General features: G+C 38.6%; 2 protein-coding genes across 6 annotated transcripts; both read left to right on the plus strand.

The window, feature by feature from the left end:
- The first annotated feature begins 2,388 nt into the window (after nucleotides 1-2,388).
- LOC135741013 (uncharacterized) lies at nucleotides 2,389-20,085 on the plus strand. Of its 4 annotated transcripts, none has more exons than XM_065259624.1 (8): nucleotides 2,389-2,541; nucleotides 9,519-10,126; nucleotides 10,178-10,919; nucleotides 12,042-12,140; nucleotides 15,580-15,675; nucleotides 15,759-15,872; nucleotides 15,947-16,180; nucleotides 16,956-20,085. In XM_065259624.1, exons 1-8 carry the CDS (start codon nucleotides 2,484-2,486, stop codon nucleotides 17,756-17,758), a joined length of 2,754 nt encoding a protein of 917 aa, XP_065115696.1. In that variant the 5' UTR covers nucleotides 2,389-2,483; the 3' UTR covers nucleotides 17,759-20,085. The 4 variants fall into 4 exon arrangements, with proteins under 4 accessions (XP_065115696.1, XP_065115697.1, XP_065115698.1 ...); XM_065259625.1 differs by having other exon boundaries at nucleotides 9,519-9,967; nucleotides 10,067-10,919; XM_065259626.1 differs by having other exon boundaries at nucleotides 9,519-9,967; nucleotides 10,157-10,919.
- Nucleotides 20,086-22,458: 2,373 nt separating this feature from the next.
- On the plus strand, nucleotides 22,459-60,660 carry adcy9 (adenylate cyclase 9). 2 transcript variants are annotated; one of them, XM_065259627.2, is made up of 10 exons: nucleotides 22,459-25,956; nucleotides 49,682-49,845; nucleotides 50,003-50,110; nucleotides 50,525-50,757; nucleotides 52,325-52,427; nucleotides 52,841-53,049; nucleotides 53,142-53,301; nucleotides 53,550-53,698; nucleotides 55,102-55,128; nucleotides 56,760-60,660. In XM_065259627.2, exons 1-10 carry the CDS (start codon nucleotides 24,213-24,215, stop codon nucleotides 58,003-58,005), a joined length of 4,143 nt encoding a protein of 1,380 aa, XP_065115699.1. In that variant the 5' UTR covers nucleotides 22,459-24,212; the 3' UTR covers nucleotides 58,006-60,660. The 2 variants fall into 2 exon arrangements, with proteins under 2 accessions (XP_065115699.1, XP_065115701.1); XM_065259629.2 differs by lacking the exon at nucleotides 55,102-55,128.
- Nucleotides 60,661-60,948: the final 288 nt, after the last annotated feature.

The raw sequence follows: 60,948 nt of genomic DNA on the forward strand, positions 1-60,948 counted from the left end.
CTTAAAATGGAGAGCAAAACCAGAGAGACGTGGAAGAAAACGGAAGACAACCATCAAAATGTATAGAAGAATAACCAGAATGGCAAAGGCTCAGCCAATGATCACCTCCAGGATGATCAAAGACAGTCTGGAGTTACCTGTAAGTACTGTGACAGTTAGAAGACGTCTGTGTGAAGCTAATCTATTTTCAAGAATCCTCCGCAAAGTCCCTCTGTTAAAAAATAGGCATGTGCAGAAGAGGTTACAATTTGCCAAAGAACACATCAACTGGCCTAAAGAGAAATGGAGGAACATTTTGTGGACTGATGAGAGTAAAATTGTTCTTTTTGGGTCCAAGGGCCACAGGCAGTTTGTGAGACGACCCCCAAACTCTGAATTCAAGCCACAGTACACAGTGAAGCATGGAGCATGATATGGGCATGTTTCTCCTACTATGGTGTTGGGCCTATTTACCTATTTACCTATACCAGGGATCATGGATCAGTTTGCATATGTTAAAATACTTGAAGAGGTCATGTTGCCCTATGCTGAAGAGGACATGCCCTTGAAATGGTTGTTTCAACAAGACAATGACCCAAAACACACTAGTAAACGGGCAAAGTCTTGGTTCCAAACCAACAAAATTAATGTTATGGAGTGCCCAGCCCAATCTCCAGACCTTAATCCAATTGAGAACTTGTGGAGTGATATCAAAAATGCTGTTTCTGAAGCAAAACCAAGAAATGTGAATGAATTGTTAAAGAATCATGGAGTGGAATAACAGCTGAGAGGTGCCACAAGTTGGTTGACTCCATGCCACACAGATGTCAAGCAGTTTTAAAAAACTGTGGTCATACAACTAAATATTAGTTTAGTGATTCACAGGATTGCTAAATCCCAGAAAAAAAATGTTTGTACAAAATAGTTTTGAGTTTGTACAGTCAAAGGTAGACACTGCTATTTTTTTTTAACACACCCCTTTCAACTAATTGCCCAATTGCACAGCCTTAAGAGGGTGCATATCATGAATGCTGGGTCTCGTTTATTTTCTGAGAATCTACTGAACCTACTGGTAACTTGTTTGCCACGTAGCAATAAAAAATATACTAAAAACCTTGATTATTCTGGTTAGTCACATTGTACTGCTATTATTTTGAACAATACTGTATATCATTGATACAGTACATGCATAATAATTATATCAATAACATCAGAAGTAACTGTAATTAAAATTAATTGTTTACTTTTTACATTAACTAATTACTTACACCCAACACTGTTCACAAGTAAGACAAAACTCACATACATTACTTTTAATCATTTATTAAAATTATATGATTGACTCAAAGTTAACATTTCATGCGCACAAACCCAAACTTGTGGATTGCTTTTTATATTGGAATATTGTTGCAGTTATGATAAATTTTTTGTAAATATATAGCCTATTCCAGGTATAAACAAACTGTTGCTAAATTGTTGTAGATGTGCTATAATTTTTATACTGGTGCTGTATATTGTTGCAGTTATGAACAAAGAATATAGATAAATTGCAGTTTCGACCAAGCTATATTGGTATATTCTTGCAGACAGGTAAATAAGTGATTAAGATACTGTTTTGCCCTTGTGATAATTTTTTTTAAATTTATTTCCTTGAACATACTGTACTGAACACAAAAAGTTTCAAGAAAATACTGAAAATCTATAAAATTACAGGAAAAATTTTATTTTTCAATTACAGAAAATGTACTTTTTGATTCTTTTTTTGTGATATTGTCACAAATTTCCACGTTTTTCCATGATCGTATCACAAATTTCTGTTTACACTGTCACGTATTGGTTACTCAACTGTTTTGTCCTATTTTCTTACCATTATCGCTTCGGTTTAGAGTTAGATTTACATAAAATGACATCCTTACCCAAACCCAAACCTAACGCCAGGTGACAATGGTTTAAAAATCAGAAAATATAAAAAAATAAATCAGAAAAAAATTGTATAAACCAATACTTAAAGTGACCTCCAAACGCAAACACCAAATTTAGAAATTCGTGATAGGACCCCCAAAAAAACTCAGATATTCGTGACAATATCACAAAAAAAGAATCAAAAAGTTACGTGACTATCACGAAATTTTGTGAGAGTGGGTAGGTATTTTACAGTATTTATTTTGCCTTACATTTTTTTACAAAACGTTAATTTTTTTTACAGTGCGCACAGTCCCTTATAGTTCATATTCATTCAACTTTTCCAACTTTTGCATGTATCTTTTTCCAAAAAAATTGAAAAAATGTAACTTTTTAAAAGGTCTTTCTCTCTCACTCCTGCCTAGGTTTCAGGTCTTCTGATTGGAGAAGGCAGCTGCTCTCACTCCCCATTGCTGACACTTGTGCCCATGCCGTAATGTCCGAGAGCACCGCCCCACCCCCAGACCATCCATATGCCCTTTTGCCTTTCTGCTGGGGTATATATAGCATGAGAAGGGAAGCAACCAGCCCTGGCAGTCAAAATGAGGCTTTTTCTCCCCGTCTGCTGCCTGCTGGCTCTGCTGGCACTCACCACTGCAGGTAAGAGACAAGATTATCCGTCACTAGTCACATATGGACCACACATAATGTGACAAACATGTAATTAACTGGTGTGTGTACATTGGAATTAATGGATCAGACGTATTGAACAGTGATTGGATGTTTTGTGTTGGGAATTAAGTTTACAGGAATTGTATAATTGTGATGTAGAATTCCTCTGTTATTTATGGCATAATGAGGTATTAAAGGAATGGAGGTGTATAAATTATTTTATATCTGCTATGTCACTGTAGCATTTATTTATTTTTAGTTATACTTTTCATTAATGCATGGTTTGTAAGGAACCATTTTGAAATTTGGAATCTGAGGGTGCAAAAAATCGAAATATTGAAAGAAAAGTTGTCCAAATGAAGTCCTTAGCAACACATATGACTAATGATAAATACATTTTTTAAATATTTTCAGTAGGAAATATATTCTGCATTTAATATCCTATTGATTTTTGGCATTAAAAAACAATTCTGTAATTTTGGCCCATACAATGTATTGTTGGCTATTGCTACAAATATACCCATGCTACTTTTGTGACTGGTTTTGTGATCAGGGGGTCACATATTTTCTGCAACCCTTTGGTCTTTGGATGGCATGTACGATATGTGTAATGCAAGCAAAAATGTGTCCGGAAGATACTGTTAAACCTGGTCTTAAAAATTGTAATTGACGTCCGTTCGGTTCGGCTCTTGAATTATGTAACTCAGAGTTCCTGATGGACATGAATAAGTAGTTAACACACGTGCACACTCTTATTCACAAGGCGAGATGTCATCTACTGTGAGGCATGACGCCAGCTGATGCAAAGTGTGAAGAACACACACACACACCCAACAACTTTATACCCCTTAATAATGAAGATGCCATTTTGATGTCCCACACATATAGGAAAAACACTTGTTGCATCTGTGCAGATATTGTTCCTAAAATTACTTTTGTAGTTTATTTATTTATTTATGCATTTCAATGCATTTTTATGTATTCAAAGCTTAGCATGTGTTCCCCAGGTTCGAATTCATGTCCTTTTGCATTTCTTTACCACTGAGCTATAAAGGAGCAGTTTAATTTATGATAGCTAGTCGTGATCTATTGCAATTAAAGTCATAATCAGATATCAATGCTTTTCTTGTCTCTAAAAGGAACACTCCACTTAAAAAAAGCTCATATTCCAGCTCCCCTAGAGTTAAACATTTCATTTTAATCGTTTTGGAATCCATTCAGCTGATCTTCGGGTCTGGCGCTAGCACTTTTAGCATAGCTTAGCACAATCCATTGAATCTGATTAGACCATTAGCATCGCCTTCAAAAATAACCAAAGAGTTTCGATATTTTTCCGCAATTATATTATGCAGTGGCCGAAAATAGTACCCAGCTATTGAGCTATTGGGCGCTGTGTAATATCATTGCGCCTACTGCAGCCATAGTACGGAAGCAGTCCTTGATTATTACTCCAGAATGAGAGTATAGTTCCTAGACAAATCTGCCTAGAAAATCACAACTTTTAATTATCTGTCGGTCTTAGTACACGATGTAACTACAGAAGAGTCAAGTTTTAAATGGGAAAAATATTGAAACTCTTTAGGGTTTTTTTTGTGCGATGCTAATGGTCTAATCAGATTCAATGGATTATGCTAAGCTATGCTAAAAGTGATACCGCCAGACCCGGAAATCAGAGGAATGGATTTCAAAACGGTAAGAATCGAATGTTTCACTCTAGGGGAGCTGGAAAATGAACCTATTTAAAAAAACGGTGTGTCCCTTTAAAGCCAATTTTTTTATTCTAAATGCATAAATGTTAGAAATTTGTTGCTAAAACATGCCACAAATACTGTTAACTAGGCTATGTAGTACTGAATCACAGAGTTAAATCATTAAACAGTTTTTCACCATTTCTGAGTTCAGGATTTTCGAGGCGGGCCTAAAATGGTGGCTTGATTACACACTTGAGCCACTGTGCATGGCTCTGCCTTTAAAAAGGGTCGCACACCGGACGAGAAGTGCCGTGTCGCATCGCGCCATGCATCTAAAAATAAATCACATTATTTTCTATGAATGTACACACACACCGGCAGTGCCTGGCGGCTCTGGACACTGCCCAAATCCCTGTTGCACCACAGAGCGCAACTTACATAGTTTAACATTACATAACATCATATTTGTCCCAAATCGTTAGCGATTAACATTGGCTGCTAAAGCTAGCATTTTGAAGTAGACGCTATCTGACTAAGCTCGCGCAATTTAATGTGCACTTCCAGTTGTCCTATACATGACGCAGTGGTGCTCTTCTTGTCCGGTGTGCAACCCCCTTCGCACAATCCCGAGCATCATTCAGGTTGTAGCTGTTCCCGCGAGTGGGCGTGGTTTATGCCAGGGGCAAACAACCTCTCTACTGGAAGGTAACGGCAAAGCCGCGCGTATTACAAGCTCATGTGAGAGTTCGAGTCATGCGCATTACAAGTCCAGATGCATGCGAGAAGGAATCTGCGCACGTTACAAGCTCTCCATCACAAAGTGAAGCCTACAAACCATCTCATTCTAGGAAAAGCACGCATTGGGCATGTAAATGTGAAACTATGATGATAATAATCGCCATGAAAGCCTAGCATATGTTGGATACACAATAGTATCGTCTATCAGCACAACCCTACTAGCAATGTCAGTACATGGCTGCAGCTTGATGACGCAAGTTTACCGTGGTTCAGAACTGGGGTAGCGGTACATTCACACGGGGCATTAGCGTTAACGCTTCCCATTCACTTTTAATGGGTGACGTCATGCGTTTCCAAACTGAATTGTGGATCCATCAACGTCGCGTCACGTTGGTTTAGACCAACCTAGTATAAAAGCACCCTCCTAATAATCGGAGACTGTCGTGTCTGCATGCACTACTGTAAAGGTTCTCCTTGTCTGTCCTTGTACTGATCTTCTTCTGGTACTCTCCATGCACAGTCAGGTGGTAAAGGTCTAGAGTACGGCCTGAAATCAGACACTCTTCACAGTTCAATTACGTGGCCATGTTGCAAATACTCAAACATAGCCTCTTCACAGCTCCGCTTACACGCCCCCTTGTACTCCTTGTCCACGTAAACAGACGCAGTCGGCAGCTGCTGTCGCATCCGCGGTGTCTCAATCAGCATTTATTTCTGTCCTGCAGGCCATGTAAGGGCAACCATTATGTTAACAGTAGGACTTTGCAACGCTACTGTATCGAGTCTATTTTAGCAACAGGGGCTTTCCCTGTTACAGTTCTCTCACACCAGCCAATCATTGTACAAAAACAATGCACTAGCTAACAAAAAAACTTATACATTTCCAACTAGTCTACTGTGGACCTTTAAGACTGTTATCACACTCGCAGCTTACACTTATGACTATGTCTTTGGATTATATCCAGCTCTACTGTGTGTGCAGGCATGGGAAATGTGCAAAACATCTCACACTGACTGGCCGCTGGAGTCGATTTAAATCAATTAGACACATCCAAGGAACAGATAAGCCGGTTTTATGTAATATACAAGTGGTCTGGAGCACAGGGAATGCCAAATTTATCGGCACTAACTATAGCCGCTCTGGTGCCCTCTGCTGTGAGCATTGTTTTGACATGAAGTCTACTTCTTACGTGTCTTTGTCTCGATTTCACATTGATTTCAGTCTAACTCAGTCAAGATGTCACGATTATGATCTTTCACAGAATGATCTTTAATGTTGTTGATTTCAGTGAAAGCGTGTGACATTAAAGGGGACATATCATGAAAATCTGACTTTTTATGTTTAAGTGCTATAATTAGGTCCTAAGTGCTTTTATCAGCCTAAAAAATTTGAAAAAGATCAACCCAGTAGGCTAACTTAGTTTTGGTAAACCATTCTCTGTACACTGCAAAAAATGACTTTCTTACTTAGTACTTTTGTCTTGTTTTCAGATAAAATATCTAAAAATTCTTAAATTAAGATGTATTTTCTTGGTGAGCAAAATTACCTAAGAAATAAGTTTAGTTTTTAGACCAAAAATATATAAAATATAAGCAAATTTGTGCTTACAACAGGCAAAAAAAAACTGTCAATGGAACAAGAAAAAACTTATTTCAAGAAAACATTTCTTATTCCATTGGCAGATTATTATTATTATTTTTTGCTTGTTTTAAGCACTGCTTTACTTAGTTTATTTTTTTTGTCTAAAAACTAAACTTATTTTCTTAGGTAATTTTGCTCATCAAAAAATACATCTTGATTTAAGAATTTTTTTGTATTTTTACTGCAAACAGTACACTGCAAAAATGATTTTCAAGAAAAAAAATCTTAGTATTTTTGTCTTGTTTTCAGTAAAAAAATATCTAAAAATTCTTAAATTAAGTTGCTTTTTCTTGATGAGCAAAAAACCCAAGAAAATAAGTCTAGTTTTTAGATTTCTCTTTAATTTGTCTTGAATTTAGTGTTTAAGAAAAATTTTCAAGATTTTTTTGCTTGTTTTATGCACAAAATCACTTAAATTTGATAATTTTGGTCAAAAATTGACTTATTTTTTCGTTTTGCTCATCAATTTTTAGATATTTTTACTGGAAACAAGACAAAAATACTTTTTTTCTTAACTCATTTTTTTTGCAGTGTAGGAAAATAAGTCTAGTTTTAGACAAAAAAATATATATAAAATTTAAGCGAATTTGTGCTTAAACAAGTAAACTTATTTCAAGAAAAAAAAATGTATTCCCTTGGTAGATTTTTTTGCATGTTTTAAGCACTGCTTTACTTAAAGTTTATATTTTTTGTCTAAAAACTAGACTTATTTTCCTAGGTCATTTCGCTCATTAAGAAAATACAGCTTAATGTAATAATTTTTAATAATTTTACTGAAAACAAGACAAAAATACTAAGTAAGAAAGTCCTTTTTTGCAGTGTGCAAGCATGTGAAAGTCATAGATCTTTGAAATTTGTCTCCCCTTGCGATGTCAGAAGGGGATAATACCACCCCTTAATCTGCACAATCCAACTATGAGGCTGTTTACACTTGGCATTAACATGCGTTTTCGTCGATCGGATCACAACGTTTTGCGCTCATCCACTTTCGACCACTTTCAACCACATCCAGAGGTAGTCGGAACCACTTTCGATTGGATCGCTTTGGAGTCGCGGGACGCATATGTGGTTGAATGTGTTCGAACAGCCACACGCGACCGCCTTCTCTCCGCCCATTTATCTAATCTGAGGTATTAAACACAAATTTTACGTCTTTTTTTGACTTCTGGCGTGAACATACGGTGAACAGCGCTATTTTTAGCCTTTCATTGATAAAACTAATGCGGGTGTTCTCCGTAGTTTTGTTTTGAAAGCGTGTGAAAGTTGCGCGATCCTATTTCATCAATTGCGCCGAAAATTCAGAGAAAGCTCTTACATACACACGTACAAAACACTGTGCAGCATGTATACTTGCTAAACAAGCAGTGGACTCCGACATAATATTAGTTTGCGTCCATATAAACTCATAATTACTCCCGCTCGGATTTGAATGACAGCAGAGAGATTCGCCCACCGTCTCACGAACCGTCCTCTCACAGTATTCAGGACAGAAGCGGTCGAAATGGACAAAAGAGACGGATTTAAATTCCAGGTGTAAACGTAATGTGTCTCTCTCGTCCACTTGTGATCCGATCGATGAAAACACATCTTAATACCAAGTGTAAACAGCCCCTATGTCACTGTCATTTGGTGCAGATTTCAACTCATTTGCATTTTAAAGGACACACCCAAAAACAGCACAGTTTTGCTCACACACTTCCAAAAATGATTTTCAAGAAAAGAATTCTCAGTATATTTGTCTTGTTTTCAGTAAAAATATCTAAAAATTCTTAAATGAAGATGCTTTTCTTGATGAGCAAAACGACCCAAGAAAATAAGTCTTGTTTTTAGACCAAAAATATAAAATTGAAGTGATTTTGTGCATAAAACAAGCAAAAAAATCTGCCAATGGGGTAAGCAAAAAAAATCTTAAACATTTCTCTTAAACACTAAATTCAAGAAAAAAATCAAATTCAAAATTTGATATTTTTGGTCTAAAAATAGACATATTTTCTTGGGTCATTTTTCCCATCAAGAAAATGCATCTTAATTTAAGATTTTTTTTATATTTTTACTGAAAACAAGACAAAAATAGTAAGAAATTATTTTCTTGAAAGTGGCAATTTTAACATGTTATAATAAATTATCTTTAGGGTATTGTGAGTTAAAACTTCACATACGTACTCTGGTGACACCAAATATTTATTTGACATCTTTAAAAAGTCTTGTGAAATGTCCCCTTTAAACCTAGAGGTGAAGAGTCAGTACAAAGCCGCCATGCTGCTAAGACCTTTAGCAGAGCAGTATGAAAAATAAACCTTCCTCTGATGATCCACGTGAACAGAAAGGACTTGGCGTTTTCCTCTCCTGCCAACACTACTGCCTATTTCAGGATGTGATTCAAGCGTTAAGCATTTCACTCTCATCGAAAGCATCCATCATCGCATGAATCACAGAGATTGGTCATTGCCACATATTTGACATCAAAGCAGCCCTGCCACTAAGTCAAGGGTTGTTCAAATTCATATGCGTGATTATTATTGGAAAGGCAATTGAAAAGTCATTATGTTGTGTTGTCTATAATTCACATAGGGATTTAGTGAAGCAAGACATTATAAGGTCATTCATATCACATAGGTTTAATAAACTTCAAAGATTTGGCTCTTCCCAGATATTTTCTTTTAGCAAAGATAAAGCTGGACCTGATTTTAAGCGAGTCTCCATGAGTCATTTAAAGGCAGGGTGCATGATCTCTAAAAGCCAATGTTGATATTTGAAAACACCTAAAAAACACACCCCTACCCCAATAGAATCTGAACTTTCTTTTGATAGACCCGCCGCGCACATACGCAACCCAGGCAATGATGTCAGAGAAAAAAATACTGTGTGTTAATGTGGAGTTTTTACCTTCGCAGATGCAGTAAAGTCTGAGAGTGATCCGCTTGTGCCTCTACAGCTGAAGCCCGAAGGTGAGCTTTTCACCAGCTGTGATGGCACAGAAGATATCAGCCGAAGCTCCTCCAATGACACACCTGCCCCAAAGAGACCTGTCTGCCAACCCTGCAGCCCTGGTGGACATATTCACACCAACGCAGAAGAGGTCAGCTCGAATGAGGAAGAGGAGGTCGTTTCAGAAGAGAAGGATGAAGAGTTAAGTGAGGAGGAGAGCTCTGAGGAGATATTTGAAGGGGAGGCACAGGAAGAGCAGGAAGATATGAAAGATGAAGCTCTTGAGGTTGTGGATGAGGAGGCAGAGGGGGAGGAACACAGTGATGTAGAGGCACCTATGGTTGTTGAGGAATCTTTGAAAGAGGAGGAAGAGGAGGTTCATGAGACTGAAGATGAGGTAGTGGAGGAAGAAGAGGTTCATGAGACTGAAGAAGAGGTAGTGAAGGAAGAAGAGCTGGTAGTGGAGGAAGAGGGGGTTCATGAGACTGAAGAGGAGGTCGTGGAGGAAGAAGAGGTGGTAGTGGAGGAAGAAGAGGTTCATGAGACGGAAGAGGAGGTAGTGGAGGAAGAGGAGGTTCATGAGACTGAAGAGGAGGAAGAAGAGGTGGTAGTGGAGGAAGAGGAGGTTCATGAGACTGAAGAGGAGGTAGTGGAAGAAGAAGAGGTGGTAGTGGAGGAAGAGGAGGTTCATGAGACTAAAGAGGAGGTAGTGGAGGAAGATGAGGTTGCTGAGACTGTTGAGGAGGTAGTGGAGGATGAGGAGGTTTCTGAGACTGTTGAGGAGGTAGTCAAGGAAGAGGAGGTTTATCAGACTGAAGAGGAGATAGTGAAAGAAGATGAGATTGACCAGACCGATGAGGTTGCAGATGAGGAAGAGAATGTGTCTCATACTGAAGTGGAGGTAGAGGAGAAAGAGGAGGTTCCTCAACCTGATGAGGTGACACAGGAGCTTTCTAATTCAGAAGAGACAGAAACATTATCTCACCATGGAGATCCATTGGAGCAGGTGGAGGGGAGACCAGAAGAAGCTATAATACTGACCGAGGAGGAAGCTGTAACAGAGAAAGAAGCTCCAGAAGAACTGTCTGTCATTGTAGAAGAAAGTGAAAGTACCTCAGAAGAGCAGTCAGCATCTGTGGAAGAACCTGAAGAGGCTGAAACGGAGGAAACTGATGATACTGTTGTAGCGGCTGCTGAGGAACATGGACCAGAGGTTGTTCAGGAGGTTGTGGGTGAAGCCAAAGATGTATTAGAGGAGGTGGCAGAACCTACTCCAAAACCAAATGACGTTTATGAAGATGTTCCTGCAAATGCTGAAGAAGTAACAGTTTCACCTGATAAACCAGCACCCAAGGAATCTGTGAAAGGTACAGTAAATTTTAAGGGAACTTTGTAACCAAACCTATCAGAAGCCCAATTGACATCCATAGTTGGAAAAATAATACTATGGTTGTCAATGGGGCTCATGATCGGTTTGGTTACAAACATTTCTCAAAATATCTTTCTTTGTGTTCATCCAAACAAAGAAATGTATACAGCTTTGTAACAAAATGAGGATGAGTAAATAATAAGAAAAGTTTCATTTTTGGGTGAACTATCCCTTTAACCCTTAACTGTCACCCCCCACCACCCTTCAAATTAAGTTTACTCTGCCATTCTTTGGTCTAGAAGCAAAATCTTGATCTCTTTTTTAAAGAAGACACTTTCAAGTTTTTCAATAAATTTTTTTTTAAACCCATAACAACAAAAATGTTTTACTCCCAAAATGCTATCAAAATAAGGCCATTTCAATTTAAAATCACAAACAATAAGGTTTTTGTCACACTTTTAGTGGTTTTACCAACTAAGGCCACTAGGTGTCAACGGTTTGCTGCATACTCTTGTCACAAATTAATAAATTACTGTCATGACATCATTATTAATGAAAAAAGGTTTTGAAACATGAAAACTACATTCTTAGAGATTTCCAAAGCGAGCGACATTTAACAGAATGACTGTTGTGTCACTACTAAATTTCTATCATCAAATGACATTAAAATATAAAAAATAATTAACAAAAATGTCTAACACAGTTTTTTTTTACTTTAACATTTAGAATAATCACAACATCTCTCTTAAAATTTTATTGTGGTGGAAATGTCAGATGAGATAGAGCTATATTTTTCAATCATTGGGAGGCAGTGTAGGATTCTAATGTAAAAGTCCCTCATTTTCCCCACCTGATACTTTGGCCAAAGGTAGCACATGACCTGAATAAACCCACGACCAAAATAACCGAGCAGTAATAACGCTTGGCAAAAGTCCATGGTTATTCATAACAATATGTTCTCTGCTGTGTGTTGAGGAGAGTTTTGTCATATTTTGGATGTTTTTAATAATACACTGCATCTATAGGGGACAACTTACACCGCTTAACCCTAAAAATTGATGATAAAAGATTTATAAATTGATTGTTTTAATCTCATTTTTACTATTGCTTTTTCTAACAGGGAAGAAAACAACGCCATCAGCTTCAGGCACAAGAGATCGGTCTCACATTGAAGATGCACTTCATCTTGCCTCAGCTGAACCATCAAAGGCATTTGTTGGTAAGACAAAAGTATTCAACCTTGTTTATAATGAAATAACTAAAAAAACAAGAACCTTTCCCTAGATGTAATGTCATCTACACATTGAAAAAAATCTCCACACTGTAAAAAAATAGCTGTAATTATGCAGCTGGTTGCCAGTAACTTACTGTAGATAATAAAGACTGAAAATGTTTCATGTTCATTTTAACTTTGAACAAACTGTTGGTAGTAAATAACATAAAAGTAAAATCTACAGTAAGTTACTGGCAGCTAGTTGCCAGTAAAACCCAGTAATACTGTAATTTCTACAGACATTTTTTACAGTGCAGTTTTTAATTATGTACACCAATTCAACATGATTGAATCAAGTTTTCTTAAAATGAAATTAATTAAAAAAAAAACTAATTTAATTTATGTGCAACCGATGTCCAGAAGGTTTTTTTTCAGTACATATACAATTTAATCTAAATATTTTGTGAGTGCTCATTGCATTAGTTACACCAGTCTTCTGTTGTTTCATGAACCTTTTGAACTTATTGTCATAAAAGAAACCACAAATATGATTTCTTTATTTAACATTAATTTGCATGCAAAATGTTGTGCAATTAAATAAAGTATTTAAATAAAATAGCGTGAATCTGTATTCAGAATCTGTATTCAATGAGTTAAAGGGATAAATCGACCAAAAATAAAAATTACCCCATGATTTCCTTAACCTGAAGCCATCTGAGATACATTTGTCCATCATTTCTCAGATTAACACATTTTCAGTTATTTTATACATTTTCCTAGCTCTTCCAAGCTTTATAATGGTTAAAAATGGGGTCCACTTTCTTAAAGCCCAAAGAATGTGCATCCATCCTTGTTAACAATAATCCCAATGGCTCCAGTGGGATAAATACATGCCGTCAGATGGTAATCGTTGCAATTTTGTAAGAAAAATATCCATATTTAAAACTTTATAAATGAAAATAACTAGCTTCCGGTAACAACGCCCTCTTGGACTCCTCTGCGTTTACTAGGGAGCGTAGTGAGCACATGTTGCAATAGGTACACTACAATGGCAGTCACAAGTTAAAATGAGGATTTCAAAGAAAATTGAGAAGGATTTCGAAATAGATGGTTTTAGCATAACAACATAAACAAACAGCTTTCGTGGAACAAGCAGAACTTCCGGTAAACTTTCACACAACATAGTCCTTTAAGAGTATTTTATTTCTGATAACAAGCAAAATAAACAACATGTAGATTACATTAGTTCAAACCATAGCTAAAGCATATCAAAAAAACACTAAGCTAACCTTACTTTGTAAAATATTTACTATATAATGTATACAATCTTAACTACAGATCAGCTGCCAAATCTCCCTTCTCATAGCAGTGATCCATGATCGCCATCTCCCCTCGTCTTTAGGAAATCAAAACTTTATTTTTGACGAGGTATTTGTTTCAGAGTTCAGTTTTGTCCCTAGCCAAACCATTAAACAGAGACCAGGGGCCCTATTTTAATGATCTAAACACATTGTCTAAAGCGCACAGCGCAACATCTAAATGGGCGTGTCCGAATCCACTTTTGCTAATTCAATGACGGGAAAAATGGTTTGTGCGCCGAGCGCATGGTCGAAAAGGGTTGGTCCTATTTTTTTAATGATTAATGGGAGTATTTTGGGGCGTAACGTGCAATAAACCAATGAGAGTCTCAGCTCTCATCCCCTTTAAAAGCCAGTTGCGTTGGCGCTATGTTTAATCCCTATTTAGATGACGGACTTTGTAAACTGAAAAACTAAGCGGAGGAAGAAGACCCCCAGTTTAAGATTTATGTTAAATAATTGTGTTGTTTTTCACTTGTATTGAAATTGTTATTTTTTATTAAAACCTTTAAAACCCATTTTCTTTTAGTCATGGAAGTAGACAGCAGGCTTGTAATTGCTTTAAATGTATGGCTATCCAATATCATCAAAAAATAATTTACAAGTATGTAAGAAAAGGTTTGTACTTTAAAAACACTTTATTTGTAACAAACAGGAGATAAAGAATTTACAAACGGCTCTCCGCACGTTTCAGCACTTGGACAGCGTCATTTTCTTTTAAGCATTACTTAAAAATGTTTCTCATCTCACCATATCCACAGGTACAGAGTCATCATATACAATAAATCCGTGAGGTAGCATTTAAAAAACATTTAAAAACAGATGCATTTGTTTAAAGCAAATCATTTATTTACTTACCAGGCTACAGGTGAAGCAGCTCTTTGCGCCATCTAATATCTCATAATCTGTCCTCATTTATGTCCAAGAGACCCAATAATAATCTTTTACATTCAATCCTTAAATCTTTCATTTTTAAAAGCGTTTTTGTGCTGCTGCGCATTCATGTATGTGATGAGCAAACCCGCGTTGTCCTCCCGTTTATAGGCGCATATTACTAACGCGCTCTTTAAATAACAAAAAAACATATTGCGCCATTGACTTTAGACTTTAGAGCAGGTTTTTGTTGGTCAATGGCGTAGTCTATTTTAGTTGCCAACAATGCGCCTGAACACACCTCGATTTCAGACCAGAACGCCCATGGGCGCAAAAGGGGGCGCAAATGCATTTGCTATTTAAACAACTTAGCGCTAAACGTGAAAATGATAATTGCGCAGGGTGGAAACTAGCAAAATACACTTGCGTCGTGCATTGCGCCGGGTGTAAGATAGAGGCCCATATTTCTACATTTACTCTCACTATCAAGTCCCATGCAAAGCATGCTGGGAACCTGAAGTTATCAAGGTAAAGGCATTGAGTTACTACAACTTAAATAATGTTTTAAACAAATTAACACAGATAATTAATTTGAAGTTACACACAATATTAACTTGATATAACTATCAACATTATCATGTCTGGACAACTCAATAAAAAACGTTTGCAACTTTAAATCTTTCAATAAATCAATTATTTAGAATTTTTAACTTGCACTAATGCGTTAAATTAAATAGTGGCAACAGATCCCCAGAATTATTTTTTAGAGTAAAAGTCCTTCACAGAAATCCAATTATCTCAGCTTTTTGCTCAAAATGTTTTGCTCACATTTGAGAGGTGATTAAGAGAGAACAAATGAAGATAGGATGAAACCTATTTTGTGTGTGTGTGTGTGTGTTTTCTTTCATTTGAAATATTGTATGTTTATATATTTAAAGAAGAACATTTTCTGGAAGCCATTAAACTTTTGTGAAAATCATAAAAAATGCTTTTGCTGGCTGGCAACTTTTTTTAAAAAACACTGGTGGGGAAAGAGTTAATGGACCCCATTTGTAACTGTTATAAAGCTTGGAAGTGCTAGGACATTTTCTAAAATAACTGAAAATGTGTTAGTCTGAAAAACGATGTACAACTTTTGTGTGTGTTACATTTATACCTACCTGCTACATTTCTATTCTTTCTATGTTCCTTTATGTTCTTTCTTTTCCCCATAGATGCTCTGAAAAAGCTGCAGCATATCTACAGCACAGCAATTAAACCCCTAGAGAATGCCTACAAATACAATGAACTCAGACAGCACGAGGTGTCAGGTAAACGTCATTTGACAATCATGATGATAACATGTAAAGCCACAGATATTAGATTTACAAAATCTGTTCTTTATACCGTTTAGATGCAGAGATCAACTCAAAGCCCATGGTCTTGTTTCTGGGTCCCTGGAGTGTTGGCAAGTCTTCCATGATCAATTATCTTCTGGATCTCCAAGACAAGTCACAACTTTACACAGGTAACACTTGAATCAAACAAGTTGTTAGATAGGAGCATTCAAAATATTCAACACATTTTCATTTCTTTTTTCAGGGGCTGAGCCCACAACCTCAGAATACACTGTATTAATGCACGGCGAAAAGCTACGTACCATCGAGGGCATTGTCATGGCAGCCGACAGTTCGCGCTCCTTCTCACCGCTGGAGAAGTTTGGACAGGGTTTCCTAGAGAAGCTGGTCGGAATTGAGATGCCGCACAAACTCCTTGAGCGGGTTACTTTTGTGGACACACCTGGAATTATCGAAAACCGAAAGCAGCAAGAAAGAGGTGAAAATACAGCACAAAAACTAATTATCGTACAAACACTCGATTGTACATGACTCTTAGCAATATGCAAATTTTCCAGCTCCCCTAGAGTTAAATATTTTATTTTTACCGTTTTGGAATCCATTCAGCTGATCTCCAGGTCTGGTGGTACCACTTTTAGCATAGCTTAGCACAATCCATTGAATCTGATTAGACCGTTAGCATCGCGCTAAAAATTAACCAAAGAGTTTCGATATTTTTTCGATTTAAAACTTGACTCTTCTGTAGTTACATCGTGTACTAAGACCGACGGAAAATTAAAAGTTGTGATTTTCTAGGCAGATATGGCTAGGAACTACACTCTCAAACTGGCGTAATAATCAAGGACTTTGCTGCTGTAACATGGCTGCAGGAGGCGTAGTGATATTACGCACTGCACGAAAATAGTTACTAAGGGGACTATTTTCGGCTGCTGCCTAATATCATTACAGAACTACAGAAGAGTCAAGTTTTAAATAGGAAAACTATTGACAATCTTTGGTTATTTTTTAGCGCAATGCTAATGGTCTAATCAGATTTAATGGATTGTGCTAAGCTATGCTAAAAGTGTTAGCGCCAGACCCGGAGATCAGCTGATGCCTGGGTTAATGTATGTGTTTGGGGGGCGGGTCTATCAAAAGAAGATCCAGATTCTATTGGTGTAGGGGGTGTGTTTGTTTAGGTGATTTCAAATATCAACATTGTCTTTCAGAGATCATGCACCCCGCCTTTAACAACCTTTTTTGTTTTCCTGTAGGCTACCCCTATAGCGAAGTGTGCCAGTGGTTTATAGACCGTGCTGACCTCATCTTCCTCGTCTTTGACCCAACCAAACTGGATGTAGGATCAGAACTCGAAATGCTATTTAGACAAATGAAAGGGCGCGAGTCACAGATCCGTATAATCCTCAACAAAGCTGATAGTCTGTCAACCCAGGACCTAATGCGTGTGTACGGCGCCCTCTTCTGGAGCATGGCACCCTTGATAAACGTGACCGAGCCCCCGCGAGTCTACGCCAGCTCCTTCTGGCCACAGGACTACGCTGCCGACACCAACAGAGGCCTCTTCATGCGCGAGGAGATTTCTCTGCTGGAGGACCTGAATCAGGTAATCGAGAACCGCTTGGAAAACAAAATCGCCTTTATACGCCAGCATGGCATCCGCGTACGGATCCACGCCCTCTTGGTCGACCGCTATCTGCAGACGTACCACGAGAAGCTGGGCTGGTTCAGCGACCCAGACGAGGTGTTTCGCGATATCGTCAGCGACCCAGACAAGTTTTACATCTTTAAGTCCATTCTGGCCAAGACCAACGTTAGCAAGTTTGATCTGCCGGAACCGGAGGCGTACCAGGACTTCTTTGGAGTGAATCCTCCCGCTGGATTTAAGCTCCTCTCCTCGCACTGCAGCTGGTCAGGTGGCTGCCTTCTGGAGAAGATCGAGAAGGCCATCACGGAGGATCTGCCTGCTTTGCTTAGTAGCTTGGCAGAGAAGCAACCCAAAGCAGAACCGGCCGCAGAGACCAAGGAGAAACCCAAAAATCCTTGGAGGAGACAGTGATGAAGCGATGGGATTTAGGGAAAATTGTAAAGGTTCAACTCCTACCGGAGATGCAATCATTCATATTAGACCGAGGGCACCAAAGCAATGAATTATCACTTGAATGCATGGATGAATGGACTGTAAAATGAAGAAATGAGAATAACATGTTATAAATACCTAATAGATGTACAATTTTAAAGATTCACAGCGATGGGAAGTCAAATGAGGCATGTATTGAGAGTTTATACGTGGTCTGTATGAAATAGTCCTGAGTGAGGAAATCAGTCTCCAATTTTTATTTCCTTTATTTTTTCTGTTATTTACGGAGCCCCTAACGGGACATGGAGCAAAAATTAAGTTAAATTCCTTTCGCGTGCGGACGTAAAACTATCGAGTTTAGTTTTGCGTGCTCACATGAAACTTTCGCATGCTCGTGTGAAACTATCGAGTTTAGTTTTGCGTGCTCACGTGAAACTTTAGCATGCTCGTGTGAAACTATCGAGTTTAGTTTTGCGTGCTCACGTGAAACTTTCGCATGCTCGTGTGAAACTATCGAGTTTAGTTTTGCGTGCTCACGTGAAACTTTCGCATGCTCGTGTGAAACTATCGAGTTTAGTTTTGCGTGCTCACGTGAAACTTTCGCATGCTCGTGTGAAACTATCGAGTTTAGTTTTGCGTGCTCACGTGAAACTTTCGCATGCTCGTGTGAAACTATCGAGTTTAGTTTTGCGTGCTCACGTGAAACTTTCGCATGCTCGTGTGAAACTATCGAGTTTAGTTTTGCGTGCTCACGTGAAACTTTCACATGCTCGTGTGAAACTATCGAGTTTAGTTTTGCGTGCTCACGTGAAACTTTCGCATGCTCGTGTGAAACTATCGAGTTTAGTTTTGCGTGCTCACGTGAAACTTTCACATGCTCGTGTGAAACTATCGAGTTTAGTTTTGCGTGCTCACGTGAAACTTTCGCATGCTCATGTGAAACTATCGAGTTTAGTTTTGCGTGCTCAGATGAAACTTTTGCGTGCTCACGTGAAACTTTCATGTGCGCATGCGAAAGTTTCACATGCGTGCAAAACTTAACTTTGCAAAAAAATTTTGCACATTAAGGTTTCGCATGAGCACATGAAACTAAACTTTAGATTTTTTAATACAATGTCACCTTAGGGGCTCGGTAGTTATTCTTTTGGGTGCAAAACTTATTTGACTTATTTATATTACATGTATGTTCAGAACAAATACAGTGTCCAGTAATCGTATTCAGTGGCGGCGCGTGATTGCTCATCCGAGGGGTGCAAATTCAAAATATGTGTTGCTCCTGTTTTCAAAATATGTGTTTGTTATGTCATGTGCATCATGTGTTTTGTCAAAATAAGTGCCTGCTGCACACGCGTCAAAACCATTTATGATAAAAGAGACGCTCACGTTCACGAAATACACACAAGACACTCCCTTAACAGTAAACTCTGACTACGCAAGAGATTATGCGAGTATCTGGCAAACGCCCATTAAGTCCACTTATTTTGACAAAACACTGCACAGAAGGATTGCTCGACGCGCAGAACACATATTTTGAAATTACGAACCACACACATGACGGGCTACATACATGTTGTGACGAACTTCGCATCGTGCGCCCTCGAAAAACAAAGTCAATGGCCGCCACTAATCGTATTTATTTTTCTTTTGGATGTCGTTTTAAGCTTGAAAACTACTTAATATTACTTCACGATTACTCTGAAGTGACTATTTTTCTTTGTACAGTGATATTGCAGTTGCTAGTATTACGGTTGAGTTTGCTTACATTACTGCATGGTAAAGTTTTGGTAACACTGCATTGTGTTTGTTTTTCGTAGATTTGGGCTTTTTTATTCATAAAGTATAGAAATGTAACATTAAACTTCAATAAAATTAAATTACATTTAAATGTATGACTAAATAAATGAATGTATTGTATAACAGATACATAAAATAAAGGGTTTTGCATTAAGTTTGAAGAGCTCCAACTTCAACAAAAACTCAAAGTATCCACTAGATGGCGTATCTTATCATTGTACTGAATGCAATATATATTTATCATCACACTTGTAAATGAACCTTTGGCATCATAAAAATACTGTTTATGTTATCATTTTGTCTTATCAGTTTTCAGTGTGTAAATAAAATATATACTGTTGCAGTTTATACTGTATATCTGTCTATCTAAGCAGAGAAATTTGCATGCCCTATATGGTCAAAATATGATGATGATAATGATACATAATATGATGTTTAACTATTTATAATTCCATAGATTTGTGATTTTTAAAACATACACAATAAAGCTTGCAAAGTGAGATTTGTACTAACTCCTGTACCCTAATCATACTGATTGACAAAGTGTCCACCAAGGATCAAAGCTGTGCGTGATGACTACACACGTTGGCGTTGGTCAAATTCCTCATCAGACTGTGTCATGAACTTTCCCTCCTGATACAACACAGCATGTCTCAGAAACTGGAAACTGATGCATGACTGACACAGGATGCAAAGGGTGATTATCACTTTGATGAGACTTATCTGCTAGAGCAAAGGTCAAGACGCACCTAGAATCTCAAATATGCTCTTGTGTTAGATAGGACACCCGCACGAGCTTACCTAGCAATCTAAATGTGGACATACCATAGGCTTACTAGTCTGTGGCCAGTAATGGAATACAATTATAACTGTAACCTAAAACCTTATCCGTAAAGGAAAACTTTGCATTAAAAAACTTTTTTTTATCTCCTTTAAAGTATAGAATTTTTCTTGAATTTACTGTTTAAGAAAAATGTTCAAGATTTTTTGCTTACCCCATTGGCAGATTTTTTTTGCTTGTTTTATTCACAAAATCACTTAAATCTGATATTTTTGAGACTTATTTTCTCGGGTCGTTTTGCTCATCAAGAAAAAGCATCTTAATTTAAGAATTTTTTAATATTTTTACTGAAAACAAGACAAAAATACTAAGATTTTTTTTCTTGAAAATCATTTTTTGCAGTGCAATATCCTGCTTCCTAACCTACCCAATTCGTATACTATCCGTCCTAAATAGTATTTAAAATGACAATTTATCCCAAATCGTAGTTTATCACAATGAAACGACAGTAGCGATTGTCTTATTTTTCCAGTCGTGAGTCGACATATATCTGTGAATACATATTTACATCTGTGAAACGGCTTGTGAAATGAAAATAAAAGGTAGGGCTGGACTTTAATTCGTCCATTGAGAATTGATTGGATCGTTGGAAGTAGGGTTACGTTCAGTGGCGGTTCGTGACTGCTCTTCCGAAGGGTGCAAATTCAAAATATGTGTTCGAGTGTCATGTGTTTTGCTCGTGTTTTCAAAATATGTGTTTGTTGCGTCATGTGAACCATGTGCATCATGTATTTTGTCAAAATAAGTGCCTGCTGCAGACGCGTCAAAACCCTTTATGATAAAAGAGACACTCACGTTCGCAAAATACACGCAAGACACTCACTTAACACTAAACTTTGATTACGCATGAGATTATGTGAGTATCTGGCAAACACGAGTGTCTTTTTTATCATAAACCCTTTAGACGCGTCTGCAGCAGGCACTTATTTTCAGGATCTCTCGACGCGCCTAACACATATTTTGAAATTACGAACCACACACACACACATTCAGGCTACATACATGTTGTGACGAACTTCGCATCGAGCACCCTCGAAAAAAGAAGTCACCGGTCATGTTGCTATTTGATAACCACTGCAGTCTTTTCCCAGGCCCGTGACAGGAAGTAAAGAGAGATCGTTTCGAGAAGGGGTGGAGATTAGCGTTTTTGATTAAAGATTATGAGGTCACGTGAATTTCTAAAAATGAATGAAGCTCACAGATAAGTCAATATTTCATACATTATGACTTTAATGAGTATCCTTAAAGAGGACATATCATGTTTAAGTGCTAGAATTGCTTCTATCAAACTAGAAAATGTAAAAAGAAAGATCAACCCAGTAACTTAGTTTTGGTAAACCATTCTCTGCAAGCATATGAAAAAAATGAAATGTGGCTCCCCATGTGATGTCAGAAGGGGATAATACCGCCCCTTAATCTGCACTATCCAATCACAGCACTGACATTTAATGCAGAGATCAGCTCATTTGCATTAAAGGACATCCAAAATTGGCACATTTTTGCTCACACCTACAAAGTGACAATTTTAACATGTTATAATAAATTATCTATGGGGTATTTTGAGCAATCTCTGACACCAAAGATTTATTTTACATCCTAAAAAGTTTTCCACAACTCATTGCGAAAGGGAGGGGTTTGTTAATTAATATTAAAATAATTAAAATGTAGTTATTCAAGTGATGATTTAAAACATTACATAAGTAAAAACTATTAAAGAAACCAAATAGGCTGTAATTTATTGTTTACTTTACGTGTACTACAGTATTATGTTCCATACTAGCATACTCAAATGTCTATACTTTCCAGTCCATACTTTTATGGAACAGTACGTAGGCGACGCAAATAGGACGGACGGAGTAACGTTAGGCAAACACTTATTTGTTTTTATAGATCAAGGAACAGGTCAATGGAAAAGAAATAGTTTCATAATTAAAGTTAACGAACCTGTTCCTTTAATATGTGAAATGTGGGCTCAGTGCCCAGAGAACATCAATCCAAGTTGACTTTCCCATGCGTGCGCGTAACCGTTTCGAAAGCGTGCGCGCTCCCCGCCAGCTCACCCCCTCCCCTGAATTTCAACACTGTAGTCAACTTGTCCACCGCGAAGCACGCCCACAACCATCTTTTCCGAGTGTGGTGTGCTCGGAACATGGTGAACGCTGCGCCCGGGTAACCGAGGGTTCAACTCCAATCCGACGCCGTCAGGTTCTTCACGACACAGCCGTTCCCTTCAACAGGCTCGTGCAGACGGTGGGAGAAAGACCGAGAGCTAACGGAAGAGGACGCGAGGGAGCTGCGGTGCGTTCGCCTGGCATGAGCTCACCCGCGGAGAAAAGCGGACTTGTACGGAGTTTTGGAGGAATCCTGTACAGGCAAGGCGTTTCTTCGTGGCGAACCGGTGGAATAAAGTGGAGCGTAATGTCGGAGGATCCGCATTGTATTTTAAGTAAGGGAGTGCGCGAGGAGGGCGCATACTCGTTCTTGTTCTGAACTCCGCGAGTGTTGAACTGCCAGCCCGATCAAGGGACTCGAGGCCTGGGGAAAAAGTTTCGTCTTCATTTTGAACTGTTTGCATTGAAATCGCTTAGGAATTGAAGGACGACGGACGAATATATACACATACGCAAGGATATACTTTGTCTTCAGCAGACTTTGATTTGTCAGAGTGGCTTGATGTCACAAGTGTTTTCTTTTAAAAAAAAAATGTAAATCTCAAGTGTTATTTATCTACTGGAGCTGGCAGACATGCACAGCAGCCTTGCACCGACACGCGAGGGTCTGATGTCATGTAAAGTTGCCGCGACGTCACACTAAACTTCAACGCAACTTGTACTTTGAGGCATTTAAATGCTTTTTAATACTTGGAATACACACTGTTGATATCCGGAGTGGGTGTTCAGGAAAGGACGGGGATCCTCCATGGGAATAGGCCATATTTTTACCCTCGACGGGGGCAGAAGTGGGGCAGTAACGGGAGGAAAAACGAGCAAACGAGTCTTACCGACTGGCGTTTACTTTCTCCTCAGTATACGGGTTATAATATGAACACAATTGTTGCTTCAATTTGATGTCACAACCGTAGGGAATTTGTTGTTGGAGATTTGGGAATTAATCTGATTTTTGTAGCTCTAAAAGGGAAATATGTACTTTAAAAAAAAAACGTTTCTCTCAGAAATTGACGCCATTTAACAGACGAGCCGTTGAGTCTGACTGAAAACACACTACAAACGAAGACATGCGTAAAATCTGGCATTTGGAAATATGAAATATAACATTAAATTACCTTCGTATATAACTTCTAAAGGGAAAGTAAATTCAAACATTGTGGAGCATTGGAGAGGGTGCCTGAGGGACGGTGTGGACTGGATAAAAATATAATTTATTGACGTCTTCAATGGACACCGATTTCACATTTCAGTTTCATTGAAAGTATACTTACTTTTGTGTCGTATTTTATGTGAATGTGCACGAGAAGTAAGGACATGACAGTGCGTCAATCTCGGCCGCAGTGGCCGAGCAACAGTTCACGCATGCGCATTCAAGCGCCACTGAGCCATAGAATATAATGGAATCCGAGTGCTGACGTAATCGGAGCACGGATACTAACTGCTCAAGAGTCCGAAACGGTTTATGTCCGTCGTAAATGCACTAAATACGAGGAAACTAGTTTACTTTTCAAACACAAGCTGCCTTTTTGCTTTCATACGAGTCTTTGTTTTTATTAAATGCCACTTTATACTGACAGCAGTGACGTTAGCTGATATGTGATAATAAAAATCAAATTGTTGTCTTATCGCCATGGCATTGCCACAGCAAGAGACGGAGGTTAGATGTGATAGCGAAGGAGGAGCTGTTACTGTGCGGATAAGCGACTCCCGTAATCAACAGGTGGGCCGAGACCGGGATGTGCCCAGCGGCAAGCCCTGTAAATACAGTATATCATCGAGCTGCAGCTCTGGGGAGTTGGGTGTACCCAAGGCTATCATGACCCATCTGAGCAGTCAAAGAAAAGTGCCACCATTGTTCGAAAGGTCTGCCGCACAGTGTTGGGACCCCAAGTTCGACTCCCCCGTCCTGGAGGAGGCGTGCAGGGAGCGGTGTTTTCCGCAGTTGCAGAGACGATTTCGATATGTGTTGTTTTACCTAGCCATTGCTGCACTCCTGTGGGGCGTGTACTTTGGGATCAATAGCACCAGGTGCGACCCCACAAACTTCCTTGTACCCACTGCCGGGTTTCTTGTAGTGTGCCTCCTCTTCCTCTGGTTTACTTTCACAAGACTCTATGTACGTTTCTATAACCATACCTCCTTCCTGCTTACCGTAATCATGTTTGGCATCACATTGGCACCTCAAACGCAAACTGCTCGCTTTGCTCATTTCGGTGTGCAGAGAGAAAGCAATCAATCACTACTAGGTGAGCAGTATGCACCTTGTATGTCACCTGTTGGGACGTTCTCCCTGTGTATGGAGGTGCTGCTTTTGCTGTACAGCGTGCTACATCTGCGCCTGTATGCATCTGTGCTCCTTGGACTTCTGTATTCAGTCCTCTATGAGGCTTTAGGCTGGTTGCAGCTTGCTCAGGGGGGCAATAGCGACGTGGTGACATTGGCCACAGGTCAAAGTTCAGACTGGGACACTCTGAGGTGGCTCGGCCCAGGTAAAGCCCTGCTGCATCTGTGCGCACACGTCATTGGCATCCACATATTCATTATGTCCGAAGTGCGTTCTAGAAGTACGTTTCTGAAAGTCGGGCAGGCCATCATGCATGGGAAAGACTTGGAGGTTGAAAAAGCGCTGAAGGAGCGGATGATCCACTCGGTGATGCCAAGGCTGGTGGCGGATGAGCTGATGAAGCAGGGGGATGAGGAGAGCGAAAGCTCGGGGAAAAGATACAGCGCGGGTGCATGCTCCGTCGCTACTGCATCTGCCGTAACCTCATCCAGCCCTAAGAACAACAAACGTAAGAAAAACTCCATTCCCCGTGGACAGATCATTTTCAGACCTTTCAACATGAAGCGTATGGACCCGGTGAGCATCCTCTTTGCTGACATTGTGGGTTTCACCAAAATGAGTGCCAACAAATCTGCTCATGCCCTAGTCGGACTACTGAATGACCTCTTTGGTCGTTTTGACCGTCTGTGCGAGTTGACCCGCTGTGAGAAGATCAGCACTTTGGGAGACTGTTATTATTGTGTGGCGGGATGCCCTGAACCGCTGCCCGATCACGCTTACTGTTGTGTGGAAATGGGACTCGGGATGATCCAGGCAATTGAGCAGTTCTGCCAGGAGACGTCCGAGACCGTGGACATGCGCGTTGGCGTGCACACCGGCACGGTGCTGTGTGGCATTCTGGGAATGAAGCGCTTTAAGTTTGATGTGTGGTCCAATGATGTCAACTTGGCCAATCTAATGGAACAGCTGGGCGTGGCAGGAAAAGTCCACTTGTCAGAGGTCACCTCAAGGTTTTTGGATGACCGCTATGAGAGAGAAGACGGGAGAGTGGCTGAACGTGTCGGGCATAGTGTTACTGAGCAGCTAAAAGGTAAGACATTTACGAAGCAAATATGTTAATATGAACATTTGTTGCAATTGTCTTCTTTTTAAAGGGTACCTTGAAATTTAGGCCTAGTTAAAAGAATATCGTCAGGGGAGCCATGACTATTGTGGATGTCAGGATTGGACCTTCAGTGCTTTAAAATGCTACCTCTATAGGTGGTTTACTTGGTTTTGAAACAGCATCTGTATCGCAATACATATATCGGTATATATTGCTTAGCTGTGTATGTGTTGGTAACGACAGTCATTAAGAGCACTAAACAACCTTGATGATGATAAAGATAAGCTTTCATTGTGTAACCCTGTATAAAGGTGTTTGCAACCCTTTTGCAGTTTTACTGCATCCTGGTATCATCTGGATATACTTCCTTGGAAATTCTCAAAATACTTATTGGATATGTCCTACATTTATAACTTTATTTTATTTCTGGATTCTGTTCTTTGACACAGTCATCACAGATTTACAACTGCTTAATCAATAATATCTTTGACTATATGAGCATCAAAATCAACTGAGCCATTGATTGACATAAAATTACATACATTTTACATATATTATTCTTATAATTTAATCACTCTCATGAAACCCAAGATGTATATGACTTTTATATTACATTTTATATTAAATGAATATTCAATTTTCTTAAAAGAAAAATCCAGATAATTTACTCACCACAATGTCATCCAAAATGTTGATGTCTTTCTTTGTTCAGTCCAGTAGAAATTATGTTTTTTTTGAGGAAAACATTGCAGGATTTTTCTCATTTTAATAGACTTTAATAGAGCCCAACATTTAATACTTAACTCAACACTTAACAGTTTTTTTTCAACGGAGTTTCAAAGGTCTATAAACAATCCCAAATGAGGCATAAGGGTCTTATCTAGCAAAACGATTGTCATTTTTGACAAGAAAAATAAAAAATATGTACTTTTAAACCACAATTTTTCGTGTAGGTCCGGTCCAGGCGCGACCTAACGTAAATGCGTAGTGACGTAGGGAGGTCACGTGTTACATATATAAAACGCACATTTGCGGACCATTGTAAACCATAAACTGACACAAAGACATTAATTAGTATCAGTTGACATACAACAACGTAGGAACGGTCCTCTTTCAAGACGCTTGTAAACACTGGGGCGGAGTTTCGCGTTCCTCCTCTGTGACCTCTTGACGTCATGACGTATTGCGTGGGGTCAGCTGGCGCATAACGACCGGATTTACATGACGAGAAGTTGTGGTTTAAAAGTGTATATTTGTTATTTTTATTGTCAAAAATGACAATCGTTTTTCTAGATAAGATAAGATGCCTCGTTTGGGATTGTTTATAGACCTTTGAAACTCCGTTGAAAAAAAACGTTAAATGTTGGGCTCTATTAAAGTCCATTAAAATTAGAAAAATTAATCAAAAAACATAATTTCTTCTCGACTGAACAAAGAAAGACATCAACATTTTGGATGACATGGTGGTGAGTAAATTATCTGGATTTTTTCTTTTAAGAAAATTGACTAATCCTTTAAAATGCCATCATGTTATCTTCTAAATGGGAGTCAACATGGTAAAGCTCCAAAAAGCATATCCATCCATTATTAAAGTAATACAATGCCTCCAATGGTATAATATATGTATTCTGGACTGAAATATGTTTGCTATTATTTTATTACGTTATATTAAATATAACACATTTAGTGATCGATGCGTTGTATTGTAAATATCAGCTCTGTAAGTTCAAATGGCGGCACTTCATTAACGTCACATTTTATTGGTTCTTGCACATATATTTTTTCGCAAGACACACAAGAGGTAATAAGGATTTAAATGGTCGCCATATTTGAACTTCCCATGCGAAATTAAAGTTTTTTTTTCCTCTGTCTTTTCTGCCTTGCTCCTTATTTTTGTCCCGAGTTTGAACCATGATTTTTTTCCAAAACGGCCTTCATCTCTTCCCTATCATTTAACTATATTTCGTCAGAAATCCTTTTGTTGTTCAGAATACAGTGGAAACTAAAGTGTTACTCATGCCAATGTGGTGATTCATCTTCTGGTGTATCGTATGTACCGTGTACAAACTTTCCATGTCTTGTATTTCGATGGTAGCGGTGGGATTTTTTATTTTATGAGGGCAGTTTTGCGTGTTGGGTTTTGCATCTCCATTATGTTTTTTATCATTGTAGTTGATTATTTTTCTTCTGAGAGATATTCGATAGCTCTCACGCCATCATAATGTCGATACAGCTCCTGTTGAGACAACCCTGTGCCGAATCATCTGTAGGATCCCACAAATAGTGGATAAGTCTTTACGGTCTGTTTTGCATATTATTTTAGTAAGTTAAAATGAGTGTTTTATTCAGAAAGAAATGTAGTTCGATGAATGTAATGCTGAATGCTGGAGGATGAGATCAGACATTTGTGTCGAGTGTGATGGACTGGATGGCCCTTTGCCCTATTGTGGCCACCGCGTAACCCCATGTTACTGTCTGATTTCAATGGGTGGGTGTGTGTGAACAGTGACACACAGATGCACATGCTACTAGCCCAGATGCATGAGGGTTGCGTCACTGTCCGTCTCGCCATGAGGATTTCTATTTCTGGCATTTTCCTTGGACGGTACCTGCCTGACCCCGCTCCACAGCTCTGGACTGTGTGTTTTCTGTCTAGAGACAAGCTATTAAACTCTATATTTGTAAAGGTGTGTTTACATTGACAGGCTATTAAATTACTAGTGGTAACCATGTCGAGAGTTTGTTTTGTTCTTATGGCAGCTGTTTGTTGTTGTCAAACGTATCAGGAGGTAAATGTTTTTCAGGTACACTACTGTCAGTCTTATTGGTAGTTGCCGGTGCCACATCTCCTCACTTTACATTTGCTTAAAACTAAGCTCTGATCTGCACCATTATAATCATTTAGCCAATTTGAGATAATCACCATTACTTGATAACAATGACCTGCCTCGTATATCTTAAAAAGTGAAGCTGCTGACTCTTTGATCGCCCCCTGGTGGCTGGATGCAGTACAAGTCGTAAACCCCACCCTCTCCATGCAAACGAACGTGACTCGGTTCAAAATAAAAAATAAATTACGCTTCCAATAAAAATGTCTGAAAGATGTTTTTGGTCCTTTAAGGTAGTTGTTATCACGCTGAGATATGTTCAATTGTTCATTTTTGTTCTAAGTTTCATTTTAGCTTGTAATATGATGCTATTGAAACGGGGTGTGTCGTTATGATTGACATTTGTGATTGACAGCTTCTCTGAGCAGACTGTCTGAGCTTTCAGGGAAGATTGAAGATATAACTAAATATTAATTTTCGATTTCTGTTATTTCACACCAACAAATGAGTTGCATTTAACTTACCTTATTTTAGCAAGCTAGTCAAATAAGATGTTTAAGGGACGTGGTTAAATTGGGCGTGCGAGTGTTTGGGCGGAGGTTTGATGGTGTTGGACAACACTGTCAACAGATAATAAACATTATGTTTAGTGAAACAAGTAAATATTATGAATATTGCTTTATTTAGTTTAAGCCTTATGCCGCCGTTTTTTCGCTCCATTGGCTTCCATTCATATATGTATGTGAATGCTGTAGATTAGGGGTGTAATTAACATAACTTGTAAGCTCTCGTGGGCCAGCTAAAATGAGGGGGTGGGCCAGATTTGGCCCGCAGGCTTTGAGTTTGCCTTAAATCTAAAACGCAAGCTGTTGCAAAAAGTTCCTTCCCATGTTAAATTTTAAACTTTGACCTTTTGAATTTGTATCACGAATATAACAAAAAGCAAATATAATGGTTGAACGGCTAGTAGTGTCACCATGCCATTATAGCTTTAAATAGTTAACTTTATTCAATTTCAACAATTTATTTGATTTGGCATCATTGAATATCATGTATTATTCGGCTTTTATATTGTTATTTCTGATCTATTCCACCACTGTTTTCACATGCAAACAAACAGTGTGGATAAATGATCACTGCGGCACATACAACAGAGTTCCGTTAGGAAGTAAATACATCATCATTTGTTTCTCTCCTGCCTGTTTCACTCTTTACTGAGAACCTGCAGTCATTAATTTTATGCTGCTTCATACTAGAGACAACCAAAGAAGCATTTCAAGGATTTGGGGATACATGAAATCTATTTTGTGGGTGTGGAAAGAGCCACCTTAGTTTGAAAGCAAACTGGGAATACAGAGAGAAATGGATTTATGAAAGCACTGTACATCCACCTGTTTGTAAACAATTTGTTGAGTTAACAAATGCCTATGTATCCTTTTCTCTCTAGTAATTGGCTTTATGCCCAGCTGCACTACTTCCTGAACTTCAGCCAGCTCCTTGTTTCCTGTCTGCCATTATTGGACAAACGGATTAATCCAGGTGTTCCTGACCTCAGTAGTCACAAACAAACTGAATAATCCAGGTGTGCCTGACCTTAGTAGTCACAACAACAATAATCAGACACACCTGGATTAATCAGTTTGTCCAATAATGGCAGACAGGAAACAAGGAGCTGGCTGAAGTTCAGGAAGTAGTGCAGCTGGGCATAAAGCCTTTTGGATATAGGAGGGAAATAGGAAGTGAAAAAAGACAGAATAGACTACAAACATAATTTTTCGATAGTTCTGTATTCGTAAAGCATATGCCTTAAAGAAAAACAGAACTGCATTTCTGTCAGTCAGGACTGTGCAATATATTATAAGGCTGCACAATTAATCAAAAAACCTATCAGGATTACAATTACGTCTGAAATCGCCAAAGCCTAAATAGCTACTTTTACACGGACACCTTTTGCCTCCATCGGAATGAAATCATTGGCTAATGATTAATCGCGATTAATCTATAGCAGAATAAAAGTTTTTGTTTACATCATATATGTGTGAAAACGGTGTATAATAATTGTGTATATATAAATATGTATAATGTATAATTTTAAGAAAAAAAGTATTTATATAAATTATACATACAAATGTATATACACCTGTAAACATTAAATTTATACATGCAGGAGTGTGCATTTGTCTATACAAAGTTATTATAGACGGTTTCAGCAGTAACAACATAAACACGCGGCTTTCGTGGTCATCACGTAACTTCCGGTAAACTCCGCGAAGAATAAATAACAACAAAGTCCTTTTAAATTAGTTTATTTATATAACAGGCAAAATAAACAACACTTAGATTACATAAGAACCCAAAACTTTTTTTATTTTTGACGAGGTATTTGTTTAAGAGTTCAGTTTCATCAACTAGTCAGACTAAACAAACAGAAACCGGAAGTAAAGTTCGAACCAGACGGTTATGGCGTCACCGAACGTGCGCTCGATGAAAGGTCTATACAGTTCACACACATTATATTATATATTATTTTTTTAAAGGCAAAGTAAATTGCTATTTGCAGAAGAAATATTTGTTGTGCTTATTTATTTGATTCTCTATTAAAACAATAATATACCTAAGTACTGCAAGTAATATAACAAAGGCAACATCTGTGGTATTACTTTATCTAGAAAAAATATTAACAGTTAGGGGGTGTACACACCAAAGCTTTTACGCCCGCGGCCGGCGCATGTTTTCAATTGTTTCCAATGGAAGCTTGGCGATTTTCAAATAAGCCAGCAGCTAGGGGTTTACTTAAAAGTTTTGGTGTGCACAACCCCTTATAATCATCAAATTGCGAACATATCAGCTTGAAGAATCAGTATCGGCCATTGGTATCGGCCGTTCATGAAGACAACAAATCGGTACTCGGTATTGACTGCAAAAATCCTGACCGGAGCATCCCTAGATTGAACCTTTAAACGTATTATAGTTGTCCATGTAAACGCAGCTATTTTCAGCTGTCCAGTTGTGATCATTTCTGTGCGTTATGTTTGGACAACAAATACAGTTAAATTTGTGTTGAAATTTATAAGTTCCGTCTTTCCTAGAATCTCTACGAACTGTCCGATTCTGCTTATAATTAAAGAAAGTAGTTAATTAAAGGTACAAGCATGAACCCTATTGTATTGGTTACACGTATATCTATAGCTACTGTAAATGCCCAACCTTGCTCTCAGCACAAGTTGTTAGTTGGAACTGATCTGCTCAGATCGGAGTGTGTTGTTGTAGATAAGAAGCCCAACCCTGCTCACACACAAACACACACACACACACGCGCACACTGTTGCTGTCCGACATAAACTAGCTCTTTATTTGCGAAAAAAATACCTTCCTCATATTAGAGAAATAGACATTTATAAAGAATCATATTTTTGCATTGTTTTTAGTGAATGTATACATAACAGGGCTGGTGCTGGAGATTGTGTGTGTTGAACACACATAAAGTGGAGAGTCTATACATTATCTGACCTCATTCCAACCTTTCATCCGAGCGCTTAGATCGCACTGTGCCTCCGAGCCCTTGAGACGGCCGAGACGGACAGGTTTGTCCAGTCTGTTGGGAAAGTATAGCCACAATACAAGTATATGTGGGTGTAAATACACACAGCTGGATGGCTATTTCTGTCTTTAGTCATCCAACTATGTCTTGGTTTTGATTGACAAAGTGGCCAAGTCTTTGAAGTGTTGTTTATACTGTCCACAAGCGGTTTAAAAATAGTATGTGAAATGGATGTAAATACTGCCTAATTGCAGAGCAATTGTGTAAAAATCTATTCTGATCATATAATGTTTCATGATGAAGATATCAAAAACTCTTTGTTCTGAGACAATTTCAGTGGCAGCAACATAAACGAATGGCTTTTGTGGCCTAAACGTTTGGTGGACTTTCGCGAAGAATAAATAACAACAGTTAATTATTTCTGATAAAAAGCCAAAAAATAGCAAGTAAATGATCTTGCTAAAGCGTATCGACCACTACACGGAGTTAACGTTACTGTTCATGTTTTGTATACAATGTTAGCTACAGATCCTTGAATTCTTGCCTGACTGCCAAACCTCTCTTCACACAGTGATCCATGCTCGCCGCCACCCCTCGTCTTTATAAAACCAAAACATTTCTATTTTCAACAAGCTCATTTTCCAGAGGTCAGTTTAGGCACTAGCCAGACTGATAAAAATACATAGACCCAACGTTAACTTTGGGCAGGCTAAGCGCGTAACGTCCGATAAAACACTCTATTTGAAATTAATTAAAATACTCCGCAAATCATATAAAAATATTAGCAATTTTAGTTCTGATCAAGCAAATGTTTAAGGATATAGATATCAAAAGTTGTTACTCTTGTTTGTAGATATTTTATTATGTTTGTTTTGTACACTGCAAAAAATTATTTTCAAGAAAAAAAATTCTTAGTATTTTTGTCTTGTTTTTTTTTCGTAAAAAATCTAACAATTCTTAAAGTAAGATGTTTTTTCTTGATGACCCAAAACGACCCAAAAATAAGTCTTTTTTAGACAAAAATATCAAATTTAAGTGATTTTGTGCATAAAACAAGCAAAAAAATCTGCCAATGGGGTAAGCAAAAAAATCTTGAACGTTTTTCTTAAACACTAAATTCAAGAAAAATTTGCATTTTTTGCAGTGTAGCGAACAAATATTTAGTTTGGTACTATGGTTTATCACTAGAGGGCAAAAGTCCTTGATCTTGCGGCATGTTTTCTAAAAAAATATTTATTAAATTTTATGCAATGAAATTGCAGGAACTTGCAAAAACTGTGTTAAAAGTTTGCAGCTTTTGCAGCTTTTTATTAATGTTCACATCACGTAATTACATCACTTCCTAAGATTCCCATGACAACAGGGGGCTGCGCATGTGTGAAGTAAATGCAACATTTTTCAACTTTCTGTTAAAATATATATGACTCATTGCTACGAAAATGTGGGGATTATAAAATCATGCAACCCCCGCATATTTTGCGAGTAAAAATCTGCAATGCGGCGAAAATGCAGCGTATTTAAAAAATGCAGCCCCTGCATAAATATGCAGACTTTGTAGGGCCCTATAAAATCCGTTTTATTTTTTCCCAAATTCCGTTTTATCAGTTTTAATTTTTGGCAATTATTTTTTTTTACCCTTTACTGTTATTTTAGTCATAAAAAGAGTGTGCCTTTAATGTTAATGATTAAAATGTAAATGATTTGGGGAAAAACGGGATAACACGATTACTTAATGACTGTAAAACATGCATTTACACACATACACGCGTGCGCACACTAGGGCTGCACGATGTGAGGAAAAGTTGCGATGTGCGATGACATTGTTTAATGTTGCGATGACGATGTGGGTTGCGATAAATATTTTATATTTTTTCATGTTTTAGGGGCCATTCACATGTCGCGCCTAAAAACGCGTGGAAAACGCTAGACACGTAGGTTATTGTCACATGACCTACACGCTGCACTTGTGTCATTCTGAAAAGTTAAAATGTTTTTGAAATACCTGGAAATAATGAGCGCGTCGCACCGCGTGCGAGTCGCGACCACTGCGCTTTCAGAGCGCACATACATTTGAAATAATGAACTTGAGCGCGCAATAGACGCAATATGTGAATCACCGCTTCCACAGTACCTGTGTTTGCGGTGTCATTTCTCCTAAATCCAAAATAATTCCAGCTGAAGTGCTGTTCCTTTTTACCACAAGGTCTTCGTCTGACAACACATTTTCCTCACTCCTCTCTCCTTCCTCACCATCATTTTTGCTAATGGGCACAGCGTCGCAACTGACACCACCTCACAAATCAATCTGAGCGTAGCTGACTTGGGGCTTCCCCTGATTGGCCTAATAGCATGAACACGCAAACCATCCGTGCGTCCCAAACTGCCTACTTCCATACTATATAGTATGCAAAGAGTACGAGAAGTAGTGCTTTTTGCCTGCTATATAGTATGGAAGTATGTGGTTTGGGACGCAGGGCATGTCTTCAGGACTAAACCTGATGGGTCAAACGTTCATTACATGCGCTTACCGTTTTCCCTTCATTCATCGCGTCAAGGCTGTCTGTTGCGATGTGTTCATCGTGTGAGTTCATATCGCGATAACGATGAAAATTCGATGTATCGTTCAGCCAACTCAATTCAATGCAATGCAATGTTTAGTGTTGTTGCAGAAGGCTACAACAAGGTGTCAAAGCAGTGGTGCCTTCAGAAGTGCCTTAAACACATCGGTCCAGCGGAACGCGATCCATATTTTATACACAATCGCTTGAAATGCATATAACTTTACAAACATACACAGGATAGGGATCTGACTTAGGACAGCATGAGCGCGCAGCTCTTTGCACCTGCGAGCGAAAGAGAGACCGAGAGCGGCGCCATGATGCAGATGATTATATTTTAAATGCGAGGGATAGTTAGTTTGCCTCAGCTCGCTTGAAATGCATAAAACTGAGCAAATACATAAAGATTTGTGTTCGGACTTCAGACAGATGCGAGAGCATCTCCGGTCACATAAAAGTCATGTGGGAACTGCTCGGAACTAACTGCTTAGCGTCGAATTTCTTAATTTTTTCGCTGACGAAAGCAGAGTCGTGGAGAGCCGCTTTGCCATAGTTTCAGTGTTTTGGAGGGGGTCTGAAACAACGGGAGGGGGTGTGTCGCCCAGATTTACTTTCCCCGGTCTGCATTTCCCCCAGACATACGTTCGTCTCCCATACAAAAACAGAATTTTATTGAAAATATGTAAAATTTCACGAAATTCCACGTTAACACTAGATTCACGTTTTTCTGGAGGGACTGACTATTATAATAACTTTAATTTGTTTAAGTTACTTTGGATTAAATTGATTTGATCTGTGTAAAAACTTGTTAAATTCACCAATAATACTAATATATAATCTTGCTCTAGTTTAGTTTATTATACTAAATTTAGTTATTATACTACAGCAACAGCACACATTAGCAAGCTAATTTTCTAGGTTGATAGAAGCACTGGAGACCCAATAATAGTACTTAAACATGGAAAAAGTGAAGTCAGATTTTCATGATATGTCCCCTTTAATTAAAAATGCACAAAATAACGCTTTATTTTTATATTTACCCTCATTATTCAGTCTCATGCATGCTGGGAACTGGAAATCCCCACCCAGTTTTAGCAATATTGCTTCAATAAAACACAAATTATTTATGTTGTTTCAACTTAAATGAATACATTTTAAAACGCATGGGATACGCCTAGAAACCACTTCATGTTTTTCATTAAAACCAAATACGATATTGTAATGATTAAATGCATCAAATTTAATTGTTCAATTTAATTAGGGTCAGAATCATTCTTTTCATTGTGCTAAATAAATAAATGTAAATTAAATGTATTATCAATTAAGTTCTAAAAATGGCCAAATGTTGATGATTTGCTCACAGCTTGTTCATTGAACACGCTGTAACTATACAAATCACAATATAAATAGGAAAATGTTAAGTGTTATTTTGTCACTTATTGGGAGTAGTTTGCTACCTGGAGCCATTTACTTCCAGTCATTGTGCTAAGCTAGGCTAGCAGTGGGTGCGTCAGACGGAGTAATAGGATGCACTGAGATGACAAAGGTATGTATGGACTTATCTAACTCTGGGGAATACGGTGAATAAGCTTAAGTCCCAAAAAGTCGGCGTGTTCCTTTTAAACACTGAGGGTTTAGTGCTGAGTGCCTAAGGCTCAGTCTCTTTCTTTAGAAATCTGGCCCAGGTTTCCAATCCTAGAGAGACCTTTGGCTATTGATGTAAATTCAGATTCATTTCCGAGAACTACTTTACTTTGCGTAATCTTGTGTCAGACAGTTAACTCTGCGACCCCAGACATGCTCTTTTTTTCCTCATAAGCTGTTTAATACAGAAGCTCTTGCGAATGCGATTTAGAGTAACAGCGCTGTCAGGTGATGTCACGGCCTGTTTTTGACTAATCTGAAAAATCATATATATATTTTTTTCCTGAGGAAACATGCTGAGACACATTCGCCAAGACAGGCTCTCAAGCAAACCGCATACTTTACCTCCAGACGTTTTTTCTTTCTGTTTGCCTCTTTCTCTAACGCCCGACTTGTACATCACTGTGTGTGTGTATGTGTGTATTGACACAGCTGGTTGGTTTTGTGTGTTTGCCAGGCCGTGGCCTTGTGTTACTTGTGGATAGGTCAGGGAATTACTTTGATAAGACACCTTTCTGTAGCCATAGGTCAGAGTCACGTTGTGTGTTTAAGTGTGTGGGAAAGTGTGTTACAATGCAAGAACTGTGGGAAAGTTGTGTACTAAACTCATCTTATGAATTATAAATGCAGAATGGGCTTTGCTGAAACACATTACTGTGTATGTCTTGACACACTCACGGTTTAGGTGATCTGGACTATGACACTATTGTGGATGTGTGGGTGTTTTGTCTTTGCTGATCAGTTTTTGTTGTTGTATTGTATGCATTAATCACACCACTACAGGAAGCTAACACATGACTGTTCAGGATCTTCACATAAATGCACACAAATACCCTGTGACCTTGAGCATGACTGGCATGTTAACACACCTGCCCCTGCACACATACAGGGCATCAGTTCTGGTATGTCTGATTTCCCAGTGGTGATATATGAAGCTGTGTGCGTGTTTTTAAAACAAGGACACAAGCAAATGTTAAATGATCACTCATGCTTGAATGTGCTGCTTACCCACACAGTGAATGTGTACAGTCAGCATACTTTATGTGATAGGGATATTTGTGGGAAGGGACAGAAGTGCTTCTGTAATGCAAGTATGTATATAACCATGGGACTGGCTTTTGGGTGTAGTGGCATTTCATCGTAGTTCATTGAGAAGCATTGCAAGCATCATCGGCCGATTTATCGGTCCATCCCTATTCACTTTATATTTTAAATGTATGCATTTATTATTATTATTTATACCACGGGGCTGTTGAATGCTTTATTTTGATTGGTTGAAAAATCTGTCACGGGTATGTCATATTTTTTGATAAATGCACACCTGACCTTTCAAATGTCTTAAAATGACCACCAGAGCAATGTCTGTGTGGTAATCGTAATCGTGAGCGCTTTGCATCGTGCCGCATTACCACCTTGGGTTTGCAATATTTTCGAATAATTTAATGGCCCGTTGGTGGCTGATACTGAAAATTCTGGATGCACTTGGCTGAACACCGAAAATAACTTAATTATAACTTAAAATTATGTTCAAGTTTTTTGAATAATTGTATTAATATTAGACTTTTTAGTTTCAGTAAATTAATGAATGAGTTGGACTACAAACCAATAATTATAAGCCAATAAAATAATCGAACTTTTTTGAAAATAACACACCAAAATGAAAATAAAACACTTTTATTTTTGGGACGAAAACTTATGATGCCACTTCGCCAAAAAGATCTTGGTGGCCGAAATATGGATGCATCCCTAATTGCCGTACCTTGGTGTACAATTTTAATTCCGAGGCAAAGAATCATGACAAAGACAAAGGCTGCGTCTGAAATCGCAGTTTGTGACAGTACGTACTGAATAAGAAAAAGTAGACCATTAAACAGTAGGAACTATATAGTATGAATATGGATAGTATGAATGAATTCGGACGTACTACATCCACCATGTTTATACATCACGTGACATACGTCATCATGACAACAAGTTAGTTGTTAACTTGAATGCCATAAAACAAGTGGAATTTAAACACAAGGGACAGTTTTTTGAATAATTGTATTAATATTAGACTTTTTAGTTTCAGTAAATTAATGAATGAGTTGGACTACAAACCAATAATTATAAGCCAACAAAATAATCAAACTTTTTTGAAAATAACACACCAAAATGAAAATAAAACACACTTTTATTTTTACTCTTTTTTTTTTTTTTTTTTGGGGACGAAAACTTATGATGCCATTTCGCCCAAAAGAACTTGGCGGCTGAAATTTGGATGCATCCCTAATTGCCGTACCTTGGTGTACAATTTTAATTCCGAAGCAAAGATTCATGACAAAGGCTGCGTCTGAAATCGCAGTTTGTGACAGTACATACTGAATAAGTAGACCATTAAACAGTAGGAACTATATAGTATGAATATGGATAGTATGAATGAATTCGGACGTACTACATCCACCATGTTTATACATCACGTGACATACGTCATCATGACAACAAGTTAGTTGTTAACTGGAATGCCATAAAACAAGTGGAATTTAAACACAAGGGACAGCTGTTTAATATATGTATTTGCATTTGATTAGAGCTGCGTTACCGCGTTTGGAAATTTTTTAATAAAACAACGCCCCTCTGACGACTTTGTTGGAAAAGTCCTCTTCCGGCGGCTCACAGGATAGCAAAATATCCATTGAATGAACACTTTGGGATCTTGCTGGAAGTAAAAGGTAATTCGGATACTTTTCGCCTACTGTTTTTGGAATACTATGAATTCAGACATACTACTCGCCTCGCCTACTGCTTTTATAGTATGGACATTTTAATAGGCGGTTTCGGACGCAGCCAAAGACTGCCATTAGTAAACATTTCACATGAAGTCATCAAAAACTTTTCGATTCTCAAAATTAGTCACAAACTGGCTGAAGATAAAATTTCATCATGTAATCCAATAATGCGCTTTCTATGACAGAAAAAAAAGCGTAGTGGATCAATGGTTTAAAATCACTCCTGTGTGCATTTCCGATGGAAAAAAATTGAAAGTATGCTTGTCATCCATTGGTTACTGGTAGACTAGGGGACATCACTGTTGGTCTGTGTGTGTCAGTATGACGCAGCTCGCTTGTCCTGTGCGTCATCCTATGCGCTCGATACCAAAGAGCGAGAAAGAGAATGATGGAGTTAGATGGTGAAAAAAGAGGGACTCCCTGTGCCCTCCATGGCCTCATTTAAGTGCTGTAACCAAAACATTAGAGTTGGAATGGAGGGATGAGAGAGAAAAGGAGGGTGGGAGTAGAGCTGTATCCTTGGGGGGCTCATCATTGTGTCCTAATATGGTGTCATCAGAATCCTCTCTCTCTCACTTTCGCTCTCCATCGTCTTCTCCTCGCTTCTTCACTCTCCGCCCATCTTTGAGAAAGAGGGAGAAATGGAAACAGAATTATCAGCGGAACCGAATGGACAGAAGACACAAGTGCAGAAAGAGAGGGAGTCAGAGACAGGAAGTCAGAAAGCAAAAGAACGCGACTAATGGACGAGCGGAAAAGTCTGAGACCCATTTGTAGAGAGAAATCCGATGAGCAAACAGGAAGCTGCGTGAAAACATCTGTCCTAGAGCCGACCAGCGTTTTCCCTTTCGGCTCAGACAGGGATGTGGCCATACGTCTCTTTTGAAACACTTAAAGCAATAGTTCACCCAAAATTTTCTCATAGTTTACTTTCACTAATGCCATCCGAGATTTGACGTACTTTTCTGAGTAGAACACAAATTAATACTTTTAAAGAGCACCTAATTCATCGCTAAAAAACAACAATATTTTGTGTTCACATTATTTTACCTACACCCTACATTTTTGCAGCTCCAGATTTCACTCTCTTCCTAAAACGCATGGATTTGAAAAGCTATGTTTCCCTGATTGGCCTGCTAATCTGTACAATGTGATTGGCCTGAATACCTCTGACGTCAGCCGGAAATGTGACGCTCCTTACCATGTTTAAAAGATTCGCTCACAATGCAATGCTAACAGGAGTTAATTTACAGGCTGTTAGTTCGAAGTGGGAGGAATTATGATAATGTAGATTTTGTCTACATCACCAATTCCAAGAAGTAAACTATTGCCTACAATCCGTGTGTTTATTGTAAAAAAGAGATTTACGTTGGAGACGATAACTCGCCTCATCGTTTACTTTGGGGTTTGTTCCTTTTGCATATGGTAAACATTATGCTGCGTTTACACCAACCATGGTAGAGGCGTGAAGCGCGAGTGATTTCAATGTTAAGTCAATGTGAAGACCCGTTGACGCGCGTCTGGAGGTCCCGCGGCGCGGAAGAGGCGTTTGGCGTGGAAGACGCGTTTCTGCCTCATTCGCGTGTCTTGAGCGTTGTGCGCGGTACGCGTAAATGTTGCTTTTTGTGCATTTTGCGTTTCACGTGCATTTGCGGCTGACGCCCGAGTTGAAACATTTGAACTTTGTCGGAAGTTCGCCCCGCGAAACTGTTCAAGTGGCAAACTAGGCGCGGTAGACGCGATTTTGACATCTGAAACGCGTTTGGTGTAAACGCAACATGTACCAATACACACTTACATGCCAAAGAAAATTTAAAAACGTGAATCGGACAATAGGTGCTCTTTACAATGACATCATGACGCACGGTTCCTGCGATCTAGGACGGCGTAAGGATGAATAATTTATTCAAATTTTTTTTATATTTGGGTGAGCTATTTCTTTAAACCAAGTGTGATTATGAGGGCGTTTCTGACCCATTCTGACGCACTTTTCTGAGGAGAACACAAATGAATACTTTTAATTAAAGAGCACCTATTTCATTGCTAAAAAACAACAATATTTTGTGTTCACATTATTTTACACATACCCTACATTTTTGCAATCGGACAATAGGTGCTCTTTACAATGACATCGTGACATACGGTTCCTGCGATCTAGGACGGCGTAAGGATGAATAATTTATATATCACTCCATTTAACATTTAACAGAGTATATTTAACATGCATGTTTTATATACATACACAATGGCTTTTTTAGGATGGGCAAAACACGTTGGCAAACCCACGTTTTTATTTACACCAGTGTAATGATCAGTCAAAAGGAATCCCTGAATAGTTGGGGTTGGTTTTGGGTTCAACAGACTTGAGCCTATTGAGGTTTATTATATAATACCCACATTGATCCAATTTTGTCACTGTATTACCCCATCTCATCGCCTGTTCATCCTTGCTCCCCTTCCCTCTGTTTTTGTCTACCCTACTAAGGTTGGCAGTGTGAGTGGAAACATTGTGGTTAGCTAAGAGAGGAAGAGAGAGAGTGGGAGTGAGTTACAAACGTCTCTCAGAGGAAGAGACGTATTGAAAGTGAGGGACGTGTCGTCTTTGCATCATGCTAATTAGCGTGTTAGATCCTTTCATCGGCTAAGCGTTACGTTTTGGGAGGATCAAAGAGCTGCAGGCGCATTCAGAATCGCCGTATCCGGAGTTTTTGGGGCATGTGACCTAGTGAGGCTATAAGCACAGTTGCAGGGGTCAAAGGTCATGTGACAGGAAGTGAATGCAGGGCTGCGGCTGGTTATTAGTAGAGAACTTAATATTTGGATGCTTTGAAGTGGTGCAGGGAAATGGCATTTTAATTTTGAGATTTAAAAAAATCTAAAGGTGTTTGCTCGTGCAGGCAAACAAACATTATTATAACTATTGCGTATATTTAAGGGTTAGAGGTGTCTTCAAATGGACTCCTGTATTATGTAAACACAACAAATAATAATTTAACTCTTTTCCCGCCAGCATTTTTTTTTTAAAGTTGCCAGCCAGTGCCAGCATTTTTTATGATTAAGTTAAAATGCATTCCAGAAAATGTTCTTTTTTAAATATATAAACATACAATATATCAAATAAATGAGCAGACCCTTTATTTTCCGTTTCATCCTATTTTCATTTTATAACCTCTTAAATATGGATAAGTTTCTTCAAAAATACCAAATTTTGAGCAAGAATATGAGATAATTGCATTTTTGTGAAGGACTTTTGATAGAGATCAGATTCAGAGCGACGATCAAAACATACACATTGTTTGAACTTTTACCTCCAAGGGGTTGCTTCCTGGTTTTATAAGTTGGGTAAGAGCACCACCTGGTGGATAATAGCGGAAATATGGATTGTCGTAAAAACTCGTCAATGGCAGGGAAAGAGTTAAGGGAGTCGCTTACATATTTATTAGGGCTATCAAAGGTATTTACATGTTTAATTAAATTAATTACATGATATGCTGATTAATTAATCAAATTAAACGCATTTAATCGAACAGAAATATATATTTTTTTCTGGGGGACCCACCCACATTTTCAACGCCCAGGTAGTATTTGTGCGCTGTCTGAAGCCTTGAGATTATAGGGAACTGACTTTAAGCCCGGGATACACTATATAAAACAAATTTTATATAGACGTAGCCATATTTAAGAATGTCTTTCGGCTTCTTTCTCTCTTTTGCGATGAATGGAGAAATAGGAAAAGGCAAAAACAAAATAAAAAGAGGGATTGACTCAGAAGAGCAACTTTGGATGCTCATGAGGAATGTCACAGTCTCTCTCTCTCTCTCTCTCTCTCTCTCTCTCTCTCTCTCTCTCTCTCTCTCTCTCTCTCTCTCTCTCTCTCTCTCTCTCTCTCTCTCTCTCTCTCTCTCTCTCTCTCTCTCTCTCTCTCTCTCTCTCTCTCTCTCTCTCTCTCTCTCTCTCCTGATTTGTCATGGGCATTCTGACAAGACAAGGCTTATATTTTCTTATGTACACAGAATAAGAATATATGCAGTGCAGAAACTAGCATATATGATAGTGCTATAATTTTTCATTGAGACCAGAAACACATCATGCAAATATGAAAACACGTTGCAAGCGAGCGGTACTTAAACTTAATGTGGCATCCTGCTGGAAAACTGCTGAAGCTAACCAAAGGTGGTTAGCTGGTTTCTCAGCTTGGTCATGCTGGTCTGTGCATGGTTTTCCAGCCTGGCCAGTTGAAAAGTGCCGAAACCCCCTCTAAAACTAATACCAGTCTAGGTTTTCCTGCAGAACATTTCAGTTCAGGTGGCCCGCCTAAGCTTGGAAACCCTACCGCCTTAACTAGGTTGTCCAAAAAAAAAATTGCTGAACAAAAGGCTGTCAAGTGCATCTCGGAGAATAGCGGGTATGCGCTTCACACCGCGAGCGTGCACACGCGCCACACGGCCGAAATGAGATAAAGAAGTGGTCTGTCATGTCCGGAGGATGAGTGACAAAAGTTTTGCTTTACATTTGGATGGACACCCAGCTTGTGATTCAATGTAATGTTTAATGTTATCCTTTCATTTTAGTGTAAAAGTAAAATCCTGATGTTTACAACTGGTCAGCTATATATATTTGGCTGTTTATTGCTAAATCCAGAGAAGAATTTGGTTCAGACGACAGCCTCATGATATAATCCCAGCCTGGGATTCTCAGCCTTGTTAAATAATTTTACTGCAGTTAAATGGAAGAAGGCAGTGCCTCCAGGGTTGTGTTTGCTGCGAGAATATCCTCCGATCCCAGCCTGCATTCAGTTCCCATGTAAGAGAGGTCAAAGACTATTTATGACTTCCTTAAGTCCTGGTCTCCTGGGAGAACTGGGCCCACATGGCCATCCAGTTCAGACAGGTTCTGACCTAGATGGTCATCACTTCTGCACTGGACTTTGGCTTGGGTCGGTCTTTATTAATCTGTATCTGTAGGCATAAAGGTGACACAAACTCTAGCTTAGTTGGTAAAGCATTGCGTTAGCAGCACAAGAGGTCGTGGGTTTGATCCCAGAAAAAATTGTACCTTGCAATGAACTGTAAGTCCCTTTGAATAAAACCCAATGGATGATTGTAAATGTACATATGGCTTGCAGTTCATAAATGATATGGCTTCTTGCACTTTTCTGGTTACAGTACAGCAGTATTGGGGCTAGTGTGTTGTCACAGTACCACGATTTCAGTTGTTCATACCAATACAAAACAGTAAAAATTCCCGATTTGATGCAAAAGACAAAAACATGCTAATATTTGTATAACAAGTTAAATATCAGTATAACATAAAAACATTGCCATTCTGTATTTACTTTACACTTATACATCAAGTATAAAATGTATTGCTGAAAGGTTTTAGGAGCTGTTGTCTGTATTTGTTAGATGGGGTTGCTTCAGTCGGCTGCGTTAACTCCCGCCAGCTATTAAAAAAAACTTGCCAGCCAGCGGCTGCATTTTTTTATGATTTTTACAAAAGTTTAATGCCTGCCAGAAAATTTTTAAATATACGAACATAAAATATATTCAATAAAAACATGACTTTTAGAGCAAAAAGCTGAAATTGCATTTTTGTGAAGGGCTTTTGATAGAGATCAGATTCAGAGCGATGATCAAAACGTACACAGAGTTTAAACTGTTTGGCCTAAGGGGATACTTTCGGGTTAGGTAAGTTGGGTAAGATAATAGCGGAAATACGGATTGCCGTAAAAACTCGTCATTGGCAGGATAGCGTTTTCTCTGTTTATTGACGAGTTAACTCAACAATGGCGGGGAAAGAGTTAAAAGACACATACAATAAACTTCAGAAAGACAACTGGTTGTACATGAGGGTGATTACAGTATATACCCGAATATCAGATTAAGTTTTTGTACTAAAAATAAACTGAAAAGTGGGGGGTGGTTGTCTTATGTTTGCAATATAGACAAAATCACGGGGGCGTGATTAACAGTAAAGGGGATCGCACAGCGCTGCGCCGTTCTAAAAAAATCTAACACATTGTTTTCTATGAGTATAAGCACACCGGTGGTGCCTGTCCGCGCCGCCCAGCTGTGACTCAGGAAGTTGCTCAAGTCCCTGTCACGCCACACAGCGCCACTCACATAGTTTAACATTACATAACATCATATTTGTCCCAAATCATTAATGATTAACATTGGCTGCTAACGTATATTTTGCATTTTGAAGGAGACGCTATCTGACGAAGCTCGCGCTATTTAATGTGCACTTCCGGTTTACAATACCTCCGAGTTGTCCTAGACGCGACGCTGAGCTGCGCGGCCGGTGTTCGATCCCCTTAACAGTAGAGGGCGCCAACACGATAGGTTAGATGTGTTTGATTTAAAGCAGGTGGTTATTTTCTATCTATCTTCACAGTACCACAGTTACATACATACATGGCCCTACCTAATTATTGCATTTTTGTGGAAATTAATTCATTTTTGTCACTCATTCATTCATTTCTGAACTCATTCATTGACAGAGTGCACTTTTTTGGTGATCCAATGAATGGTGTTAAAATGTTTCACTAGAAATTATTTTCTAATGAAAACCAGATTTTTTACACAAAATATGCGGTAAATGTTGGTACCAAAGACCAAGTACTTTTGACAACACTAATTGGGACAAACTGAAATCATAAAATTGTGTCTTGGTACGACAAACCCCTCAGTAGTGTATATATTCTAACCCACTGCTCATGTACGCACTAGAGATATGTTACAATGGTTAAATCAGTTGACGAACATATATGTAAAACAAATACTATTATTTTTAAAATAAATAGGTTATTTAAAATAAAGTTTAAAATATATTACAGTAGGGGTGTGACGAGACACTTAATTCACGAGACGAGACATGAGATTGGGTTCACGAGACGAGACAATATTTTTACACTTAAGAAATCCTCAATGATAAAATAAATGAATAAGAAACTGAAATCACATCATTTTTAAAAGTTTTAACTAATCAAGGACTGGCCCTAACATTTATTTTGCTAACTGATAATGAAGTAATTTGTTATTTTGGGGTAATAAAAATAGACCCAAGTGAGCAGTAGCATTTAAAATTACATAATAACGAAGATGCAATGATAAATGGTTCAAATAAAGTAGTAAAACCAAGTTACATTAGACAACATTACATTAACAAACACAATACATTTGTGTCCTATAAATAAAAAGCATTATGTATGTATTATAACAAATGCCTGCAGGGGGCGATAGTGGACTCGTCTTGCGGACGCTATTTTCACTTTCACTTTAGACGTAGAGAAATGCTTATTTTTAGCCAAACAATGTTTAAACCCATTTGAATATTTCTCTTTACAATAGAAATGATACAGCCACCGTCATTTTTGAGCAAGAACATGCAGACATTAAATCATGTTAACTCTGTGTGAGGGTTTAATCTGCTGAGACTTCACATCTGACACTGATCAACAGACAAATACAACGCGTCTCAGACTTCACACGAGTTCACAAACGAACATTATTGGAAACCCAAACAAAAAAGCAAACGCTGTAAAAGACAAATATAATGCATGCACTGTAAAAGGTTCTAACAGAAAGCTGCATCCTCCGAAGGTCGCATATGCAGGCTGCATACGTCATCAAGGTTTATTTCAGTGATCAGTTGGTAACATGCTGTACTTTATGGTAGACAGTTTGCACTACAAGTAAAAAAGAGCTTCCCTTGGGATAAAAAAAATGTAAATTTACATGTATAATTCAATTTAAAGCACCACCCCCAAATGCATTTAGGTGTTTTTTTTGTAGTGTCACTATTTATGTGTAGTTTTTAGTAATTTAATTGATAAGCACAATCAGCCTAATGACTATTGACAATCATCAATTTATCATCCGTAGATACTTTGTCTGCAAAGGTAGAGCAACAGTAGAGCTGATCGGTTAGGAATGGCTTTACTATGATTTGTTAGGCTTGTTATTCACAGCTCAGGTGAGTTACGACCAGACGTTTTGACCTGTTTACTTTCAGATATATCTCTCAGGACTGCCGCTCGATGAACACAAAAGTCTTTCAGAAAAACTTACTGTAGGCTAAAATATGGGAAGACATTGCCCTTTAGTAGTGTTAGCACTGACACTTAGCCCATGTGTGTTTAGGAGATTATACGTGAGCGTAACACGGTTAGTTTGGGAGCTGTGTGTTTGAACAGGCTGATACTGGCCTGCCGTAATCGCTTTTTGTTTGTTTTTGCCAGTATTGGCACTACAAAGATTTTCCTCGAGTCAATTTAAGGCGTGTGTGTGTGTTTATTGGCACAACACAAGTGCTCATCCTCGCACTTGGAAATCCGTGTTGTGTAAACATCAGTAGTGACACAACTTTGCTCAGGTGCCCTTAATCAACTCGTGTGCGATTATGAAGTGTACGTCGTAGATTAGGACTTTTGGATCTTATTGGAAAACTGGAATTGGATCGAGATTAATGAAGACCACCACAAACTATGGTTCCCTGGAACATCAATAGATGATAAACTTTACCTTTACTTTACCTTGGACACCATGGTTGCTTAGTCATTTTATAAATGCCTCATAAAAAATGAAGTCAGTTCTAATAAAACCTCTATAAACATTTTTACAGATGCCATTTGCTTTTTAACTCTTTCCCGCCAGCGTTTTTAAAGGAGCCATAGAATAAAAAACTGTATTTACCTAGGCATGGATAAATGAGAGCTCAGTCTGTACATGGTAATGACAAATCGTAAGCCTCAAACACGTTTGTTTTCTCATTTTTATGTTAACCTCGTGCATACAAAAGACCTCAACTTAAAGCCCGATTTATAGTCGTGCGTAAGTTCTACGCCGTAGCTACGGCATAAGCTATCCGTAGGCTGTGCGTAGCATCTTGCGTAGCCTGATGTGCACCTCGCAATTTTTTTTACAGCGTGTCAGTTGTACGCGGACCGCAAGCGCTGTGATTGGTCCACTAGAACCCCTTCCGTCAGGTAAAAATCTGCGTCATAGGTATTCCCGTTTGCGATGGTGAAAACAAAGATGAGCCAAGTTGAGGAGTGATTAAACTCAAACTGCAACAAAAGTCGCTGTTTATTTACTTCCATCATTGCTGGTCTTCTCAAATCATATACAACAAGTTGCTGTTTGTTCTTCGTTTGTGGGTTAACTTGCCAAGCTTCTTCTTTTCTGACGGTCACGCTGCTACTGTGGTTACACGCGTGGATACTGCCTCCCAGCGGTTTGCGCGTGTGTTTGCACGTCGACGCGGACGAGGACGCAAAAGGATAAATGATAACCGACGCGGAACCTACGGCGTAGGACCTACGCGCAACTATAACGAGCCCTTAACACCAACATTAAATTGCATATTAAATTAATAACAAAGTTGTTAAAATGCTAAATGCAAAGTTTAGTGCAAAGTTAGCACTCTATGCTAATTTATATTATATGCTAGCATTTCGGCTAAAGTTCTACTATTGATGTTACAGTTACGTTTTGCAGGTACATACTGGGAATAAACACAAACTTACCACTTAGAAACGGCCATTAACAATCTCCAAACAATTAGTTTATCCACATAATTTGTATTTTTGTCTGATACAGACTCAAACATAAGGTCTACTAATGTGAGCTACTGACATGAGCCTCAGAGCAGAGCTGAGCCAATCAGAGCAGAGCTCAACATTATTATTCATGACCCTTCCAAATAGGGCATTTTAGTATTTAGTATTTTAGTATTTTAGTATTTTATTCAAAGTATTTTATTCTAAGGACAAATCCTAGGGTTGTGAATGGACATGTTAAAACATTTCTGGATCATTTTTGCACTTATTAAAGTTACATACCTTCTGTTAACAGATTATTTCAATGCATTTTTTGGCACCTTTAAAAAAAAGTTGGGAGCCTACGCCAGCACTTTATGATTTTTACAAAAGTTTAATGCCTTCCAGAATATGTTCCTCTATGAATATAAAAACATACAATATATCAAATGAAAAAACAGATCCTTTTCTTTAAAACAAACAAACAAAAATGGAAAAAAGTTTCATCCTACCTTTATACCTCTTTTTATCACGTCTCAAATATAGGTAGGTTTCTTTAAAAAAAAAATAGCCCATTTTGAGGCTAAGATAATTGCATTTTTGTAAAGGACTTTTGTTAGAGATCAGATTTAGAACGATGATGAGTTTTCACTGTTTTTGAATCAGTGGATGCTTAAGTGTTTTATAAATTGGGTAAGAGTGCCACTTAGTGGACAATAGCAGAAATATAGATTGTCGTAATAATTTGGCAGGGAAGCTTTTTCTCTTATTTGACGAAATAACTTGCCAATGGCGTGTAAAGAGTGAATAAAAAATGTCTTGTTTTGTAGGTTTGAAGACGTATCTGATCTCTGGTCGAAAAATGGGCTCGCAGTGTGGCTGTTCCCAGGTCAGTTTTGGTCTAAATTTGGGCGAAATATTGAGTCCATCCCCCCACACGCACACTCCAGATTTAACGCACTCCGCCATCACCGAACATCTCTCGCATAACAAGGTATGCCCTGCTCGTGCACACACACACACACACACACACACACACACACACACACACACACACACACACACACACACACACACACACACACACACACACCTTAAATTAAACACAAATTTGTTTAAGTATTTGTGTTATATTGTCTGTTTCTCCACAGTCTGTATGCATCTCCTGTGGTGTCTCGGTGGATCCAAGTGGGAATTCAATTGCAGACGAGGCGACTCGAAATGGGTGCCAGGATGAACATTGGGCCAACAGTAGCAAGGTATATAACACTGTGTATCACCGGGTAACCAACTGTACTGTGAAACCCAATGTGTTACCACTTTTAAGCAGTTTTAAAGAAATGCTCATTAATGGTGGTGGACACATGGTAAAAAACCCTTAGGCTTATATTTAAGTGGGGTCAAAGGGGGTGTTGATTTGGGGGTGAGATTTTATGGGCAATGAAAACTACCTTCAAACCACCAAGAACATCCTAGCAGGCACACAGCAAATTACTGCATAGAAACAGAGAAACATGGACCTTTTGACTTATTTTAAATCCCTCCGTGGGTGCCCAAGTATAATATAAATAGGCTGTTTTTAACAAAATTCCACTGAAAAAAAATCTAAACCATCTGTAACTTTAAATATGATAACTTTTAATCAAAGCTTACGACTGCTTTCTTTCTCCCAGTTCCCGGCGGGCCCAAAAACCCTAAACGGTCTACTGAGCCCTTTGTGCGAGGAGGGGGTGAGGGTGAGCCAGTCTTCACTGTGTGACCGACTCCAGGAGAAAGACAGAAGCTGGGTAGGAAGTCTGTCTGGAGAAGGCGCTGGCATGGACCACTCGGCTATCCTCCCGCTACGCTCCAAGAACTTCAGGGAGAAAAGCGATGCACATTTTGTCGAAGTGATAAAGGAAGACAGGTGAATGAAGCTTCTAAGACTTTTTATCTTGGGACAGGTGCGTTGTGGGATATCATGGGCCGCATGACCCTGGATCAATGCATTTGTAACAATTACAATACATGGCACGGTTTCCCGCAGACAATTTGTTAGTTAAGGTGGTAGGGTGGGTGGGGCCGGGGACGTGACATTTAAAGGGGTGGGGTGTACGCGTCATGATGAAAATAAAAGTATTTTTATTAAAAAACACTCAAATAAAATTTATTTTTGAAGAAACTATAACAGGAAATGAACACATACTAGATTATTAATGAATTAAATGTTTTTAACAGATACCCCATCGAAAATAGCTGCTTGATGAAGGGAAACTAAAGGGTTAATAAACACAAACTGAAGCAGATGTTGTAGAACGTCTGGCAAACAATGATAGATAGCGCGAAAATTGTAAAAACTGATTATTTCCCACTATTAATAACATTATCTTAAAGGAATGTAACTACTGTAGTATGTAAATAATGCACATAAATAACGTGAGCAAGAGCGCTCAACAATTATATCGAATCAACAGGCACCTAAAACCTCGCTAGCAGTTGCTCAAACAAATAAAATCACCAGCTAACTTACTTTAAATTAGCAAGAACTATAAACTAATACAATAACAGGCTTAAATGAACCCAAAACAGAAGTCCACTTAGTTTTCACAGACACGCGTTTTATCAAACGCATGTCCGTTTCGGCCGTGTGGCGCGCGTGCACGCTCGCGATGTGAAGCACTTCCGCGCTATTCTCCGAGATGTTTTATCAACTGGCTACTAGTTGTCCTTCAGACAGTGACGGACCACATCTTTCTCTCATTTGGCCTTGTGGCGTGCGTGCACGATCACAATAGGGTCTACGCTGTTCTCCGAGTTGCACTTGACGGCCTTTTTTGCAGCTAATTTAATTTTTTTTTTTTGGACGACCTAGTTAAGGCGGTAGGGTTTTCCATCTTAGGCGGGCCACCCGAACTGCAAAGTGCTGCTGGAAATCCTGCATTGTTTGGGTCCCTGATGGATCCTACCTTAGATTCTCGCGTGCAGAATTTTTTTATTAGTTTATTTTTAATTATTTATTTACATAATCATTTTATAATCATTAGTTATCCATATAATTGTTTATTTGATTATTCAATATTATTTTTATCATTATCAATTTCATTATTATATTATTGTTCATTCATTTACTCATTCATTATTATATTTCTATATTTTATTGGTTATTCATTTATATTGTCTATTCATTTCTTCATTAATTTATTCATTTATTCTATCATCATATAAACTTCGTCTTGTGTCCAGCTTGTGTTCTCTAGCTTTAAAACCTTTGATGTAGCTTTTGAACCTCTTAACTGACAGAAGCCGGTTATACGAGTCAATTTATGTTTTCTGACGTGATCTGAAAATGACGTAAATGACGTAAATATTTAATTTTGTCTGGTGTGAAGACCTTATCCAACAGTCCCTCATGATTTCTTCTAAAAATATATAAATGTAGTTCAGTGATCGTAATCTTATCTTTAATTTCTTTTCGTTCTCAATCTCCGTGTCAGCCTGATGAAGGATTATTTCTTCAAGCCGCCCATTAACAAGCTCAGCTTGAACTTCCTGAAGAAACCTCTGGAGTCAGCGTATCGCACCAGCTACCAGGAGGAGGTAAAACACAAACACAGAAATTACATTAGTGAGGACCTAACATAGATAGTGTAATTATATTTACTATACCCTTAAACTAAACTCTCACAGAAACCTGTTGAAATTAAATGATATGACTTATATATGCCCATTTATAAGTCTTACAATCAATGAGGACTATTTCGGATATCTTTTTCATATCAGATATAATGTGTTCCTGTAGCTTAGTAGGTAGAGTATTGCATTAGTAGTGCAAAGGTCGTCGGTTTGATTCCTAGAGAAAATGTATGGCTTGAATGCACTGTTAAGTCCCTTCTGCCAAATGGTTAAGTGTAAATGAAAAATCAAAACAGTCCCACACTGACCTCTTCTGACTATTCGGTGTACTGCAATATCATGAAGGGTCCCACAACAAAACTGTTTTGTTTCCCCAGGTCGTGAACCACCTGCCAGTGCAGACGTTCGCGAGCCCCGTGTTCAGTTCCCTGCTTGATGTTTTGCTGTCCTGCGCTGTTTTCCTCGCCTTGACCATAGCCTGTTTCCTTTATCCCCTTGTAACCTTGGAGACGCCCATCGCAACCACACTCGGTCTGGCGATCGTGGCCGCTTTGTTGGAGCTGGTCGCTCTCATCCTGTCCGTCCGGTGAGTCCAAAACTGTGGAAGAGAATTGCAGATAACTTCGCAAAGGGGCCATACCATCATGCTCTTTTAAAACTTCAAATCTCTCCCTACAGTATGACCTTTTGCCTGGACAATGTGCAAAGCTGTATACAGTCTTTGCTGAAGCTCGTGTCTGGCTGGCTCCCACGTCATGTGATCGGGGCCGTGCTCGTGTCACTTCCTGCTGTGTCCGTCTTCTCGCACCTGGCATGCTGTTTGGAGCTGCCCATCCAGGTGAGTGAGAGAGGTGACCTTGTTAAATTACTCGAGACCCGAGGCTGCTAATATTATACCCCACCTGTGTCCGAGGTCTTGGGTCGGACCTCTGGTTTTTGGATCTAAGTGGACCTGTGAAGACACATTTCTGTGGTGTGGATTTGAATAATTACTAACAAATCATGATGTTGCACTTTTTTTTTAAACATGTAGTTTGTACTGTTAATTGGTCGACTGTTTAAATTGTACTTTTTTTTGTTTTACAGGTGACCATGTTCCTGTGCTGTGCTCTTATTATTGCTATTATCCAGTACTGTAATTTCTGCCAGCTGAGTTTTTGGATGCGCTCTGCACTGGCCACCGTAGTCGGGTTGTCTTTGCTTGCCCGGCTCTACAGCGCCACCATTAGGCCAAGGTCAGACATCTTAATTTTTTTGCCTGTTACCTAGCAATGCATAGGCTCAGACATTTTGTGAGATTATAAATATATTAGGGTTTGTGTTAAATGTTTAATAAATTGTAGTTTTTTAATCATTATATATAACCCTGTCTGTGAAATCTAGTCTGAAGTCTCATAATCTAATGATGAGATTAGGAGCAGCATCATAGTTTGATTTCAATCTTTGACATAACCTTTCTCAGTCAATATTAAAGATATCAAGGTTATATTTTTTACCAAATGTTCTTTACATTTAGGGATGCACCGATACCACTTTTTTGGAATACGAGTACGAGTACTTGCATTTCAGTACTTGCCGATACTGAGTACTTAATAAAAAAACATGATTTAAATTTACAGGTAACAGCTTTAGTCATATAATTTAACAAAAAAACAAAGGACTAGTTTTCCAGTTTGTTGTAAACTCTGCCTCTTTGGACAACACAAGAGGCATTAACCCCTTACACGCCGCTCAAACATAGACATTTCTCAGACCGTGGTATCGATTCCAGGTATTGTGGGACTTTTAACGAGTACTTTAGAAAATGTGGTATCGAGGCCGATACCTGATACCAGTATCGGTGCATCCCTATTTACATTATACCGATTGATTTTATATAGAAAACGGTAAATCACAAATAAAATGGCTTTAGCTGGAGTTTTTACAGGCAGGATCACGTATATATGTCCACTGGTGCAGAAGAAATCTGTGATTGACTTCAGTATGGTCTACCTTGCTTAAATACAGACTTTTATAATCTCTCATTTACATTTTATTAAAGAAAATTTGACTTTTTCCATGTTTAAGTGCCATAATTGGGTCCCCAGTGCTTCTACCAACCTAAAAAAAGTGAAAACCCAGTAACTTAGTTTTGGTAAACCATTCTCTGCAAGCATGTGAAAAAATAGCTCATTGAAATTTGGCTCCCCTTGTGATGTCAGAAGGGGATAATACCCCTTAATCTACAACCACGGCACTGCCATTTAGTGCAGAGAGAGAGAGAGAGAAAATTATTGACGGCACAATTGAGTTTCAATTTCAACAAACCACCATTATGGTGATCAGTGTTTGCATTACATCAGCTCATTTGCATTTAAACAGCACATTTTTGATCACACCTACAAAGTAGCAATTTTAACATGTTATAATAAATGATCTATATGGTATTTTAAGCTAAAACTTTACCATACATACTCTGGGGACACCAAATATTTATTTTACATCTTAAAGTCTTGTAAAATGTCCCCTTTAACTTGATTGAAAGCGGCTCACTCATCTATGCCTATTACGCACCAGTGGACATGTATGGGGACTGTCAAAATGTTACAGTAAAGATTCTGGTTTATAATAACATCTGTTTTTTTTTTTTTCATTTTAGCACCACTGACAGCTTTGCGTCTTTTGGGTGAGTGTTTCTTAATGCTGTCTAAAAAATATCCCTATTGCAGACGTTAAACTGACATTTGCTAGCTGAAAAAAAACCTAGCATTTCTGTAACTTAAGCAGTATGCCAAGATCTTGAGTTTGATTCCCAGGAAATAATATTTCACATATGAAAATTAGGGATGCACCGAATCCAGATTTTTTGGGTTCGGCCGAATACCGAATCCACTGTTTAAGATTCGTCCGAATACCGAATCCTATTCGCATCCTTATTCCATTAACACAGTAAAACACATTAATGAAGTAAACAACGTCCACAGCAGTGTATTTTTCATTTTATTTAATTTTAACTGTAAAAAAAGGATAGGCAACATTATGCGAGGATGACAAGTGGGAAAAACTATTTTGACAATTACCATAAGCCTATGCATTATGAAACCGATGCGGTGCGACACGCTCGCGTCCGCGAAATGTGAACCGTCCCTAAGGCTCACCGAAAGCTAAAGCTTATCTCCACGTCAGCACCCAATATGTGTAATCAACGGCCGTGTGATGTCGACCAGTGTAGTGCAAGCCTAGGGTTTGGTTCGGGGAAAAAAATCTATGATTCGGTTGAACCCGAACCCCGTCAAAAAGCCCAGTATTTTCAGCCAAATCTGAATCCTGGATTTGGTGCATCCCTAATGAAAATATGTGCTCTAAATGCAATAGATGTTGTTTTGGATAAAACATTTTGCCAAATGTATTCATGTTAATACATTTGGGTATATGAAGGCTTGTGCCAATTTCCTTATTGTAATGGAATGACGTAAAGCGGTTATTGCATACTCAAGATCTTATTATTTACATTAATATATTTTTTTGACCAAAGGGGATACTTCCGGGTTTAATTAGTTGGATTATAGTATGTTGTTATATGGTGGATAATAGCGGTATTGCAGATTGCCGGAAAAACTCGCCAATGGCGGGGAAATAGTTAAAGTGCAATCAATCCATGCATTATTTTTAGCAGTAATTTCTTTTTGGAAATCAAACCCATGACTTCCCAGTTGAGTTATAGGAACATTACCACAAAAACAGCACTTGCATTCTGAATCACATAATCATTTAATTTAATAATTTAAGACTTTGCTTTGTTTCTTTATAGTCATAAATTATAATTTTGTTAAATACATTGTTAATTTGTATACCAAGTACGCACTGGTAGATTAAAATGTAGGCACTTTCGCTGTCGATTGGTTTTAAGTAGATGGTTGTTTGCACGTTTCTCACATCTTAAGACATTTTTCATTTTACGCTTAAGAGTGTCACTTATTGGGGCGGTTTCCCGTACAGGGATTAGACTAATCCTAGACTAAAACATTTTTAAGAGCTGTCCAAACTGATAACAACTTGCACTGACATATCTTAAAATACATCAGTGCCCTTTGTTTTTCCTCAAAATGCACACAGGTAATGTTTTTAGTAAGGCATGTTTGTTAAAACTGGTTATATTTCCTAATTAAACTAAGGCCTAGTCCTGGATAAAGCAAATCCCTGTCTGGGAAACCGCCCCTATATCTTAAGGTCTCTGAACAGCAGCTCTCCTATTGTTATGATTAATTTGTATAAATCAAAATAAAACTGATAAGCCTCCAATCTTTTTGAACCCAGGAACACAAGTAACTCCAGTCAAGCGGCTCTATCAAGTGGGTTGGAGTTGGCACCCACAGCGCTTGACCTGCTCGTTCCAGAGGCCGTGCTGTCATTCATCCTCCTGCTGCTGCTGGTTTGGTTCCTTAACCGAGAATTCGAGGTCAGCTACCGTCTGCACTACCACGGAAATGTGGAAGCTGACAAGCACCGTATTAAAATCCAGACCATGCGAGATCAAGCAGACTGGTTGCTACGCAACATCATCCCCATCCACGTCGCGGAGCAGCTGAAGGTGAAACAAAGTTACTCTAAGAATCACGACAATGTCGGGGTCATTTTCGCAAGCATCGTCAACTTCAGCGAGTTCTATGAGGAAAGCTACGAGGGTGGGAAAGAGTGTTATCGCGTACTTAATGAACTTATCGGAGATTTTGATGAACTGCTGCGGAAGCCTGCGTTCTCCAACGTGGAGAAGATCAAAACCATTGGTGCTACCTACATGGCGGCATCAGGGCTAAATGGGCAACAGTGCCAAGAGCAGACGCATCCGCACGCCCACCTCCGCGCCCTCTTTGACTTTGCCCTTGAAATGATGGGCGTAGTGGATGATTTTAACAAAAACATGTTAGGGTTCAAATTCAAGCTTCGAATCGGATTTAACCATGGGCCCCTGACTGCCGGTGTCATTGGCACAACCAAACTGCTCTACGACATATGGGGTGACACCGTCAACATCGCTAGCCGCATGGACAGCACGGGAATGGAGTACCGCATACAGGTTAGCGAAGAGAGCCACTGTGTTCTCAGCAGAATGAACTATGCTTTTGATTATCGTGGCACTGTGAACGTGAAGGGTAAAGGACAGATGAGGACTTACCTGTACCCCAAACTTAACGAAAGCCGAACGGGGTCCAGGCAAAACCTGGAACTTCAAGGTCAGGTGGATGAGTCCAACACAACAGAAACATCTGCACCACTAAATCCAAAAACCTCTCCCATTGTTGCCTCTATCAGTGGCCACGATGTGCCTCAGGGCCGTGTATTAGGCCCGTCTCCCATTACCGAGGAGTTACACCAAGACACTAAGGACAGTTTACCTGTCCCTGAGAGTCCTTATCAAGCGGCATCGCTAAGTGGTACACAACCTCAATCAATAGCACAAACATACGCACCATTAGCCAGACCAGAAACACCTTTACACAGAGGAGGAGAAGAAGAGGAGGAAGAAGCAGATGAGCTTACAAAGCTCAGGGCAGGGGAGTGATAACTAATTCCTCCTCACCTCGACTGCCAGCGTTCCTTCCTCAAGAGCAAGCCGGCTGTAATATTGAAGCGCTGACAGCTGTTGGAGCTCCAATGAGAAGCATTATTAACCTGTATTGGGTAAATGCGTAAAAATTGAAAAAAATTATTTGGTATGAATCTGCTGTGTAGATCACAGTGTAGCACAGAATTGAGGGGAAAAATGGGGAGTTCTCATTTCTCTTTTGTTTTTTTTATAAAGTGCAAAGTGCCTTCAGAAAATATATGTTAAGCGTGCAAGATCAGCCAAATGAACAAATTAAAAACGGTGTTCGAACAAATATATCAGCATGGCTTTTCGAAAATATGCGGATGCATCAATTTAACGTATTTTGCCATATTCGTTTCAGTATTTCTTATTCTCTTATTGAGTCAAGAAATCATAAGTGCCAGTTGCTAATGAGGATTTATACAGATATGTGTATTATAACTATTACAATGAATATAGTGTTCGTTTCATTGCTTTAAAAAAAGGGAGTAAGAGAAAGGGATGCGAGTAAAAACGCCTCAGCCGCTTCTGTCCACAATGGCCATATTAACATCAAAGTTATCTCGCAGCAAACAGTGTAGCATTTTATCAATAAAACGGAAACCCTTAACCTTTACAATGTTTGTTTGAAACGCATACAAGAAAGGGCAGAAAAATATCTGCATGCTCTCCAGTTTGTAAACCGCATTGTATTTGGAGGTTAAAGGCATATAGTATTTACGAAACTGTGATGTAACCAAACTTTTTCGCTTTACCGATTTAGTGTTTGGCTATGTTGATACGAAGGCACCTGTCTCCGTTCCAACAGATCCAAAGCACAAATACGCATTTGGAGCCAATCTGGTACAAAAATCTATTAGGATAGCACTTACAATATATAGCAGAAAGAGCTGATGAACTCCAACCAATGTGGCCTTAAAATGTCAAAAAATTCGGTGCTTTTTAAAAAGGTTTTCTCAAAGAATGATTTAATTCGGTGCCTCAACTTTTTTCATATATCTAATGCTCAGTTATCATTTTTCACTGTGATCATGCCAGCACAGCCTGAAGTCGTTATTGATCACCCGTTGATCAATACCCGATCACTCCATTACCTACAGAAGGTGGTTTCGCTCTAATAGTGCACTTTTGAAAAATATCGCAGTTTTGGTATAATGCAATTGCTTGTGCCGTTTTTCAATACTTTTGTATCATATCTTAAATACATTTAGATTGTTAATTTTCTTAAGAATGAAACACACTCCGTGTTTGACTAGGTTTGTCTGGTTTGCGCTAGGAGAAGATGATGTGAAAATCTCATCTTTTACTTTGCTTTTTATCTCCACTTTAAAACTGAGAAATGCTCTCACAATATGTCTAACATTTCAATGACAGCATGTAACAGGTCCTCTATTACTCCAAACCATGTGGTGTCCTCTACATGGAGAATAAGCTGAGCTCTGAGGTTCGAGGAGGAAAGGGGGGTTTCTTTTGTTTACGGAGAAATTTACGGAAAACATTCAGTGCCTTTTTGTTGCCTTTTATTTGGGTTTCACTTTCAGAACACCTGCAATATTGTGTTGTTATATGATATATATTTTTTTTCCTCGTTGATGATGTGAATTATAATTCCAGCCTTTTTTTTTTTTTAAAGTACACTGTGTATCTTTAAATTGAACTTTCGGGATGGAAAAGGGATTTTTCTTGCTAATTGTTTCATGGTGCACTGCTTTTCACCCAACACACTCACCTTTGAGTTATTGTATCACTCCATTGGCTACAGATGACCAAAGCTGACAGTATTGAATTATAATTACGTGTGCAAAATGTATATGGTTTTGTATTAAATGCATTTGTATTTATTGGGGCTGCGTGCAGCCACGGAGCCTAGTATCAAAACTTATGACATTTAGAAAAGGGAGACACTTAAAGCAGGAAGGGTGGGTCCCCATATGAGCTAAGTTTAATAAAAACAAGCACCTATATTAGTCCTAAATCCTAAAAAGTGCCTAATTTTACATTGAATGAGCCAAATTTGTTTTCTTTCTCTCTAGTGTTTGATTCTTACCCCTAAATCTATTTGAATCTTAAATAATTCCATGTGGACGGATTGTAATAGGGTGAATAATGGATGTTTATTTTTACTTCTTAATATTATCACCAACAGATTGCACAGCTTTTTTCAATTTATATGGGTATTTAAATAAAAACACAAATGAATTGGTAACGAGATGTTTTAAGAATCAAAATTTAATGCACAAAATTAGTTTTGGTGCTAAAGAATGTAACACCCCTCCTCTTAAATATGACTTTACACCCTTAAGCTGCATTTGTGCCATATGGGAATATGTTTGCGTGTACCAAAGATTTTTTGCAGTGTGGACAGAAGCTGCAAGTCCGATCTGTGGAATGTGGGCAGGATGTTATTTTCTTTCGGCAGCACATGTTCTTCAATCGTTTTGCGCATGAGACACAGCGGGTATTGATTTATTAGCCATATATTCATGCAAAAAGCATAATCTGTATACGTTTGCACAGTGCACTCACTTTGTATGTACATATCTTGTATTGTTTTGATTTTTCAGAATTGATGATTCGTGTGCATGTGCCAGATTTTGACAGTAGAGAAACAATGAAAAGATATTGGAAGTCGGTGTATGTGTGTTTAATATGTGTACAAAAAGATATTGTGATGCATGTACAGTACACCCTTAAAACCAAGGTGCTATAAAGGGTTCTCCAAAGATCCTTTCAAATCAAAGCTTTATATAACCTATAAATAACCTTTTGTGGAACCATATAGCCCAAAATGGTCCTGCTATGGCATCGTATGACACAGTGGTCTCTAACGTGGTGCCCGCACAGAGTTTGTGAGGTGCCCACCAAAGCACATTCTATTATTAGTCTCAATTATAATATTTATTTATTACATGTCTT

The sequence above is a fragment of the Paramisgurnus dabryanus genome, chromosome 24 (assembly GCF_030506205.2).
Source record: "Paramisgurnus dabryanus chromosome 24, PD_genome_1.1, whole genome shotgun sequence".
Classification (NCBI taxonomy): domain Eukaryota; kingdom Metazoa; phylum Chordata; class Actinopteri; order Cypriniformes; family Cobitidae; genus Paramisgurnus; species Paramisgurnus dabryanus.

What these genes read in the sequence shown, in the direction of transcription:
- LOC135741013 (XM_065259623.1), top strand. Translation starts at nt 2,484, where the DNA reads ATGAGGCTTTTTCTCCCCGTCTGCTGCCTGCTGGCTCTGCTGGCACTC. An exon ending in ACCATCAAAGGCATTTGTTG is followed by an intron (nt 12,141 to 15,579) that starts GTAAGACAAAAG and finishes TTTTCCCCATAG; the next exon opens with ATGCTCTGAAAAAGCTGCAG. An exon ending in CCGAAAGCAGCAAGAAAGAG is followed by an intron (nt 16,181 to 16,955) that starts GTGAAAATACAG and finishes GTTTTCCTGTAG; the next exon opens with GCTACCCCTATAGCGAAGTG.
- adcy9 (XM_065259627.2), top strand. Translation starts at nt 24,213, where the DNA reads ATGGCATTGCCACAGCAAGAGACGGAGGTTAGATGTGATAGCGAAGGA. An exon ending in GAAGTGATAAAGGAAGACAG is followed by an intron (nt 50,758 to 52,324) that starts GTGAATGAAGCT and finishes TCTCCGTGTCAG; the next exon opens with CCTGATGAAGGATTATTTCT. An exon ending in GCACCAGCTACCAGGAGGAG is followed by an intron (nt 52,428 to 52,840) that starts GTAAAACACAAA and finishes TTGTTTCCCCAG; the next exon opens with GTCGTGAACCACCTGCCAGT.